The following is a 62,584-nucleotide window of genomic DNA, read 5'->3' as shown; positions in this document are numbered from 1 at the left end:
AAAGGCTGAGTCAAGTTTACAGGATCCCAATGATGTAATGATGACATGAGCAGGTCAAAATGTAAACAAATGTAAACATCAGAGACCGTAAGGAGACTATTTGATATATAAATATATATATATATATTAAAAAAAATAAAAAATAAATATATATATATACATACACACACTCTTCTAAAGAATAAGTAAAGAATAAGCATTAATAAAATAATTGTAAAATATAAATTAATGAATAAAAAATAACTAAATATCAGAATAAAAATAATAATACAAATATTTCAAACTAAACGAGGCAACATATAAATTAAATATATTTTAGTAGAAACAAAAAGCTGAAATAAAATTAATTTAATGAAAAGAAATAGTTTGAACCCTTAAAAAAAACCTGAAAAACTTAATTAATAGATAAAATGTATATGGATATTTATAGTTTGAACTTTAATACATATTTTTATTAATCTGTGTTTTTTCAAATGTTATTGTTGTTATTGTTGTTATCGTTTCCAGTAAACACAGTCTGACGATGAAGATGAGGATGATGATGTCATCATGATGTGAATCTGGACCATTACAGCATGCCCCCCCCCTCCCCTCCCCCTCCCCCCACAGCATCCGGCCTCTGATTGGTCCTCCAGCTCGGCTCCCGAGCTCCTGATTGGCTGCTGCGAGTCAGCTGCTTGCGGACCTGAAGGAAGACACGCTGGTGTGTGTGTGTGAGGTGGTGGTGGTGGTGGTGGGGGGGTGATGCGCTGGATAAAAGCGGCCGCAGCAGCAGCGCTCAGTCCGCCTTCATCCGGATCCATAGACCGGCGGTGGAACCGGAGGAACCGGAGGAACCGTCCCGGGACTCAGTGACCCTGCACCGGATCCGACAGGGAGCGAGGCGGCCGCTGCACGAGGAGGAGCTGCAAGGTGAGGACATGGGCGTCCGGGAGGTGGAGGTGGAGGTGGAGGTGGAGGTGCTGCATGAGCAGCGGCTCTGTGGGTCCGTGGAGACCGGAGCTCGCAGCTCTGCCTCTGCGGCTCTCGGAACCTGAGCGTCGGCTTGATGTGTTGAGTTCTCCCGCTGAGGAGCTCCGGAGCTCCGGGGGGTCTGGGGGGGGTTTAAGTTCCGCATGAACAGAAGCCATCACTACACTGTTAAAAATACATCTTAACCTCCATCACTACACTGGAAATATTACCGGTCAGCCTCCATCACTACACTGTAGAAAATGCATGTGAAATTCCACCACTACACTGTAGAAAATGCATGTGAAATTCCATCACTGCACTGTAAAAAATGCATGTGAAATTCCATCACTACACTGTAGAAAATGCATGTGAAATTCCACCACTACACTGTAGAAAATGCATGTGAAATTCCATCACTGCACTGTAAAAAATGCATGTGAAATTCCATCACTGCACTGTAAAAAAATGCGTGTGAAATTCCACCACTACACTGTAGAAAATGCATGTGAAATTCCATCACTACACTGTAGAAAATGCATGTGAAATTCCATCACTACACTGTAGAAAATGCATGTGAAATTCCATCACTGCACTGTAAAAAATGCATGTGAAATTCCATCACTGCGCTGTAGAAAATGCATGTGAAATTCCATCACTGCACTGTAAAAAATGCATGTGAAATTCCATCACTGCGCTGTAGAAAATGCATGTGAAATTCCATAACTACACTGTAGAAAATGCATGTGAAATTCCATCACTGCACTGTAAAAAATGCATGTGAAATTCCATCACTGCGCTGTAGAAAATGCATGTGAAATTCCATAACTAAACTGTAAAAAATGCATGTGAAATTCCACTACTACACTGTAAAAAATGCATGTGAAACTCCATCACTGCACTGTAAAAAAAACAAAACTGTCAGCATCCATTATTCAGTCAGAGGACTTGTTTACATGACAAGGTTTCACGTTTTCCTTTCAGCAACGTTTTACGTTTACACAACGACGTTTTGAAAACCAAAACGCTGAAAACATGTTGGGCCACACAGACAACGGCCACGTAGGATTGTTATTACAGTGACTGTCAAAATAAAAGTTCTAACTCCAAGAGAATGTGGAGTCACGACACCACGGAGGGAAGTTTGTTCTGATGGTCTCTACTGAGCATGTGCAGAACGGCTGGTCTCTACTGAGCATGTGCAGAACGGCTGGTTGCTGCAGCGTCTCCAGGAAGTTGCGTTTTGACCCGTTTACACGATAATGGAGTCGGAGCTTTTTATAAAAGTTCCGCCAATTTCAAAAAGTTGTCTCGTCAGTTGACGAGTCAGTGACTCTAAACGTGACTCGTAAACATTCCCACACACAGAGAGAGAGAGAGAGAGAGAGAGAGAGAGAGACTCTCCTCCAATCTCAGCACCTTAACAAGAAGCTCAGCAGCTCGTTAAATAATTAAAATCATCTCATTAATATTTCAGCAAGACGGATGTTTAGAGACATGAAGTAACCACAGACTGTGAAGTAACTACAGACTGGGATGTAATTACAGACGGTGAAATAACTACAGACAGGGAAGTAACTACAGACGGTTAAGTAACTACAGACAGGAAAATAACTACAGACAGGGAACTAACTACAGACGGTTAAGTAACTACAGACAGGGAAATAACTACAGACGGGGAAGTAACTACAGACGGGGAAGTAACTACAGACAGGGAAATAACTACAGACGTTAAGTAACTACAGACAGGGAAATAACTACAGACGGGGAAGTAACTACAGACGGTGAAGTAACTACAGACAGGGAAATAACTACAGACAGTTAAGTAACTACAGACGGTTAAGTAACTACAGACGGTGAAGTAACTACAGACGGGGAAGTAACTACAGACAGGGAAATAACTACAGACGGTTAAGTAACTACAGACAGGGAAATAACTACAGACGGGGAAGTAACTACAGACGGTGAAGTAACTACAGACAGGGAAATAACTACAGACGGTGAAGTAACTACAGACGGGGAAGTAACTACAGACGGTGAAGTAACTACAGACGGTTAAGTAACTACAAACAGGGAAATAACTACAGACAGGGAAGTAACTACAGACGGTTAAGTAACTACAAACAGGGAAATAACTACAGACAGGGAAGTAACTACAGATGGTTAAGTAACTACAGACAGGGAAATAACTACAGACGGTTAAGTAACTACAGACGGTTAAGTAACTACAGACAGGGAAATAACTACAGACGGGGAAGTAACTACAGACGGTGAAGTAACTACAGACGGTGAAGTAACTACAGACAGTGAAGTAACTACAGACAGGGAAGTAACTACAGATGGTGAAATAACTACAGACGGTGAAGTAACTACACACGGTGAAGTAACTACACACGGTGAAGTAACTACACGGTGAAGTAACTACAGACAATGAAGTAACTACAGACGGGGAAGTAACTACAGACGGGGAAGTAACCACAGACAATGAAGTAACCACAGACAATGAAGTAACTACAGACAGGGAAGTAACCACAGACTGTGAACGCACCACACACACACACACACACACACACACACACACACACACCCCTCCTGGCTGGTTGCCATGCCACCAGGCAGAGTTCCCGTTTCCTACTGCACCTTAAATCCACACCAACACCAGAATCAGTCTTTTCCTATCAACACATCACATCAAACTGTTTGTTTTTATTCGTATCAGTATGAATGTATCTGTGCAGCGTCTTTCACACCATGGCTGTGAGCTTTAATAAGAACAACAATCGTAGTTATCTTATTATATGTGACATTTTCAGTTTCATCCAACGAGGGCAGAAGGAAAGGAGCTGAGAATGAAAGATGTTATTTTTAGCTCTCGCAAGTCTGCGGGAAACCTGTGTGTGTGTGTGTGTGTGTGTGTGTGTGTGTGTGTGTGTGTGTGTGTGTGTGTGTCTCCTCTGAGTTGTCAGAGTAATTGCCGCTCTGCGTTGACGTTGCCGCAACACGAGTTTGACACCGTTTCTGCTAATGAGCCGCGCTGCGCTGACACTACTGCTGCAAGACCAACGAAGGCATTAGCCGTGTTGTTAGCATCAGCCGTGTTGTTAGCATCAGCCGTGTTGTTAGCATTAGCCGCGTTGTTAGCATTAGCCGTGTTGTTTGCAATAGCCGTGTTGCTTGCATTCGCTGTTTTGTTACGATTAGCCGCGTTGTTAGCATTAGCCGCGTTGTTGACGTTGCCGCAACACGAGTTTGACACCATTTCTGCTAATGAGCCGCGCTGCGCTCACACTACTGCTGCAAGACCAACGAAGCCATTAGCCGCGTTGTTAGCATTAGCCGTGTTGTTAGCATTAGCCGTATTTTTGTATGACTACCTTTAAAATGTATTTTGTTCACACGTTTCATGTTTTATTTGTAACGATACTATAATCAGGCGTGTAAATTTCACTCAAGTCTCTTATTGTTTCAAGTTTCCAGGTTTGGGATTCATTTTGGGTCCTGTTTTATTTTTCCAGTTTTTACTGTACAAGGTGTTGAACTTCCTGTCTCCTGCGGACCCCTGGAGGGAGAAGCCTTCATCTGGTTGCCGCGGCGTCACGCCCCAGTGCATCATGGGAGCTGCAGTCCTCATCCTGCTGCTCCTCTCGCTGGTCAAGGCGTCGGTGTGTGCTGGACTGGGCGTGGCCGGCCAAGGTAACGCCCCCTTAGAACGGTTTTATCACACGGGGGTGGTGTCGGTGTCCCGGCTGGTGTCTGACAGGTCCGTGTCCTGCAGGTGGCGCCGTGCTGTGTCCTCTGCAGTGTGTGTGTGAGACACGTCCCTGGTACACTCCTCAGTCTGTGTATCACCAGGCGAGGACCGTCGACTGCAACGAGCTGCACCTGCAGAGAGTTCCTCCCAACGTCTCCATAGACACACAGGTAACTGGAACTTTACTTTACTTTACATTACATTAAATTACTTTACATTATATTCAATTACTTTACAGTCAATTACTTTACATTACATTAAATTACATTATATTAAATTACTTTACTTTACATTACATTAAATTACTTTACATTACATTACATCTCATTACACTACTTTACTTTACATTACATTAAATTACTTTACATTACACCACATTACATCACTTTACATTACTTTGCATTACATTACATTTCTTTACATTACAGCACATTATTTTAAATTACATTAAATTACTTTACATTGCATTACTTCACACTACATCACAATACATTACTTTACATTACATTAAATTACTTTACATTACATTACATCATATTACTTTGCATCACATAAACCTTTAGTTGCCCTACAAGTGAGAAACACTAACATCATACAGGTAATGCTAACCATGCTAATGATGACGTCATACAGGTAAAGCTAACCATGCTAATGATGACGTCACACAGGTAATGCTAATGATGACATCATACAGGTAAAGCTAACCATGCTAACGATGACGTCACACAGGTAATGCTAGTGATGATGTGATACAGGTAAAGCTAACCATGCTACCGCCGCGGTCCCGGTGCCGCTGCGGCTCTGGACTTGCTTCAGCCGCTCGCCCGGCTCTTCAGGCGGAACGTCGTCGTAAATGTTCTGTAAACGCGTTTGTGGCGGTTCCTTCCAGGTGCTCCTGCTGCAGAGCAACAACATCTCCTCCGTCACCACGGAGCTGCAGAGCCTCACCAACCTGACGGAGCTCGACCTGTCGCAGAACCACTTCACCCAGGTGAGTGTTCCCACGCCCCGACCCGCCGTATGGCGCTCCGCTCAGCGCTGACGTGGCGGTTTGGCTCTGGTCCAGGTGAGCTCCATGGGCCTGTGGTCGCTGGACCGCCTCGTCACCCTGTACCTGGAGGAGAACCACATCGAGGAGCTGGAGGACTACGGTCTGAGGAACCTGTCCAGCCTGGAGGAGCTCTACATCAACCACAACCGCATCTCCTCCATCGGACCCAAAGCCTTCGCCGGACTTTCCAACCTGCTGAGGTACCCCCCCTACCCCCCTACCCCCATCCAACCAACAACTTTTTACCAGATGGTTGGAACTACAAGCGTCCCCTGCTCCTTCCCCCCCAGGCTCCACCTGAACTCCAACCGTTTGGTGGCGGTGGACAGCCGCTGGTTCGACTCCCTGCCGTCGCTGGAGATCCTGATGATCGGGGAGAACCCCATCCTGGGTCTGGAGGAGCGGAACTTCCTGCCCTTGTCCCGCCTCCACAGCCTGGTCCTGGCCGGCATGGGCCTGACCTCCGTCCCCTCGGCCGCCTTCGTGGGCCTCGACTACCTGGAGAGCCTGTCCTTCTACGACAACCGGCTCAGGTGGGTACCGTCTGGGGTCGCTGGTTCCACTCCTGGGACTGGACCCTGAAACGCTTCTGTCGTCTGGCAGGTCGGTGCCTCGTGACGCCCTCGCCGTTCTCCCCAACCTGAAGTTCCTGGACCTGAACAGGAACCCCATCGGCCGAGTCCAGCAGGGAGACTTCCAGAACCTTCAGCACCTGGAGGAGCTCAGGTCGGTCCGAACACCCGAACGGCTTAGTTTGGCTCCGAGGTCGTTGGAAGTTTATTCCACTATCGGAAAAACCCCGACTTTCTCGAATTGACGGCAGCTCCTTGAAACCGCAGAGATTTACGTCCCAATTGGTGACGCCGTTTTTGGTTGTTTTTTTTGATTGGCTATCATGCGCTGACACTGCCCCCTACAGGTCTGGCTGCTCATTGCAGCTCAGAACCAGGCGGATATGCGGGTCCGTGTAAATGAAGATTTCTTTTTTGTAAACGTAGACGGGAGAAAATATCCGGTTTTTTTTGTAAAAACCCAGGTGCGAGTAAACCTGGCCTCAGGCAACTAAACAGGATAAGGAGAAACCGTCACATCAGGTTGTGCGTCGTCATGACTCCTGTTGTTGTTGTTGTCGTTGTCGTTGTTCCTCAGTTTGAACAACATGGAGGAGCTGCTGATGGTGGAGCGCGGAGCTTTCCAGAACCTTCCGGAAATCGCCAAACTGGAGCTTTGCAACAATCCACAACTGTCCTACGTCGACCCGACGGCCTTCAGGTGGGTTTTGTTTCTGTGTCGACTGCGACTTGTTGGCGAGGTCGTCTGCTCCGCTAAACACAAACATCCCTGGATAGAAAATACACAAAAACATTTGTAGCTCACTTGCTAGTCCACGTATAGCAACACAAAAACAATACCTAATTGTAAAGCTGATATGAAGCTCTATCCCATGGAAACCTCATGGAAAAATTATTGGGGGGGGGGAGGGGGTTTCCTCAGCTTTAAAATGAGATATTGTTTGTGTTGCTACGTGGACTAGCAAGTGAGCTACGAATGTTTGTGTGGATTTTGTAGCCTGGGATCTTTAGGGAGACCTCTCCAAGATGGCGGCGCTGGCGGCGCGTCGCGTCAACAGGCGCTGATAGGCTCTGCGGCGTCTAGCGTTTATATCTATGCTCGTGACTCCCAGTCCAGATTCTCCTGGGACGTGGGGCTTTTATTTTGACAGTCACCGTGACAACGATCCAACTTGATCGTCTGTCCACACAAAACAAACGGCACCCTCTAGTGGCCCGGCATGAAAACTACATCGTTTTCATTGTTCTTGCCTTCGAAACGGACGTCATTTGCCAAAAAAAAACACATTTCCGCTTGAAACGTGGCGTGAGCGTTGGTTTTCAGTGTAAAACGCTCCACTTCCTGCTCCCCCCCCCCCCCCCCCTCCATCCAGTGACCTGGCCTCCCTGCGGACGCTGCTGCTCCACAGCAACCAGCTGGGCCTGGTCTCCGGCGAGCTGCTGTCCTCGCTGCCGTCGCTGGAGGAGCTGTCGCTGCACTCCAACCCGCTGCGCTGCGACTGCCTGGCGTCCTGGGGGCCGCACCTCGGCAACCAGTCGCACCTCAAGCTGCTGGACGCCGCCCTCACGCTCTGCTCCTCGCCGCCGGGCCTGGTCGGTCGAGAGCTGCAGGAGGTGGTGGCGGCCGGGTGGGGCGGCGAGGACGGGGGCGGTGGCGAGGGCGGTGGCGGGGGAGGGGTCAACAGCTGCCTGCCGCACATCTCGCCCCGCGCCTTCCCGCCGGCCCTGAACGTCAGCGGCGGGCAGCCGATCACGCTGGAGTGCTGGGCGGACGCGGACCCCGCCCCCCAGTTCTACTGGGTGACGCCCACAGGAGACAAGGTGGGCGGAGCCAATCAAGGGAAACGCGGTCGATTTGGTTAAATCAGAGGAAATGAGTGTTGATGGTCCAGTTATGGTTTGTTCTCTGTGGTTCCCTTTTTAATAGGAAGTTTATTTTAAAGATAGTTTCTGGTAGAGGAACTTCAAAGCATCATAGCGACGAGTTGAAAAGAAACAGTGCCGTCCTCCGATTGGTCCCTGAGCACTGTCGGCCAATCGGGTGCGAGGACTGAGGAGACGCGCGGATCACAAGAGACATTGTCCTCCCGTCGGTATTGACGGTTGGGTCTCGCCTCCCTCAGGTGAGCTCGGAGGCCGTGGCGGCACCAATCATCTCGGAGGAGGGGCGTGGCCTGAGCAGGAGGAAGAAGAAGAAGCACCGCGTGTCGGAGCCCGGCGCGCTGGTGATCGAGCACGCCGAGGCGTCGGACACAGGTCAGACCAACCCCCCACCCACCCCCCCCTCCTCCCCCCTCCACTGTGTTCTAACCCCGCCCCCTCCTTCAGGTGTGTACACCTGCGTGGCCTGGACCGCCGAAGGAGCCGACACCAAGAGCGTCTCCGTGTTCGTGGACTCGCGGGGCCTCAGGTCCGGCGGCGGCTGGACGGGCGGCGACCCCGACGGAGAGCAGCCCTGGCCGGGCAACGCGTCCAGCGTGGCCACGGCGGCGCTGGTGGTGCTCGCCAAGGTGACCGCCGCTCCACACGGAGTCGATACGTCTGTTAACCACATCGACAATTTTACTACCGATGTTATCAATTGGCAGTAACTATTGACAATTGATAATATTGGAATTCAGCATATTTATTTTGATTAGAAAAAAAACAATTAACCAATCAAAATTTTTACCTAAAATTAAAAAAATAAAAAAATAAATTTTTAATCTTTAAAATAAAAATGCAGCTCGCATTTTTATTTTCAGCTCAGTTAAAATTTTGATTTTTTATTATAAAGATTAAAAAAAATATTTTTTTTTATTTTAAAGATTAAAATAAATATATATTTTAAAGATTAAAAAAAATATATATTTTAAAGATTAAAAAAAATATATTTTTTTTATTTTAAAGATTAAAAACAATATTTTTTTTATTTTATTTTAAAGATTTAAAAAATATATATATATTTTTTTTAATCTTTAAAATAAAAATGCGAGCTGCATTTTTATTTTCAGCTCAGTTAAAATTTTGATTGGTTAATTTTTGGGTAAATTAAAAAATTGGTATGCGCATGTTTATGTATCTATTTGTTTTTAATGTTAGACGTTTTGATGGACACGTAGAATCTTTTTAATCTTCCCCTCTTAAAAAAAACTTTTTTATACTTTTTCCACATTATCGACGTTTTGCGTCGGCGTGTTCCCTCACACTCCCCCTCCGTTCCCTCACACTCCCCCTCCGTTCCCTCACACTCCCCCTCCGTTCCCTCACACTCCTCTTCCGTTCCCTCACACTGCCCCTCCGTTCCCTCACACTCCCCCTCCGTTCCCTCACACTCCCCCTCCGTTCCCTCACACTCCCCCTCCGTTCCCTCACACTCCCCCTCCGTTCCCTCACACTCCTCCTCCGTTCCCTCACACTCCTCCTCCGTTCCCTCACACTCCCCCTCCGTTCCCTCACACTCCCCCTCCGTTCCCTCACACTCCTCCTCCGTTCCCTCACACTCCCCCTCCGTTCCCTGACCAGGTGGTTCACGCTCAGTCGGTGGTGTTGGAGTGGAAACTGTACCCCAGCAGAAGAGCTCCGGCCGGGGCTCAGCAGCTGCCGGACGCCCCCCTCCCCCCCCCGCCCCGCTGGACCAGCGCCACCGTCCACATCGACAACCCTCAGATCAGCTACACGGCCAAGGTGAGCTCCTGGTCGGGCGCTAACCTGGAACTAACTAACTTATCTGGTGTGGGACTCGTCCATTAACTCGTCTGAACTCCCCGGTAACCTGCTGATTTAGCTGCTAAACAACATAGACGGTAACCACTTGTGTTAACTATAACTAACTCACCTGTAACTAAAACTAACTTGAAAGCTTGTCTGTTTAATATTTAACTTGGAAACTAACTGACCAGGACAAAAAAAAACTGCTAACTCATTAAGCTATGGAAACCTTATGTCATGTTTACTAACTAACTAACTAACTAACCCAGTGACTAATTAGCTTGCAATGCTCTGACTGGGTAAATTACCGAGGAACTAACTAACTAACTAACCCAATAAAATAACCTTTTAACCATGTAACCAATTAACTTTTTATTACCTAACCTGGGAATTAACCTATTAAGATCAAATTTGTCACTAACTTACCCAGTGACTAACTAGTCTCAATCCACTAGATCACTTAATAACTAATTTACACTCTCTCTCTCTCTCTCGCTCCCTCTCTCTATCTCTATCTGTCCCTCTCTTGCTCTCTCTCTCTTTCTCTCTCTCTCTCTTGCTCTTTCTCTCTCTCTCTCTCTATCTTGCTCTCACTCTCTCTCTCTCTATCTTGCTCTTGCTCTCTCTCTCTATCTTGCTCTCTCTCTCTCTCTCTCTCTTGCTCTCTCTCGCTCTCGCTCTCTCTCTCTCTCTCCCTCAGGTCCCGGTGGACGTTCAAGAATACAACCTGACTCACCTCCTCCCGGCGACAGAGTACCACGTCTGCCTCACCGTCTCCTCCTCTCCGCCCTCCCCCGTCCTCCCTTCCTCCTCCTCCTCTTCCTCCTCCTCTTCCTCCCCCAGCTCGGCCCCTCCCCCCTCTCCCTCCCCCTCGGCCCCTCCCCCCGCCGCCGCCCCCACCCACACCTCCTGCCTGAACGTCACCACCCGGGAGGCGAGCTTCTCGGTGGAGCTGGTGGCGTCGCGGCGCAGCAGCGTGGCGCTGGCGGCCGTCATGGGCTCCATGTTCGCCCTGTCCATCATGGCGCTGCTGGTGGTCTACATGGGGCGCCGCGTGCGGCAGCACAAGTCCTGCGGCCACTCGCTGAAGAAGTACATGCAGCACGCCACCTCCATCCCGCTCAACGAGCTGTACCCGCCGCTCATCACGCTGTGGGAGAGCGAGGCCGAGAAGGAGAAGGACGACAAGGACGAGGAGGAGGGCGGGGCGGCGGGGGGCGTCCGGGTGGAGGAGGGCGGGACGGCGGCGGCGGTGGCGGCGGCGGTGGCGGCGGCGGGGGGCGGCGGCCAGATCGACACCACCAAGACCTACATGTGGTAGCTGGAGGAGGCGCCAGGTTCGAACCCACAGACGCTGGAGGAGGGGCGGAGCCTGACTGACACGGGGGAGGGGTTAATGTATAGACACGCCCACTCTTAAAGGGCCAGTCCACTTTTTTTTCTTCTTTTTCTTTATTGTTTGTTTTAAATCTTTCAGCCTGTTGAAGACGAACCTCACAAATTAGACAGTTCTGATTGGCTGCCGGGTGGACCAATCGGGCGACGGTTTCTTGTCCAAATTCATCCAGAAGTTCCGTCACGGTTTGGACGAACCCTTTCAGATCTGGACTTTGTCGTTTGTGGTTCTCGGTTCCTCAGGCAGCCGGACTGCCTAGCCTAGCCTAGCCTAGCCTAGCGTAGCCCCAGTGTGTCTCTCAAACACTTCCAGTCGGTCGGTTTCTGATCCGCAAACCGAAGACGGGCCAGAGAGACGACGCGGCTTCAGATCACAAGCACGTCCGTAGCACCTTTTCTTTACGTCTGAATTTTTTTTTTTTTTTTTTTTTTTAGCATCCGACCCTCGATTACCGAGCGTCCGATTTCAGTCCGTCACTATTTCCTCACACGTTTACCTCCAACCTGCTCAGCGAATCAGACGACGGCAGAAATGTGCAATTCCAGTAAAAAAAAAAAAATTTAAAAAAAAAAAGTAACTAGTTACTTGGTAAAGCTGTATCATTGTAGTGTTAGCATTAGCATTAGCTGTCAGTTTAACGGCTGATTCACTCAAGTTCACCTGGTGGTATGTGAGTTCTTGGGAGGGGTGGGGGGGAGTAACTAAGTTACTCACAGCTCTGCAGTAACTAGTGGAGTAACTCCACCACTTCCTTTTTCAAGTCACTGATCACGCCGTTCCTGTTCGCTGCACCTCCCGGTCACTTCCTGTCTGAAGGCCGGACTCTTTAACCCTCCACGGACTTCACTTCCAGGAACGATCCCGAAACCGTTCACGGTTCGATTCCCAGCAGCGCGAGCGCACACCGTCCTCCCGCTGCCACCGCCGCCGCCGTCGCCGTCGCCCCGGTGCTGCTGCTGCTGCTGCTGCATGTATTTGCACACACACACACTTTTAGGACTGTTTTGTATGAAACCGCGTCCGTGTGACCACCTGCCGGAGGAGCTCCGCCTCCTCGCTCCACTGCTCCACCGTGTCGCCCGCTCACTCCCGACACACACCAAAGACCAGAGACTTCTGCAACACACACACACACACACACACACACACACACACACACACACAACGATCTCGCAGGTCACTTATATCAGCTCAGACTCTCGTGTAGCAAAGAAACAAAAACACTTCCAAAAAAGTTGGGACACTTTTGGGATGTAAATGAACCTCTGACGTATAAAAGCTGCATTTATTGCAGGTACATTCCTCTATTGAATCACTTTGAACTGTTTTTTTGGTTTATTTTTTAATTTAAAGATATGAACGATTCAAGTAATTCCACCTTTGTGCACCAGGTGGCAGCAGTGAGTCAGAAATGCACTCCTGCTAGTTTAATGCTCCATGTTTTCACGGCAGTGTTTTGGAAATGATGTCGTTAAGCGTGGCCGGCCATGAATTGGCGCCGTTGGTTGTTTTTGTAATGATTTCAAGAAGACTTTACACAACTAACATTAACAAGTACAAGTTGCGTTTTCATCCGTTTGCCGGGAGTCGGAGCACTTTTGAAAAGTCGTGTTGTCGTCCGTTTCCACGGAGACGTTTGTTTTCGGTGGCTCCCGTCACCTTGAAAACGTTGCCGTATGAACAGAGCCAAAGCCTATTTTACTCATTGTATTCATTGAGTTAGCATCGCTAGCACGATAGCCGTTACCTCATATCGATGCTAACTAGTCTGTTAGGTAGCAACATCACTGTGAAACACTGAGCAGGGAGCATCTCCATGGCGACAGATGCTGATCTCCTTTGATCACGAGACGCCTCTCAGCCACTTCGTGTAAGAAATTTAGTCACAGTTTTTTGAAATTTGTTGGGAAACGGTTTTACCGCCAACATCCCAAAATCGAGTCAGTCGGTATTTGGATGGTGACAAATCATTTCTGAAAATTGTATTTAATTTGGATACATTTTTTTTTTTCTTTTTTTACGAAAAGTTGCTAAAATACATGCATACAAAACAATAAATAAGTAAATACACGCAGACGAAAACCTTTGTTGAAGGTAATTAAATAACAATTCACAGTGATCCTCCCATGTGTTCCGGTTCTTCAGGTCTGGGGGGGCAAAAGGTTCCACGTGATCCCTGATTTAAACTGTCTGAGTCTCTCTGGCGCCCCCCGGAGGAGAAAACGTGAAAATCACTGAAGCTTTGACACGTGACTGCATCCGCTTTTCTACCGTCTCAACTTTTTCTGGACGTCAGGGTTCATTCTGCCGAGGTCGGCCATTTTCACAGTACACACACACACACACACACACACACACACACACACACACACACACACACACAGGGAAGCAGCAGCCGGTTCACTCCACAGTATTATTATATATGCAGGGTATTTTGTATCAAGTGTTTCGCTCTATATTTGAAGAGTTGCTTATATTGTTATTGTTCATATTATTTAATCGACACTGAGCACCAATTGTAACTGAATGTGTGAGTGAGTGTGTGTGTGAGAGTGTGTGAGTGTGTGTGTGCGTGAGGAAGATGATCTAAATACACTTTGTCACTCCACAACCTCTCGTGTCTTTATTCTTTCTAAACTTCAAACATTTATGCATCGTATTTTGGGATTTTCTTTTTTTTCCCTTCATCTTTCAAAACGAGTCTGAACTTTTTTGGGGTTTTTTTTTGTCTTATTTGGAAATAATCTGTACATCTTTCTAAATATTTTTTATTTTATATCTGTAATCCATTTTGAAATCTATTTTTTAAATGTTGCATCACACAAACTGGTTTAGAAATCTGCACAGTTTCAACTAAATATATCCGATTTAAGTTTCACAAGAACATTTTTTACCCTTTTGCTCCTTTGGTTCTGTTTACATTTTCTACAGGTTTGAGCCACAGTGGCTATTTTATTCATATATTAATATTGTATATTTAGACTTTATACAACCGTGATTGAGTGTTGCAGAATTTCCTCAGTGAATAAATATATTATCCAATATACATCATTTTCACAAGCAAACTGCATAAAATACCTTTATTTCCAAGAAATGCAGCAGTATTTATGTATTGTTACAATAATATTATCATGGATCAAACATGTTATTACACTATTAGATTTTCACGTTCTGGTTTTATTACATTAAAAAAAATTCTGAAATGATGACATTCATTTCCGGTTTTAGGGGATATTCCATTTTATGTGCTAATAATGTAATAAAACAACTCAAAATGAAGAAAAACAAACTCCACCGCTTCAACAGTCCAACTGCAGTATCCCCTGTTGTCCACGCGGGGGCGCCACACACACTATGTGTGTGAGTGAGTGTGAAATTGAAGCCTCTTTGTTCTCCATCCCTACCTCCAGCCCTCTCCTCCCGTTGCTAGGCAACAACACTTCGTAGGAAGAAAAAAGCCTGTAGAAACTTTATAGTTCCTTCTTTTTTGTCTGTATTTAGTTTCAGCCAATACAGTGACGTCACGTTTGAACAAAACGACAACAAATAAACAAAAAGTTTGAAAACTTTAACGAAGTTAATGGTTTTCATGATTAAATGCAATATCCGGAAATAATAATTAAAAAAAATGGTACGTTTTACAAATGAAACCAAAATAAAAGAACAAGGATTAATCAACCAATTGGCCCCACCAAGCAAACAACTAAACAAACAAACACGTTTTTTTGTGTGCCTGCCTCTCCTCCATGAGGCGCTTCTCCATTTTGTATGGGACGTTTTTCAACCTGGAGTTTAATCTGTAACAGTTAGCTAAATCTAAATCTTTAACAAGAGTCCCAGCAACATATTCCCACAGAAAAAGGGCAGAATTTTTAATTTTTTTTTAATTGAACTAACCACCGAGGACTGTAATGTTTGCGCCTCGCTTCTTAAAGAGGTGCGATAATTACAAAATTCCCCCCTGGTCTCTAAAATCCACTTTGTATGGAAGAGATTGGTTGTCATGGTGATCAATTCCCGAACGTTCTGCACATTTGAGTTAAGAAAAAAAATTTGAAATTAAAAATAAAGTAATAAATTAATAATGATAATAATAATAATAGGTAAATATTGGTGTTTTTTTCCTGTTTCTGACGTAATCGTCGAGTGGCGTCGTGGCGTGCGTGGTGACGTCAGACGCCCCGGGAAGTGACGCCGCCGTCAGGCTGTGTTGATGTTTTGTGAGCGGAGCCGCTGGAGGAGAAACACGGAGCCGATTCTTGTTTTTCGCCGTCAAAACCGTCGAAGAGACGCCGCGCCGCCGCCCCAGCGCCCCGCTTCGCGTCGGAAAGCGCCTTAGCTCGGTGACGAGAGCCGAACGGCCCGGCCGGAGGGCGCGCGAGACCCAAACATTTGATCCAGAAAAGGGAGGACTCGTCACCCGCTGACCCCCTCCCTGCCTCCCTCGCTCCACCATGACGATTCTCCCGAAGAAGAAGCCCAGCTCCGGGGTCGGCGTCTCGGACCACGCCGATGACAGCGACCGTCGCGCCGGGTCCGACCCGCACCAACACCCGCACCCGCACTCGGGCAGGGCCGGGGCTCGACCGAGGGCTTCCCCGCCGCCGTGGTCCTACCAGTCCGCTCCGCCCTCTGCCAGGGACGACAGGCGGAGCATCGAGGCGAGCTCGCGGCCGCAGCAGGCCTCTCCGCCGCCCGTCGGCTCCGCGTCCCCCGTCGGCCCCGTCGACGGGCGCGACAGCAGCGGCGGGATGGTGGCCGGGTCCCGCGGGGAGCTCGTGGTGTCGGCCGGCGTGGTCGGCTGCGGCGGGGGCATCGGCAGCTGCTGCTCGGGGCCCGGTCTGAGCAAGAGGCGGCGGCAGGCGGGCACCTGCTCCGGCGGGGTGGTGGCAGCCCTGGCCGGGGGCGGCCAGCCCGGGGTCCCCGGACCGGGCGGGGTGGGCTCCAGCCAGGACACGGAGGAGGGCGCCGGGAACAACAGCGAGGACGAGTACGAGAACGCGGCCCGCCTGCAGTCGATGGACCCGGCGACCGTGGAGCAGGTACGGAGCTAACGAGGCTAGTTAGCCCCGCTCGTGCTAATGTGGCTACACGGAGGGATGTGTGGAGGTTAGACCGGAAAAACACCCCCGAAGCGCCGCTTGCGGGGCCACCGGCAGGACGCGTTTTCTGTCGGAGAGTTTAATAGGAGGTAACATTTAATAGGTTACCGCGTTTCAGCGGGACAGTGAACGTATTTACAGTGAATTATGTTTCTAATAATTTTTTTTTTTTTTTTTTTTTAAATCAGTTCCTATTGAGACCTGGGCTCATTAACGCCCAGGTTACCATGGCAACAGCGGGACCAATCATCCCCCTGACAGGTGTAAAGTAAATAAACTTTATTAAAATAAGCGGTTATTCAAAGCTCCTGCATGTGCAACTGAAAAAAAGAAAGAGGGAATTTGATCCGGTTGCCAGGAAAAAAAACAACAACTGAAGATTAGAGAAAGTGTCAGTTGAAGACATGAAACTGTTAAATTAAAGTAGTGATGAAGGTGAGTTTCCTCCTCTTCGTCCAGTACGACTGAGTTCTGGAGCAACTCACTGAGATCAAATGTTGCTGGAAGACCCGACGGGATCCATCAAATAAATAAAACACGTTTAAGTGTGTTAATAAAGTGACTGTGGAGACATTTTGTTAAACGGGTGGATTGAAATTTAACTCGTCGGGTCAGTAAAGTTTGACTGACCGGCTCTAAACCGAGTAACTAGCAGGTTAAGACGCGTCCAAGTTTCTTTATACAGATCTGGAATCGGGAGGTTTGGACGACCAGGACGGACTGACTCGGTTGATTCTTGCTTTTTTTGACGAGTTACTGACTTAAAAAAATTTTTTTTTTAAAATAGTTCATGATAGTTTAATTACTTAAAACAAGTTTCTGACTGTAGTGGTTGTATATTATTTTTTTCACTAGTTACTGGCTGGTTTATATGGAGGACTATATGTGCCAAAAATTAAATAATTACTCAAATGTGTCAATGATTAATACTTTTTAAAAATTAAACATGTTTCATTATTTAATTAAAATTCCAATTAACTTTATATAAAACAACATATAATTATTTCACTATTTAATTACCACATGGGTCCGTTGTTGCTTCGTGAATTTATCTGATCCGTCAAACTCGGCCATCAAAAGTCAGTGGGCGGATCCTGACGCCTGATTGGTTCTCCTGCACATCAGGTGTCACTGGGCGGATCCTGACGCCTGATTGGTTCTCCTGCACACTAGGTGTCAGTGGGCGGATCCTGACGCCTGATTGGTTCTCCTGCACACCAGGTGTCAGTGGGCGGATCCTGACGCCTGATTGGTTCTCCTGCACACCAGGTGTCAGTGGGCGGATCCTGACGCCTGATTGGTTCTCCTGCACACCAGGTGTCAGTGGGCGGATCCTGACGCCTGATTGGTTCAGGTCTCGATCATGACGGATCGACTGGTGAATATATCCCCATGCACTGGGTGGCGCTAGGTGTCCGTCTGCTCCTGACTCGCAGCGGAAGGTGTAGAACTTTTATTGTCCGACCTCTGCATGTGAGCTTCCTTTTGGCCGGGTGTCGCACACTAACACGTCCCTGTAGCAACACGTGACTCGCAATAGGAACGATTGTTACGCCACGACGTCGGTTCGGATCCTTTATTCAACAAAACTGCCGACGAAAAACTATCGGTCGTATTTTGATCATATTTGGCTCGTGACCTCGCGACTGTACTCGCCCCGCGGCTCGTCAGCACGTCGGAGGGCGGCTTTACGTGATGCACCTGAACGCATCACCCGGCGCCTGCGGCGGAAACCAGACCAACGTGTCACTGAAACAGTTCAGAGGAATGTGTTTCTGAAAACACTGGAAGCGAGAAACAAGCTGTGCAAAAGTTAAAACGCTGCTTCACAGACGTGAGGGGGCGTGGCCTGTCGTGAGGGGGCGTGGCCTGTGAGTATGGCAGCTCCTTCACGGAGTATGAACTCTCCTGCACAAAAAGCGTGTTTGTTCGCCGGCTGTGCTTCTGGGAGTATTTAGGGTTTTTTGTTTTAACATAAAATTGACTTAAATGAATTAATGATACATTCATATGTTTAATTCCAATTTTAAATTGACGCATAAGAGGAATTACTTCTTGCTGTTACCGACTGAAGGTCGTGGTGTTGTTGTTTCCTAACACTCTGACCACAGTGGGTCAAACAGCTGTCCTGCACATTGACGGACGTGTTGCTTCACAACAACAACAACAACAACGACTTCTGCTTTAAACGTCTCCTGATCAACAACCACTGCCGCAGTTTGACGAGTGACTTTGACCTGGTTTTATCTTTAAAATGTAGAGAAGCGTTCAGAACAACGTCCCAGTGCGTCGTGGGGATTTTGTCCTAAATTCTCAAACGTGTGCGATTTTGCTCATAAACATCTTATTTCAGGGCGAAGCTTTGTTTTGAAATGACTGTTTCACTTGTTTTTCAAGTATTTGCTGTTTGTTTGTGTGGGTTTGAGAAGGTTTTTGTTCAGTTGAAGGTTGTTTTTATTTTATTTGCTTCATGGTTTTCTTTTGAATTTTTGTTTGCTGGTGGCTTCACTAGTTAACTGACTTTTACTTCCTCGTACTAGTTTAGTTTAGTTGTTCTTCGACTGGCTAATGATTGGTTTTTTTTGGCTGGTTTTATGTTGTTGCCTTCTTTTTTAACTGATTTATTGTCATTCTCCATTAACAGAATACAATTCCATGAAGAAATCCATTGAATGTATGAAACCTGAGAGTTTGTGACATTTTTAGGAGCTTTATTTTGAAAATGTAACTAGTTACTGATAGTTACTTTTGAATAGATTTGCTTTCGGGTATTGGAATATTGCTTTACTGGTTTATCGACTAGTTGCCGGCTGGTTAAAACTTTGTTTCATTAGTTAGTGACTGGTTGACGGGTTTTGTTTGACGAGTTACTGACTTGTTTCGGTTGTTATTGTTATTAAACAAGCTATTTTATTATTTTTGCTCCTTACTGATGGGTTTAAATGTGTTGTTTTACTAGTTACTGGTTGTTTTTAGGGTGTTTGTTAAAGTAGTTTCTGACTCTGTGCTGGTTCTGTTTAGTTAAGTTTTCTTTTTGGAAGTATTTGTTTTAAACCTCTCATTGACTGACTTATGGTTGTTTTTTTGACCCGATGCTCGCTGGTTTATTTATGAGTGATTAACGACCGGTTACCAGGTGGTTTTTGACGAGTTAGCGACTTGCTTTTCAGCGATTCTGTTAGCCGTTACCGACGGCCCGCTATTAATTAGCTTAACACGGTTTCTACTCGGTCTGTCGGACTGAAGTGATTCCAGCTCGGTCCACTAGGTGGCGGCAGTGAGTCTCTGCAGGACCCGACCTGTCCTCCGCCACCGTTGTTCTGCAGTTGTAGTTTTCACGTTCTGGAGTCTGGGTGGAGTCACAGCAGTCTGGGTGGAGTCACAGCACCACCTTGTGGGACAAAGTGGTACTGGATGACGGCAGGACGGGTCTGGCTCGACATGAGACTCTGAATGGCTCTGACTGTGCGTGCGTGTGTGTGTGTGTCTGTGTGTGTGTGTGTGTGTGTGTGTGTGTGTGTGTGTGTGTGTGTGTGTGTGTGTGTGTGTGTGTGTGTGTGTGTGTGTGTGTGTGTGTGTGTGTGTGTGTGTGTGTGTGTGTGTGTGTGTGTCTCCCCAGCAGGAGCACTGGTTTGAAAAAGCTCTGAGAGACAAAAAAGGATTTGTCATCAAGAAGATGAAGGAGGACGGAGCGTGTCTGTTCAGAGCCGTGGGTGAGTCCTTATCACACACACACACACACACACACACACACACACACACACACACACACACACACACACACACACACACACACACACACAGGCCGCATCCCTGTTGAGGTGAACCCCTTGTAGTTCCTCTTGAGACCAGTAGGTGTCAGTGTCAGGGGACCAGTAGGTGTGTGTGTGTGTGTGTGTGTGTGTGTGTGTGTGTGTGTGTGTGGAGGCGTCCCAGCAGGTCGCGGCTGCGCTCATGATTCCAGAACGTTCCGTAAGGATCCAGAAACGTTCTCCGCCTCCCTCTAAAGCACCTCGTCGTGTTTGTTCAGCCGGGGGAGACGGAGGATCGGTCCGCTAAAACGTCGCTGGGATTTGAAAGATTCAAATAAAACTTCAGTCACAGACGCTTGTTTTGTGAGGATCGCCATGGTAACGGGTCCTGTGACTGGAAGCGAGACTCGGTTACAGCCGAACAGGAAGTGTGTGTGTGTGTGTGTGTGTGTGTGTGTGTGTGTGTGGTGTCCTGACGGAGGTGTGTGTGTGTCTCTCAGCTGACCAGGTGTACGGAGACCAGGACATGCATGAAGTGGTCCGTAAGCACTGTATGGACTACCTGGTGAGTCCCTGGTCCTTCCTCTTCCTCCTGGACCTTCGTCTTCCTCCTCCTCCTCCATCTTTGTCGTCTGACAGATCCTACCCCACCCCCCCCAACCCCCACCCTGGTTTGTCCTCCCCCCTCAGATGAAGAACGCAGACTACTTCTCGAACTACGTGACGGAGGACTTCACCACATACATCAACCGAAAGAGGAAAAACAATTGCCATGGTAACCACATCGAGATGCAGGCCATGGCTGAGATGTACAACAGACCCGTGGAGGTGTACCAGTACAGCACAGGTGAGTCTCGCCGGCCACGCCTCCTCCACCTCCCCGGCCAATCACGTCACGGCAGTCTCTTCCTCTTCCTCCTCTTCCTCCTCTTCCTCCTCTTCCTCCCTCCCCCCAGAGCCAATCAACACGTTCCACGGAATCCACCAGAACAACGACGAGCCCATCAGAGTGAGCTACCACCGCAACATCCACTACAACTCCGTGGTCAACCCCAACAAGGCCACCATCGGGGTGGGCCTGGGCCTGCCCGCCTTCAAGCCCGGGGTAGGTGGAGCACACTGCACCACCCGCCTTACCGCCGTCCACTCGCCATGACACCACCCGCCTTAACTCCGTCCACTTGCCATGACACCAGCCGCCATACATCCGTCCACTCAGCATGACACCACCTGCCTTACCTTCGTCCACTTGCCATGACACCTCCGTCCAGTCGCCATGACACCACCCACCTTACCTCCGTCCAGTCGCCATGACACCACCCGCCATACCTCCGTCCAGTCGCCATGACACCACCCGCCTTACCTCCGTCCAGTCGCCATGACACCACCCGCCTTAACTCCGTCCACTTGCCATGACACTACCCGCCATACATCCGTCCACTCATCATGACACCACCCGCCATACCTCCGTCCACCCACCTTACCTCCGTCCACTCACCATGACACCACCCGCCATGCCTCCGTCCACTCACCGTGCCCCTCCCCCGCCCTGTAACCCGTTCCCTCCCCCCAGTACGCCGACCAGTCGCTGATGAAGTCGGCCATCAAGACGTCGGAGGAGTCGTGGATCGAGCAGCAGATGCTGGAGGACAAGAAGAGGGCGACGGACTGGGAGGCGACCAACGAGGCCATCGAGGAGCAGGTGGCCCGGGAGTCGTACCTGCAGTGGCTGCAGGACCAGGAGAAACAGGCCCGGCAGGTCGGAGAACAATTCTGTCCTTCATCAACTTTTCCTCCTGGAGCTCCGCGCTTCTCGCTTCTCGCTTCTCGCTTCTCGCTTCCTTCCTCAACACTCGTATCGGTAACGGACCAGGTTCTGCTCTGCCGCAGGAACCAGAACCAGAACCAGAACCAGAACCAGCTTCTGTTTGTAGAAACGTTTGATCGCCGCCGACGTTCAGTGTCGCCATGGTAACGTTTCATCAATTCCCAGAAACTTCACGTTTCCAATTGGGAATTTTGTGATCTGATTTGGTTTTAATGGAGAAAAACAGTGTGAAAATTAATATAATATAGTATAATATAATATAATATAATATAATATAATATAATATAATATAATATAATATAATATAATATAATATAATATAATATAATATAATATAATATATTAATAATGTATAATATAAATATTTTACAGTAAATCAGGCAAAAAAAACGTATTTATCCCACTTTGAAACAGTTTAAACCAGGTAAAGTCTCAATTTATTCTAAATCAGTTTGAACCTGTTTGAAATGAGTTTAAATTAGATTGAAACCAGTTTAAGAGGCTGAGAACAAGCTTGACAGCAGAAACCGGTTTACAGTCTGGATTTAGTTTAAAAACCACTTCAAAACACTTTGGAACCAGACGGAACACATTGATCTGAAACCAGTGTAAACCAATCTGAAACCAATTTACCCCGTCGGACAGGAGGTTAATACTGGTCTGAACCGGATTCAAATGGGTCTGAACCGGATTCAAATGGGTCTGAACCAGATTCAAATGGGTATGAACCGGATTAAAATGGGTCTGAACCAGATTCAAACCGGGTCTGAACCAGATTCAAATGGTTCTGAACCAGATTCAAACCAGTCTGAACCAGATTCAAACCAGTCTGAACAAGATTCAAAAGGATCTGAACCGGATTCAAATGGGTCTGAACCGGATTCAAATGGGTCTGAACCGGATTCAAACTGGTCTGAACCAGATTCAAACGGGTCTAAACCAGATTCAAACTGGTCTGAACCAGATTCAAGCGGGTCTGAACCAGATTCAAATGGGTCTGAACCGGATTCAAATGGGTCTGAACCGGATTCAAATGGATCTGAACCGGATTCAAATGGGTCTGAACCGGATTCAAACCGGTCTGAACCGGATTCAAACGGATCTGAACCAGATTCAAACGGGTGTCAACCAGATTCAAGCAGGTCTGAACCAGATTCAAATGGGTCTGAACCGGATTCAAACCGGTCTGAACCGGATTCAAACGGATCTGAACCAGATTCAAACGGGTGTCAACCAGATTCAAACGGGTCTGAACTGGATTCAAACCGGTCTGAACCGGATTCAAATGGGTCTGAACCGGATTCAAACCGGCCTGACCAGGCTTCAAATGTGTCTGAACCGGATTCAAACGGGTCTGAAGCTGGTTGTCTTAGAGAGGAAGTAACGTGTTCCTGGCGTTCCCTCTCAGCCCCGGAAGGCCAGCGCCACCTGCAGCTCGGCCACGGCGGCGGCTTCCAGCGGCCCCGACGACTGGAGCGCTCGGTCGCCGCGGCAACGTGACTCCGACCCCTCCCACTCCGACCTCACCAGCGCCCCCTCGACCAACAACAAGCCCCCCTCCCCCGCGGGGGCCGCCCTCATCCTGAGCAAACCGCCTTCGCCCTGCGCACCGGGTAACACACACACACACACACACACACACACACACACACACACACACACACACAGAGAGCTCTGTTGTGAATTCTGAACATGTTGAATGTGTCTGCAGGTCCCAGTAATCAGAGTCGCCATCATTTGGAGTACAGAGCCATCATGCAGGAGATGTCCCCAACGGCGTTTGGTGAGACACACACACACACACACACACACACACACACACACACACACACACACACACACACAGCCGATATGAATTCAGCAGCAGATGGAAGCAACATCTTTCTTTTCTGAACATTTTTTTTTCTTTTTTCTTTTTTTTTTTAAGAAATGTACCCAGCCTGAGCAACAACAGAGCAAAAAAAACAAAAATAATCACAACAATTATAACAAAAGCAAAAACAAAAGGACACAAAACAAAGAAAGAAAAAAAAAACAACAAAAGCAAACAACAACTTGATTTTGATAATTAACAGAACAATCTCGTCAATGAGGAGTGGAAGTGTGTGTGTGTGTGTGTGTGTGTGTGTGTGTGTGTGTGTGTGTGTGTGTGTGTGTGTGTGTGTGTGTGTGTGTGTGTGTGTGTGTGTGTGTGTGTGTGTGTGTGTGTGTGTGTGTGTGTGTGTGTGTGGTTTGTCCTCTGGATGTGAATGGAACTTTTGTGGGGGGGCCCGCAGTGCTCTTTTCTGAACATTTAATAGACAATTAGTATTTACCTTGGTGTGTGTGTGTGTGTGTGTGTGTGTGTGTGTGTGTGTGTGTGTGTGTGTGTGTGTGTGTGTGTGTGTGTGTGTGTGTGTGTGTGTGTGTGTGTGTGTGTGTGTGTGTGTGTGTGTGTGTGTGTGTGTCAGGCCTGACGGACTGGGAGGACGATGAGATCTTGGCCTCGGTCCTCGCCGTCTCCCAGCAGGAATACCTGGACAGCATGAAACACCAGAGCGCCACCATGCACCGAGAGAGGGAACCGTCACCCGACAGCAGCTGATAGCCAACACACACACACACACACCTACACACCTACACACACACACACTCCCCCCCCCCCCCCCCCCCTCCTCCTCCTCTCTCCTCCTCACGTCTGACCCACAGCAGGCGATCGACCAGGGAAAAGATAAAAAATTCCCGACAAAGATGCACACTTGTTTTTATGTTTCTGTTCTTCATCAGCTCATCACCTCCTCTTCCTCCTCCTCCTCTTCCTCCTCCTCTTCCTCCCCCTCACCGCTCAGACTGAGCTTCGTCTTAACGCTCATCCGGGATCACATGTTACGTTCTGTCCCCCCCCCCCCCCCCCCCTCCGGGCAGCTCTCCATACTTTTGAACCTTTTTTTTTTTTTTTTTCTTCTTCTTCTTCTTCTTCTTCTTCTTCCGTTTTGTCAGAATGGGACAGTTAGCTCTGCGGCTAGCGGGGCCATTGTTTCCAATGAAGGATGCTAATCAGGTGGAAGGTAACCAACCAGTCTGCCGCGCGCTGGCGGCTCTGCTAGCGGCTCTGCTAGCACGCTGTCCAGCGGGTGAGCCGTCACCTCAAGTCTTATCGTGTTTTAAAGGTTAGGACTCTGCTTCTTTTTTTTTTTTCTTTTCTTTTTTTTTGGGTTGTACCCGTTAGCAGCCGTCGCGCTAATCCATCCTAATCACTTGTATAACCGACGTTCTCCAGCGCGAACCACCACAGCGTCCCGTATGCCAGGTTAGCATTATTTCGCTGACTCGACAGTCACCGCAACGCTAGCCTGACGGATTATTATTATTATTATTATTTTTTTTTTTTTTTTTGTTCTGGCTGCCATCATGTGTGCCAGATGTGAGTTCGATCCCGAGCGTCTCTCAACGCTGTGAAGCGAAGTCGAACGTTAGTTTTTCTGTGAAATGCTAATCACACAGCGTGTTTTTCCGTCACCGCAGAACCAGGCGGTTTCGTTTGAAGCTAGCCGATAGCCCGGTTTGTTTGGTTTTTTTGTGTTTTTATTTTTCCTTCATGAGATTCTGAACTGGAATAAAAAGAAAATCTTCCTCCCCGAAGTCTGACTCTGCTCTGAAGCGCGCTCCTTCTGGCGTCCGGCTTTTAGCCTTTTTGCCGTTTGTAGCGGACCGGGCGGCTATTGCTAACGGCAGCGCGTCGCTGTTTGGGCGACGCTAGCGGGCGAGCTAGCACTTCCACTTTCTTTCCTCCAGCTCGCTTATCAGCCGCCAAACGTTTCCTCTCCTTCCTCCCGCCGGTGGCCATTTTGTGTCAACGCTCTTAGTTCCCATGGTTACCGCCAGTTCCATGTCCTCCCTCCTCCTCTTACTCCGTCACCACCACATCCATCATCATCATCATCATCATCGGACTTATTTAGCTGCATGTTTAATTGATCACGACCAATATCATCATAGAGATAAAGCCACAAAAAAAAAAAAAAAACTGAAAAACTAGAGAATTGTCATACTTATCCTCTTAATGATTGATTCTTGTTGTTATTATTAATAATATAAGTTTGTTTTATTTTATTTTCTCGTTTGGGATGAAAACAAAAAAAAAAAAAACTTTTTTTTTTCTTGGAATAAAAAGAGGAAATGTTTCTGAAAGGATGTTTCTGTTGGTTTTCTTTATCGCTGCGCGGCTTCATCTGACGAGAGTTTTCATTTTCAAGAAAGTTTTATAGGTTGGAATACAAAGACGTTGAAGGTACAGTTGGTTTTAAACTTGTCTTTTCACACTCGGTTCTCAGGCAGAAGGTTTGGGGCCCCAGAATCAATCCCTGAGGAACACCACATGAAATCATTTACAACATATTTTTGTCCACATCGTTGTCACGTTAGGCAATGTGATTACCGTTTTAAAGAGATTACACTGCAAATCCGAAACTTTAAAACAATTTAAAAATACTGTCTATAGAAGGACAATAATCGTTACGTTACAGCCTCTTGGATTTTTCCAGTTATGGACTCTCGCGATTTTTAAATAAGCTTCGAACTCGGTCAGAAAACTTGAGGCTCTAAAATCATTCCCTGTGGAACGCCTCATCATAAATTCTCTGCTGAAGAAGAATCATTTAATACCACATAGATTTGCAATTTAACAATTTAAAGTCAGCCAAAGAGACATTTAATCTCTATATAGATATAGCTGTTTGACTATTGAAGGGAAAATCCTGTTTTTATACTTTCTTTTTTAGTTTAGTTTATTTCGGGCATGTTGGTACACAACAAAACAAAGATTAACTAACACAAACAAACAAACATAATGGAGCAAAGCAAACAAGGCAAATAAAAAACAGTAACACAACTAGTAAATAATGGTTCAACATATCCATGAATTAGGAAGAAGCAGAGCTTATTTAGTCCTAACCTGTATTCACATCAGTCGTATTCTATAGGAATTTACATATTTAAAAACATATATACACATATAAATATTTATTTAAAAAAATGCATATGTACTTTTTTTCAAGGAAAAAAAAACACAAAAACAAACCAGCAAATAGAAATATAGATAAATAATACTTTAGTATGAAGACATGCTTCAGTGTTTTATTTACGTGTTTTAATTGTAATTTGTACATTTTTGACACGCACCCGCCCGAGTTTGATTTTCATGAATTATTCCCGCATCGGATAAATATGAATGAGCTCACGATGGCTCGCACCTGATTGGCGGAGCGGTTCAAAACATTAAGCACACTGTGGACGCTGATTGGACAGTTCCGGGCTGAGTGGGCGGGGCCACGATGGGAGAGGGTTGTAAATACGGCAGCCGGAGGGCGGGAACAGCACGCGCAGGAAACTTTGCTCCCTGCCACTAAAGCAGGCAGGAACTTTATTGTCATTCACACATACGCACGAATGAATTTTTCTGCAGAAGGCTCGATTTAGGCTTTTAAAGTGTCCGAGGAAAGTAAGAACAGTAAAGTATAAAAAGACACATTTTAAAATGGATCACAAAACAAGTTGCCCTGAGAAAAAAAATTTAACTGCCGTCCAGGATAGTAAACTGAAAAAATATCAAACATCATCAGTTTGAAAGCAGAAACGCAAATAGTTACGTGTTTTATATCAATGTAAATAAATTCAAGCATCATGCCTCTTGATAAAGGCCGTTGGAGTTCTCGGCTCCACTCGACTTCTCTCGGCTCCACTCGGCTCCACTTGGCTTCTCTCGGCTTCTCTCGGCTCCACTCGGCTTCTCTCGGCTTCTCTCGGCTCCACTCGGCTTCTCTCGGCTTCTCTCGGCTCCACTCGGCTCCACTCGGCTCCACTAGGCTTCTCTCGGCTTCTCTCGGCTTCTCTCGGCTCCACTAGGCTTCTCTCGGCTTCTCTCGGCTTCTCTCGGCTCCACTAGGCTTCTCTCGGCTTCTCTCGGCTCCACTAGGCTCCACTAGGCTTCTCTCGGCTCCACTCGGCTTCTCTCGGCTCCACTCGGCTTCTCTCGGCTCCACTAGGCTTCTCTCGGCTTCTCTCGGCTTCTCTCGGCTCTACTCGGCTCCACTAGGCTTCTCTCGGCTTCTCTCGGCTCCACTAGGCTTCTCTCGGCTTCTCTCGGCTTCTCTCGGCTCCACTAGGCTCCACTAGGCTTCTCTCGGCTTCTCTCGGCTTCTCTCGGCTCCACTCGGCTTCTGTCGGTTCGTCCTGTATCGATCGACTTTTTTTTGGCTCCTCTCGGCACCCGTAGTCTCTGGATGTAGCTTCCGGGATACCTGGAGCCTCCGCAGACTCTTTCCGCCTCTCATGGTCCCGTCAGTTCCCCCGTAGCCTCCTCTCACTCTCTCTCTCTCTCCTCCTCCGGGTCCACACACGGACGCGCTCCGTCGGACCCGCAGCCTCCTCCGGCGTCCAACCCGAACGGCGAGTCGGACGGCGGAGCCTCTGCCACGGCGTCCGCGCCGAGAGAGCGGGGGACGGGGAGCAGCTCGGAGGCCGGCGGAGCGTTAGCCTAGCAGGCGGCGGGGCGAAGGCTCGTAGCGGGTCCGGGCGGCGGCGACGGTGAGAGCAGCATGGCCGGGGGGAGCCGCGGCAGCGCGGCGGAGGAGAAGGCGGCGAGCCGCGGTCAGAGCGACGGTGAGTGGGGAGCAGCTGGGGGGAGGGCCGGGGAGAGGAGCGGAGCGGCGGGGGCCGGGGAGCCGAGCAGCCTCTCCCGGGCCCCTGCGCTTTGAATCTGGGGTGGGGGGGGGGGGGGGGGGGGGGGGGGGGACCGTGTGCGGCTGCGTTTTGCAGAGGACTTTAAAAGAACTTAAAAATATTTTTATTGAAATGAATTAAGTGTAACAGCTGAAGACGCTGCTCCGCTAAACAACAGAAAAAGTTAACTAGTCTGGAATAAACTAGTGGTCAGTAGTTAGCAGAGCTACAGGCTACCTAACTAGTCAAGTTGACTGTTGTTTGGTAAATGCTGACGTGTTATTTGGACGACCCCCCCCCCCCCCCCACACACACACACACACACACACCCACACACACCCTTGCTGAGAACACACAGTCCTTTCTTCACACGCTCCTTCTGTAAACATGATCCTCAGACGCTCCCAGCAGTGAAACACCATCTTGAGGAGGAAGATGCTCTATAATCTGACGTTTGAGGAGGAATATGCTCTATAATCTGGCGTTAGAGGAGGACGATGCTCTATAACCTGGTGTTAGAGGAGGAAGACGCTCTATAATCTGACGTTTGAGGAAGAAGATGCTCTATAATCTGGTGTCAGAGGAGGAAGACGCTCTATAATCTGACGTTAGAGGAGGAAGATGCTCTATAATATGATGTTAGAGGAGAAAGATGCTCTATAATCTGGTGTTAGAGGAGAAAGATGGTCTATAATCTGATGTTAGAGGAGGAAGATGCTCTATAATCTGGTGTTAGAGGAGAAAGATGGTCTATAATCTGACGTTAGAGGAGGAAGACGCTCTATAATCTGATGTTAGAGGAGGAAGACGCTCTATAATCTGACGTTAGAGGAGGAAGATGCTCTATAATCTGCCTTTTTATTTGCTCTTCTTGAGAGAAACCGGACACATTATGGGATGTTGGGTAATCATCTGATTAACCTGAAATAACCGTTGGGTGTTTACTTGTGGGGGATTAAGTCGTCGGCAGGTGAGCGCGGAGGAATTTTTCTTTCGTCACTCGGACATACCGGTCGGTTCAGTTGTTGGTTTATTCTGGCGTGTCGGATACAGTCACTCCCTGCTAAACTGTTTTAATCGCGAGTCTAATCACAGATCTGTGATCGTCGCCCGGTGGCTGTTTGGCTCGGGGGCAGTTACCGTGGCGACGTGGGGCAGTTGCACGATGGCTGTTTGGACTTGGGGCAGTAGTTGGTCGTCGGCTCACCTTCCGGCCCTCCGTGTGTGTCGTCCAGCCAACAGGAAGCTGAAGTACATCAGCCTGGCCGTCCTGGTGGTGCAGAACGCCTCGCTCATCCTCAGCATCCGCTACGTCCGCACGCTGCCCGGCGACCACTTCTTCACCACGTCGGCCGTCGTCATGGCGGAGGTGCTGAAGGTCGCCACCTGTCTCCTCATCATCCTGCTGCAGAAGAGATGTACGTATGTGGAGACGTGCTGCACACGAGACAGGACATGGAGACGAGACGAGGACATGGAGACGAGCTGACGACGACGTAGAGACGAGGACTTGGAGACGAGGACCTGGAGACGAGACTAGACGAGGACTTGGAGACGAGGACCTGGAGACGAGACTAGACGAGGACCTGGAGACGAGAATAGACGAGGACTTGGAGACGAGACTAGACGAGGACCTGGAGACGAGACTAGACGAGGACCTGGAGACGAGACTAGACGAGGACCTGGAGACGAGAATAGACGAGGACTTGGAGACGAGACTAGACGAGGACCTGGAGACGAGACTAGACGAGGACCTGGAGACGAGACTAGACGAGGACCTGGAGACGAGAATAGACGAGGACCTGGAGACGAGACTAGACGAGGACCTGGAGACGAGACTAGATGAGGACTTGGAGACGAGGACCTGGAGACGAGACTAGACGAGGACTTGGAGACGAGGCTAGACGAGGACCTGGAGACGAGGCTAGACGAGGACCTGGAGACGAGGCTAGACGAGGACCTGGAGACGAGAATAGACGAGGACCTGGAGACGAGACTAGACGAGGACCTGGAGACGAGACTAGACGAGGACCTGGAGACGAGACTAGACGAGGACTTGGAGACAAGGCTAGACGAGGACTTGGAGACGAGGACCTGGAGACGAGACTAGACGAGGACCTGGAGACGAGACTAGACGAGGACCTGGAGACGAGAATAGACGAGGACTTGGAGACGAGACTAGACGAGGACCTGGAGACGAGACTAGACGAGGACCTGGAGACGAGACTAGACGAGGACCTGGAGACGAGAATAGACGAGGACCTGGAGACGAGAATAGACGAGGACCTGGAGACGAGAATAGACGAGGACCTGGAGACGAGACTAGACAAGGACCTGGAGACGAGACTAGACGAGGACTTGGAGACTCAAACAAACCAATACGAACGCGGGATGACATGACGTAGCTATCCGCGAGACACCGAGAAGCTAACGTAGCATGCTAGTACACGCTAGTACGTGCTAGTACATGCTAGTACACGCTAGTACACGCTAGTACATGGTAGTACATGCTAGTATGTGCTAGTACACGCTACAATGCGCTAGTACGTGCTAGTACACACTAGCACACACTAGTACACGCTAGTACATGCTACTACACGCTAGTACATGGTAATACATGCTGGTACGCGCTAGTTCACGCTAGCTAGTACATGCTAGTACATGCTAACCTTGAGACCATGACGACCTGGACCCTTTTGCAGGATTTCTGTTTTCAGACGTGCAGGATGTGTGTCGACAACTTGTGTGTGCGTTATTTGCAATGCTGATCCGTGTGTGTGTGTGTGTGTGTGTGTGTGTGTGTGTGCATGTGTGTGTGTGTGTGCAGTCAGTGTGAGGGAGACGGTGTCCTTCCTGTTGGACTGTGTGGTGTTTCAGTACAGCGACACTCTAAAGATGGCCGTCCCGTCGCTGATCTACACGCTGCAGAACAACCTGCAGTACATCGCCATCTCCAACCTGCCCGCCGCCTCCTTCCAGGTGAGGCCCCGCCCACCTCCACCGGCTCCTCCTCCTCCACCACCAGCCGGAGCGGTTTTAATGACATGGTTCCTCCCCCCCCCCCCCCCCCCCCCCCCAGGTGACCTACCAGCTGAAGATCCTGACCACGGCTCTGTTCAGCGTCCTGATGCTCCGGAAGTCTCTGTCCAGAGTCCAGTGGGTTTCTCTGCTGCTGCTCTTCGCCGGCGTCGCCATCGTTCAGGTAGAACAGTGTTCTTCAACCACACTGGTGTTTCCGCGAGATCTAGTCAGGCGTGCCGTGGGAAATTACCTTAATTTCACATTTTTTTTCTAAAAACCATTTGCTCTCACAGCGACAGTGTGTTGCAGAGTCATCATGTATAAATACTCTTCACCACTAGAGGGCAGCACGGAACTTTGCCGGTGAAATGTAAAGTGACAGACGTCAGTGTGGTTCATCTCCACCTCCTGCTACCATCTTGTATCAAAGTACTGTGTCAGTGACAGTGATGGAGAAGTTTTTGAAAACCAGGATCTCAGCTCTTCATCCATCAGGTCCAGGTTTCACACTGAGGGAGGCACTATTAAAAAAAGTCCTTGGTTTCTGGATTTACTGGATTCCTGTTGATAAAACTTTGATGAGAAAGATTTTAGATTGTTAATAGAGGCTACAGAGTTTCACATGTTAACATTTTCAGGTGGTGGAGGTGTGACTCCAGAGTTTTCCAAAGAAAAAAGTGTGTCTTGGCTCAAAAAAGTTGAAAAATACTGGTTTATACTTTATACTCCTGCGATGCACTGCCCCCTGCAGGTTAGGAGCCGCTTGTAGTTTAAATGGCACACATGTTCTCTCTCCGCATGTCAAGCATAAAACAGCCTTTACCGATACGAGTACTGGTACGAGTAAAAGTACGCAAATCGTTGACGTACGTCTCGTCGAAACCTTTTCGGAAGGAAATTCCTCGTGACGCGTGTTTCCAGCGTCTAGATTTCGCGGAAAGTTCGCGGGTTTTGACGACATCTTTTGCCTTCGCGGAAACTCGCAAGATTCCCGAGTCGTGGTGGCGTTTGTAGCTAACGACTCTATATTGTTAATAGAGGCTACAGAGTTTCACATTTTCAGGTGGTGGTGGTGTGCCTCCAGGTTTTTCCAAACAAAAAAGTGTGTCTCGGCTCAAAAAAGGTTGAAAAACACTGATTTAGACGCCTTGACCGCCGTACGTTTTGCCGCCCCCCCCCCCCCCCCAGGTGCAGCAGGAGGCGAACAAGGAGGCGTCGGGCCGCGACTCGTCGCAGCAGAACTACCTGGTGGGCCTGGCGGCGGTGGTGGTCAGCTGCCTGTCGTCGGGCTTCGCCGGCGTCTACTTCGAGAAGATCCTGAAGGGCAGCGCCGCCTCGGTGTGGGTGCGCAACGTGCAGCTGGGCGTGTTCGGCACGGCGCTGGGCGCGCTGGCCCTGTGGTGGCACGACGGCGCCGCCGTGGCCCGCCGGGGGCTCCTGCACGGCTACACCGGCACGGTGTGGTTCGTCATCTGCAACCAGGCGTTCGGCGGGCTGCTGGTGGCGGTGGTGGTGAAGTACGCCGACAACATCCTGAAGGGCTTCGCCACCTCCTTCTCCATCATCGTCTCCACCGTCATGTCCGTCTACCTGTTCGCCTTCCACGTGGACCTGCTCTTCACGGCGGGGGCGGGGCTGGTCATCGGCGCCGTGTACATGTACAGCCTGCCGCGGTCGGCCGGCGGCGGCGGCGGGACGCCCTTCCTCGGGCCCTCGGCGTCTTCGGCCTCCTCGTCTTCCTCGTCCTCCTCCTCGGCGGCGGCGGCGGCGGCGGAGCAGCAGGCGGGCATTAGCGTGGAGATGGAGGCGTTTCTGCCAAAGTCAGTGAAGTGATTGTGTGGGTGTGTGTGTGTGTGCGTGTGTGTGTGTGCGTGTGTGTGTGTGTGCGTGCTCTGGTCAAAGGTCACGCCACGCACACTGCTGCTCTCTGGGAAGGGGCTGCTCCTCCTCCTCTTCCTCTTCCAACTCCTCCTCCCCCTTCCCGACTCCAACTCCTCTTCTTCCTCTTGACTCCTCCCCCTTCCCCTCCTCCTCTACTTCCTCTTGACTCCTCCCCCTTCCCGACTCCCCCTCCTCCTCAGGAGGAGGCCGCGGAGGAGCAGCAGGAGTAAATGAGATGCTAACGGTAGCAGTGTTGGGCGACCCTGCACCTTTTGACTCCTCCTGAACTCGCCAACGCTAAAGACTACAGGAGGAGGAGGTGAAGGAGGCGCGCTGGTTTCCTCCTGGACTTTCTGAACCTCCTTTTCAATGTCATCCTCCTCAGCGTTCAGACGTTAGGAGGAGGTGCTCTGTTTCCCCGTCTGACTCTCTCCTCCTCCTACGAGGAGGTGAAGGATAAACTCGCGTGGTTTTCATGATGAAGAGGAGAAACTCCTCGTCGGGAAAGAGGAGGCGCTCACTTTCCCCACCTGCTCCCTTCTAACCCGCTTCAGCTTCTTTCTCCTCCTGTGACATAGGAGGAGGGGGAGGAGGAGGAGGTGAAGGAGGCGCACTGGTTTCCTCCTGGACTTTCTGAACCTCCTTTTCACCTCCTCAGAGCTTCAGACTGCAGATGTGAGGAGGAGGAGGAGGTGCTCTGTTTCCCCGTCTGACTCTCTCCTCCTCCGACGGGGAGGAGAAACCTCAACCTTTCCTCCTCTTTACCGTGAAGAGGAGGAGGTGAAGGATAAACTCACGTCAGGAAAGAGGAGGCGCTCACTTTCCCACCTGCTCCTTTCTAACCCGCTTCAGCTTCTTTCTCCTCCTGTGATAGAGGAGGAGGAGTTTCTCCTCCTCCTCCTCCTCCTCCTGACCTCTAACCTCTCCTCCTTCCATCTCCTCCTCAGAGCTCCAGAAGGAGCTGCGCCTCCTCCGTCTGCCTAACACCGAAGCAGAGGAGGAGGAGGAGGAGGAGCAGGAAGTCCTCTCTGCCTTAAAAACGATCCGCCCGGAGGAGAAACGCCTTGCGCTGCAACCCGAGCGCTCGTTTGACCTTCGACCTCGGCGGGTTGTTTTTCCACTGCACAGCCGCGACGCGTTTAAAAAAAAAAAACCCCGAGTCGGCGGTTCGGAGGCTCAAAGACTCACTTTCAAAATCCCTCCTCTCCTCTTTGTGGACAGAAAAAAGTTTTTTCCGACTTAAACTCTTTAAAAAAAACACCTGGTGGCTGCGGGTCAAAGTTTCTCTTCAGTCTCTTGATGTGAAACCATTAATGAAAACCTCTGTCTCTATTTGTTGAATCAGACAAGGCCGTCAAACACCTCCGGCGTGGGCGTGGCTTTGCCGCCGGCTCCGTCGTTGCCCAGCACCGAGAGTGACGCCGTTCGGTGGCGCCTTGCTGACAAACGGCCGACGGGACAGGAAGTGGTTCCCAGCCAGGATTTAGTGTTTTCCCGGTGTGAGGGTCTGGGGAGGGTCACTCACGATTCGACGTCCAAACCGCAAGAGACTGTGACCCGCCGGCGCCTCGCGGGACGTTTACCGACGAGACGAAGCCTTCCAAGAGGGGAAAAGCTTTTGAAACTTGCAAAGTCGACTGTTTTTGGCTTTTTGCGTTTTAAAGTTTGCGTCACGGGGTTACGTGGTTTTTCCAGCATTGGCAGAATGAAGACGCCTTGTGCGTCAATGCGTACCGGTCAGTGTGGCCTGACGCACTTTCCTTGATTCGGAAAGCGTAGGGAGTGAAAGTTGTCGACTTTCGACGCCACGCTTCCTTCTCCGTCCACGCAAGTCTAGACTTTCGCCGAAACATCGGGCAACAACCCATAGGCCTGTAGAGCCGCTGTTCTGATCCACAGTACGTGGCGGCGCGATGGGGGGGGGGGTTTCGGTATGACAAAGCAGACCTGGGACCAACTCTGTCTCTGGTCCCACGACAGGAAGTAGGGTAGAAATGTAGGCGGGGTCGTGAAGAACACGGAAGCGGCCGTCAAGCCGTCAAGTCGTTCTCTTGTGACTCGGGTTGAACTCTCTCATCGTGAACGGCAGCGTCCAGCTCCCGCTGAAGCTCCGCCTCCTTGTGGAGCGACACGCCGTCACGTCGGGTCAAAGGTCACGTCGCGGCCTTTTTAAGGAGGTGCACCTCGTTACAAGGCCGCGATGTGAAGTGCCGCAAAAGTACGAATCCTCTTCAGCTTCGCGGAACGTTTGGTACCACGGTGGCGTTTTTTCTTTATACCAACATCAAAGGCAAGAACCGGTACGGAGGAACTCCGGGACCACAGACCAGCCGACCGTCTTCTGGTCCGCCAGCTTCTGGTCCACGGTCAAGGCTTTTAGGGTCACGTGTCACTAGTTCTTCCACAGCGATTGGCAAGTTTGCTAGAATCTCTCTTGCAACGGTCGGCGACTTGTAGTTCCCAGACGAGCCCCCATTGACGTTACGACAGGGGATCTGGGTGCAGCATAAGACAGAGGGACTCGTCTTCAACCGAGGGTCAGTTCAGGTTTAGTTCTGTCAGTAAAAACAGGGTAACGGTGAACAGAAGCCAACGGAAACACGAGGAATCGCTTCCTTTCTTACACGGAGTTGACGAAACCGAAATAGATCCAGTTGACCCTCAAAGAGCAGTTCCAGTGGCTCGTTGGTAAGATCAAATAAAACTCAGGGATCACGACACGTTCGAACGAAGGGAACCGCAGCACAGAATCTCCCAGCGCAAATTGATCCCTGATCTGGACGTCGTGGAAGAAGAAGAGGCTCCCGTCATTCCTGCTCCGGCCACCAGGGGGCGTCTGTTTTAATCCGAACGCCGATCCTGAGATTCACAAGCTCCTGCTGCGATTAAATTTAATGTCGTTTGAGTTTCATTCTTCATTTTCCACTTTTAACACGAAGCAGAATATCTGACCATGAAAATAAGAAGCGTTCCTGTTTTCGCGGGAAACTCCCCGCTAGTTTTGGCTCCAAGATTGAAAAATCTGATTTGGGGGGGCGGCACACTTGAGCTTTTTTGGTTTTTTTTATCCGATTCTGACGGCTCTTCCCGCTCTCGGAGGTCCTGCCGCCTCACTGAAACTTTGACCAACCCATGTTGACGAATTATAAAAGCTACATTTAACGACGACGCTAAAATATTTAACTATTGCTGCTGCCAATAACTCGTCTGGCCACCAGAGGGCAACGCCAGTCTTGAACTCCCTGGTTCTCATTGCGACGTCCGTTAGAAGCCGGACCGTTCTACCGTCTCTACATCGTGGTTGTCATACGGACTCTGACCACCGGAGGGCGCCGCCTCCGGCCTTTCGCGTTTCGCGGCTGCGCAGTGGAACCGCCGGCGTCGCTGCAGACCGTCTGCGTTCGGTGCCTTCCCCCCCGCGCCCCCCCCCCTCCCTCATCTGTACAGAAGCCATACGATTGTGTCTCAGCCTCGCTCCGATCGGAGCGTCTTTATCCACGACCCTCCGTCGCGCGGATCTACTGACGCCGGGCGGAGGCGTCCTGAATGTTTTCAGTCTGTTCGATGGAGACGGACCAAGAAAGTCACGTTTCTTTTGTTGTTTACGTCGTTTCTCTTCGGGACAAACGAAAGTTGGATGTTTTTAAAAAAAATTGGTCTCCCGACGTCGTCGGCCATCTTGGTTTAGCGCAGCGGCGTTTCCAGAGAGTTTCGTTTGCGGGATGTTACTCCCGATATATTTTTTTTCTTCTTCCGGATAATTATCATAAGAACTGAATTTGGCCGCGGTGTCGATAAACGACGAGGTAAAAATGAAAGGTTTCCTAATGAAAAAGACGTTTTCGGGCCACAGAAACAGGAAGTGGCCGTTTTCATTAACCAACGACCAGAACTGATGACGTTTCCATGAAACACCCAAAAATACCGTGAGACGTTCCGAAGAGTTGGTTTCAAAACCCCGAATAACTGAGTTTGTTGTTTTTTTACTTAAAACAGGAAAGAAAAAAAACTTTTTTTTCCTCTCGTTCTTTTCTTAAACTTTAAAAACGAGACCAAATTTTCTTCCCAAATTTCTTCTGAAGCGTTTTGGTTAATAACAAAAAAAAAACAACCCGTTGCTGCGTCTCGACGACTCGGAGACAAAAAAATCAAAAACACCCAACTTTTAGTTTCTTGGTTTCTGAAGTCTTAAATCATCAAACTGTGAAGAAGAAGAGGAAAAAATAATTAAGTTTGAATATATATTTTCTGGGGGGTTTTGTTTAAGGAAAAGAAGGTTTTCTCTGCAGCTAATGATTCATTATTTAATTTTTTTTGGTGACCGGGAAAAAAAAATGAAAAAGCTTGATTTCACCACAAATATTTTTATACCTTTTTTTTTTTGTCTCGTATAAATATTCAGTTTTTTTCCCCCTCAGTTTGTTTACCAATAATTTAGTTTTCTGAATCGGCGGGGAATTGATTATTTTTCATAATACTATTTTAAAGTTCCTTTTTTTCTTTCAATTTTCTTTTTCTGAAAAAGAAATCCAGAGTTTAAAACTCAAGAACTCCAACAACTGTCTCTTTAATTTCTTTCTTTTTTCAACAGACGCCACAAACAAATGGTTATATATTTTTGTTTTTGTGTATTTTATTTCTATGTTGCATTTTGGAGTAAAAATCTTTATTATTTATGTTCTATAAAGTTTATTTACTGCAGATAAAAGACGGAAATGTGTCACTTTAATGCCAAAATAAACTTTTTTTTCTGCACTAAAGTAAAAAAAAAAAAAAAAAGTTGATTTAATAAAGAAAATAAAAGATTTTTTGGAAAATTGTGTGAATTTATTTGAATTAGCTTCAAAAATCATTAAATAAAAGTTTAATTTACTACTTGATTTAAATAAAAGTAATGTGTTTTGCTCTGTACATTTTGAAAAGTTTTAATTTGAAATTTGGTGATAATTTATAATGTTAATATTGGGGGAAACTTTTCGTGAGCTCTATTTTTGTGGGATCTTGCAAAATAATTCCAGTGACAAAGCTCGTTAAAAATAAATAAATAAGTAAATAAATGTAAAAGTATTGCAAGATTCTGTAGTTTGCTCATTTGAAAAGTTTTTTCTTATTCAATGTGTCAAAATAAAATTTTTAATGCTAGAATGAAAATAATTAAAGTATATAAATGGTTTTATTTTTGGACTCTTTGGGCCTCCGTCCTGCAGCAGCTCCTGTTAAACCTGGTTCTGGTTCTGGTTCTGGTGGAAATGTAAGAAAAGTTTCACGTACAGAAAAAATGATTTTACTCCATTGATTTTCAATCTGTCTGAATTTAGCATGTTAGCATTATAGCTGCTAACACACTTTGATCTTTACCTTTCATGTGATAGCGTCGGTGCTAATGGCTAATGTTAATATGCAACTTGTGTGTAATTCTAAATGCTAACTTCACGTTGTCATCTGTGTTAGCATTTCTGCTGCTAATGCACTTTTATCGCATGGTAGCATCGCAGCCAATAACTAGCATTGATAAGCCGCTGTCTCTTTAGCATCAGCTGCTAGCTTTTTTTTAATGATTCACTTCCACGTGTTAGCATTAATGTTAGTATTGATATTAGTATTAATGTTAGTATTGATGTTAGCATTGATATTAGCATTAGTACGGTGGCCCTGAAGTGCAAACCACAGCAACAAATCACTAAACACAACAACAAATTGAAAAACACAACTGCAAATTGAAAAACACAACAAATTGAAAAACACAACTGCAAATCAAAAAACACAACACAAGTGAAAAAACACAACACATTAACTTAAACGGAAAAGGTAGGAACCAGTTGGCATTCATTTGCAGTTGTTTTTTCATTTGTGTTGTGTTTTTTGATTTGCAGTTGTTTTTTCATTTGTGTTGTTTTTTCATTTGTGTTGTGTTTTTTCATTTGTGTTGTGTTTTTTCATTTGTGTTGTGTTTTTTCATTTGTGTTGTGTTTTTTCATTTGCAGTTGTGTTTTTTCATTTGTGTTGTGTTTTTTCATTTGCAGTTGTGTTTTTTAATTTGTGTTGTGTTTTTCAATTTGCAGTTGTGTTTTTCAATTTGTTGTTGTGTTTAGTGATTTGTTGTTATGGTTTGCACTTCAGGGCCACCGTACATTAGTGTTGGTAATGATATTAGCATTAGTGGTAGCATTAACATTACAGCTGCTAACTCCATTTAAAAGCACTTGATGAATCAGTTCTGTGGTTTGAAGGAGAAGCAACATGAATGCTAACGTCTTCCTCCTCTTCCTCCTCTTTCTCCTCTTCCTCCTCTTCCTCTTCTTTCTCCTCTTCCTCCTCTTTCTCCTCCTGCAGGATCAAAGCTAAAAGGAGCTGAGTCGAGTTTCCAGAAGCTTCTTCTTCAGTGTTCTCAACTTAATTCAGGAGCCTTTTTTTTTTTTTTTTTAACTATTCTATATCTATCATATTTTTTATATTTCTACATTTAACCCAAAAAAGTCCAACATATCAAAGTAAAATGCGGCTTTTATTCCAAAGATGAAATTCAACTAGTTTTATATTTTATTGTGTAACATTTCTGTCACTTCTTTCTTTTTTTCTGTGACTAAATGTGTGAAGTGGCATTAAATTATTCATTTTAAAATAAATGATTAAAAAGCTCTTGAGGTTTAACAAATGGATTCCACTTGTATAACTATTTGTTACCTGAGCAGCCCACAAAGTGCCTCACATCATTTATTAAGTTCATGCGATGCTCCGTCAATCTAATGGACTAATAGAGACTTAATAGATTTACTTTAAGAACTCAGAACGTTGTCTTATTTTGTCATATTCGCACTGTTAAGTACTTTTGGATTCTTGTTACATTTTGTCTGAATAAATAAAATACTGTACTTTTTTTCCTAATGTGAAACTTGTTACACTAAGTGCCTCAAAATAAAACTGAATTTCATTTGAAGGGAAATTTAATCGAACGGACTCCTCTGCTCTTTTTTTTTGTTGTTTTTTTTGTGAAACGTTCGAGTCCCTCTGTCTTTTCCTGTAGAAAATTGATCTGGCAGATTTAAAGTGGTTGCAGTTTGACTGTGAGCCGCCAGAGGGCGACACAGACGGCTTCATGTCCTGAAGTGCTTGAAAGTGCTTCCAGGAGTTAGTCGGCTCCCCACAGGTGTCCAGGCATCCTGGAACCCACAGACGGGTTTCCCAGGAATTAGCCAGCCTCTATGAGGAAAGTCTATTGATATATATTGAAATGTTACTTCCTTTGATCTCTGGACGTGTTTTCATCTCGCACCCCCCAGGTGGTAGATCTTTCTGTCCAACAGTACTAATCTATTCCAGGAAGTAGTCAAGAACACGGGGATTAAATATGATTTCATGTTAAATCTTATGAGTCCAGGCGATAGTCCAGACCTAAAGCTTCTGGGCAGGTTTTAGTCTGCCCCCCCCCCCCCTGGCATCACCTCCAGGTATTAGACCGAACCACGAGCGTTTCCCTTCGCCCACAATCTTCTGTTGAGGAGCGTCACTCCAGGATTTAGTCCGTACCCACGGAGTTTAAAGATTTAATTCAACGTCCCTCAGATTCAACTGCAGTTTCGAATTTCTCTAAATGTTTTATTGCTTTTTTTGTTGAGAAGAGCCTCAAACATAAATCTGTACTGGATTTGAGCTGCAGCACGGTGGAGGGTTATTTGTTTTGTTTTTTTTGTCTTTTCCAGGTGTTAGTCTGGATCGTCTGGCGCGATCGGGTCCCGTCTCTTCCTACGGAGGTGAACTCATTACAGGACTCCTGCAACCTGAATGCAAAGCACCAGGTGTTAGTCGGGACCCGCGGAGCGCCGCCAGGTATTAGTCTGGGCCTTTGTTCGCTCCGCAGGCGAGCTGTTGGCTTTCAGGCGTTTGGTTGCGTCGTTCCAGCAGCTAGATCGTCTCGTCAGGTTTGTGTTTTGTTGCGTGGACTCCGGTTTGCTGCATGGATTGTAGGGCGACTCTATATTTAGCAGAGTCGTAAGGTCAGATCAAAATTCACTCATCTGATTATATAACGCCTCCATTCTTCCGTATCTGAGTTATGGTGTGGAAATATGGGGGAATCATTAAAAAAAACAAACATTGATCCTTGGTTTTTTTTTTTATTTCTGAAAAAGAATTAGACTCTTAAATCTGATTATTGTTATTTTGCTCCAACAAATCCTCCGTTTGCCAAATCCAAGACGTGTCAATTCCACTTCCACAAGTTTCAGGTCAGTTCCAGGTATTAGCCACCTCCCGTATCTTAACCCTAGCCTTGGAGTGTAAATCTTAATGATCACATAAAACACGCCGTCAGGGTACTTTAAGTTTTACAGCCGAACTGAATGACCCGAAGATAAAAGACTCACTGAATCGCCGAGAGATAAAAATCCAACAAACAACCAGTCCCTAAAGAAACGTTTTGTTTTTGTTGTTTTAAACCTTTCAACTGATTGAAAATTGATGCTTTCTGTGGGATATTTTATTTAAAAAAAACAACAATTCAACCCCCGATGCTGTGAAAAAAGCAGCATGTTTACAGTATTTAATTGAAGGCAGAGTAAAGTTTGTAAAGATCTCCATCGTCCTCCTCCAGTCGAGAACCGAGAAGACCCCCGAGGGAAAATCAGGAAAAATCCCATTAAAGCAAAATACTGAAAGTTAATTCTTGATTATAGTTACTTCTTTAAAAAGGACTGGAGTTACACTACGACTTACTTTGGATTAAAAAGTTTTTTTTTTTACTTGTAATGTCCTCAAAATAACCTATGAATAATACTTAAGAAAGCAAAAAGATTGAAAAATTGTTAAAAAAAATAAATAAAAATGCAATGATGAAGAAAATGACAGTTCAAAACTGAAAAAAGAACCAAATTTGATTTTTTGTTTTTTTTTAAAGGGACAAAGTTCGATAAAAAAATAAATTAATAAAAAGGACAAAGTTTCATTAAAAATAAAACAAAAAAGACACATTTTGATAAAAATTTAAATAAAATAAAATCAATTGTTTTTTTTAAATTTAATTAAATTTATTAGTTTTTTTTATTTCTAATTTTTTTGTTTTTATTTGTTTTTTAATTTGATCTTTTTTTTTCTTTTATTTCATTTAAAAACTTTTTTCATATTTTTAATTATAATTTTTTTCTTTTCTTTTCTTAAATCATCATCAGCTACAGGAGCTGCATTTCAGTGTGTGTGTGTGTGTGTGTGTGTGTGTGTGTGTGTGTGTGGATCATGACTCTTATCACGTCCATCTGAATTCTGGCCTCCTCAAGCGAGTCGGAGGTGGTTCGGCGACGACACAACGTTACAATGCCGATACAATGCGGGACGTCGCGGTGATGAACTAATATTGCGACACGGACGAAACACACAACCAGTGGATGTAAAATGTAAAACTCGGGGACGTTTGTGCCGTCACGAAGTGAAACTGCGTGACCAGAGTGATAAATAATCAGTTATATTGTCCAGTGAATTGACGTCGTAAAAGCTCCCCAGGTTATGTATTAACGGAGTCGGAGTTCTTCATGCTAGCGTTACTTCCAGGCTTCTTGTTTTCACCTTTAAATTCTTACTTTACGTTGTTTTTTTTTTGTTTTTTTTAAAGGTCTTGAACGTTTTCCTCTTCAACAAGTAGAACAGAATAGAAACTTTGTTGCCATTGCCGCCACTACGGCGAGCCATGAAATCAATGAACGTAGAAATAAAAACGGTTAAAATACAAATATAGAGAGATACTCGTCACTCAGCCCAGATTTTCACTGTCGTCCTCCATTTTGGTTTTTTTCCTGACCGGTGTGGCGGGATGAAGGAGACGCCGGAGCTGCAGAGGAAACTTGCCAAAAACTAAACACCAGAACAGGACAGAACATCCAAACCTCGGGACATTTAACCCCCCCCCCCCCCCCCCCCCCCCCCCCCCCCCCCCCACCAACTTCACCGACACCGGCACACCCGGGTGAGAGATGGAATGAATAGAGTCAAACGATGAAACTGGAACTACGGGGCGAGGCCGGCCTGTGGAGAGAAAGACCACCCTCATTCAAAAACTGCATTTTCCAACCTAAGGCCCCGTACCCGTAGACCTAAGAGCCGGGATGTCCGAGTCTTCAGGTTGGTCCAGGATATCTGAGTCTTCGGGGTTGGTCCAGGATGTCCGAGTCTTCGGGTTGGTCCAGGATATCCGAGTCTTCGGGTTGGTCCAGGATGTCCGAGTCTTCGGGTTGGTCCAGGATGTCCGAGTCTTCGGGTTGGTCCAGGATATCCGAGTCTTCGGGTTGGTCCAGGATGTCCGAGTCTTCGGGGTTGGTCCAAGATATCCGAGTCTTCGGGTTTGGTCCAGGATGTCCGAGTCTTCGGGTTGGTCCAGGATGTCTGAGTCTTCGGGGTTGGTCCAGGATATCCGAGTCTTCGGGGTTGGTCCAAGATATCCGAGTCTTCGGGTTTGGTCCAGGATGTCCGAGTCTTCGGGTTTGGTCCAGGATGTCCGAGTCTTCGGGGTTGGTCCAGGATATCCGAGTCTTCGGGTTGGTCCAGGATATCCGAGTCTTCGGGTTGGTCCAGGATGTCCGAGTCTTCGGGTTGGTCCAGGATGTCCGAGTCTTCGGGTTGGTCCAGGATGTCCGAGTCTTCGGGTTGGTCCAGGATGTCCGAGTCTTCGGGTTGGTCCAGGATGTCTGAGTCTTCGGGGTTGGTCCAGGATATTCGAGTCTTCGGGGTTGGTCCAGGATATCTGAGTCTTTGGGGTTGGTCCAGGATATCCGAGTCTTCGGGTTGGTCCAGGATGTCTGAGTCTTCGGGGTTGGTCCAGGATATTCGAGTCTTCGGGGTTGGTCCAGGATATTCGAGTCTTCGGGTTGGTCCAGGATATCCGAGTCTTCGGGGTTGGTCCAGGATATCCGAGTCTTCGGGGTCGGTCCAGGATGTCCGAGTCTTCGGGTTGGTCCAGGATGTCTGAGTCTTCGGGGTTGGTCCAGGATATTCGAGTCTTCGGGGTTGGTCCAGGATATTCGAGTCTTCGGGTTGGTCCAGGATATCCGAGTCTTCGGGGTTGGTCCAGGATATCCGAGTCTTCGGGTTGGTCCAGGATATCTGAGTCTTCGGGTTGGTCCAGGATATCTGAGTCTTTGGGGTTGGTCCAGGATATCTGAGTCTTTGGGGTTGGTCCAGGATATCTGAGTCTTCGGGTTGGTCCAGGATATCTGAGTCTTCGGGTTGGTCCAGGATATCTGAGTCTTTTGGGTTGGTCCAGGATGTCCGAGTCTTCGGGGTTGGTCCAGGATATTCGAGTCTTCGGGTTGGTCCAGGATATCCGAGTCTTCGGGGTTGGTCCAGGATATCCGAGTCTTCGGGTTGGTCCAGGATGTCTGAGTCTTCGGGGTTGGTCCAGGATATTCGAGTCTTCGGGTTGGTCCAGGATATCCGAGTCTTCGGGGTCGGTCCAGGATGTCCGAGTCTTCGGGTTGGTCCAGGATATCCGAGTCTTCGGGGTTGGTCCAAGATATCCGAGTCTTCGGGTTTGGTCCAGGATGTCCGAGTCTTCGGGTTTGGTCCAGGATGTCCGAGTCTTCGGGGTTGGTCCAGGATATCTGAGTCTTCGGGTTGGTCCAGGATATCCGAGTCTTCGGGTTTGATCCAGGATATCCGAGTCTTCGGGGTTGGTCCAGGATATTTGAGTCTTCGGGTTGGTCCAGGATATCTGAGTCTTCGGGTTGGTCCAGGATGTCCGAGTCTTCGGGTTGGTCCAGGATATCCGAGTCTTCGGGTTGGTCCAGGATGTCCGAGTCTTCGGGGTTGGTCCAGGATGTCCGAGTCTTCGGGTTGGTCCAGGATGTCCGAGTCTTCGGGTTGGTCCAGGATGTCCGAGTCTTCAGGTTGGTCCAGGATATCCGAGTCTTCGGGGTTGGTCCAGGATATCCGAGTCTTCGGGTTGGTCCAGGATGTCCGAGTCTTCGGGTTGGTCCTGGATATCCGAGTCTTCGGGTTGGTCCAGGATGTCCGAGTCTTCGGGTTGGTCCAGGATGTCCGAGTCTTCGGGTTGGTCCAGGATATCCGAGTCTTCGGGGTTGGTCCAGGATATCCGAGTCTTCGGGTTGGTCCAGGATGTCTGAGTCTTCGGGGTTGGTCCAGGATATTCGAGTCTTCGGGTTGGTCCAGGATATCCGAGTCTTCGGGGTTGGTCCAGGATATCCGAGTCTTCGGGTTGGTCCAGGATGTCTGAGTCTTCGGGATTGGTCCAGGATATTCGAGTCTTCGGGGTTGGTCCAGGATATTCGAGTCTTCGGGTTGGTCCAGGATATTCGAGTCTTCGGGTTGGTCCAGGATATCCGAGTCTTCGGGGTTGGTCCAGGATATCCGAGTCTTCGGGTTGGTCCAGGATATCTGAGTCTTCGGGTTGGTCCAGGATATCTGAGTCTTCGGGTTGGTCCAGGATATCTGAGTCTTTGGGGTTGGTCCAGGATATCTGAGTCTTTGGGGTTGGTCCAGGATATCTGAGTCTTTGGGGTTGGTCCAGGATATCTGAGTCTTTGGGGTTGGTCCAGGATATCTGAGTCTTCGGGTTGGTCCAGGATATCTGAGTCTTTGGGGTTGGTCCAGGATATCGTGAACTCGGAGACGTTGCGGTGGCGAGCAGACCACGCAAGATGAAGCTTGTCTTTTATTTCACAACCGCCAAAAAAACTAAAGACAGAACAGTACAGAACATCCAAACGGCGAGATATTTAAGCCACGCCCCCTTCCCACAGTCCTGCTGGGTGGGAGGCCTGGGTCCCAGTGGTGCCACGGTGGCATCAAACCCTGTTTTCAATGTGTCTCTTAAGACACTTGTCTTACATTCTTTCTCCTCCGACTCCTATATATATATATATATATATATATATATCACAATATACTGGTAAAATATTACAATAATAACCTTTAAATTTACACTTCAAAGTTTGTCTTTCTTGTGGCCACCGCCCACTGAGCAAAAAGTCCAAAACATGTCTGAAGGATGTCTCCATACGTCCAGAAGACGTCCTCAGAGTGAATGTTCTTTCTACGTCTTTCTTGGACATTGTCTGGACGTCTTTTCTGGACGCCAACGAAAATATGTTTGGAAAGAAAAAGGATGGGTCGTCGGTCTTACACAAGCGTAACAAATAACATTACCAGTTACATCATATACATTTTTTTTAGGGAGGAATGTGGGACGAAACCAGAGAACCCTAATGAAAGACATGCACACACAAGGAAACTCTACAATCGCCTCCAGCTGGATCTGAACCTGACAACCTTCTATGAATCAAGAGGACTAAGTGTTCCGCCGCTGAGACGACGACGACGACGTCGATCAAACATTTACTCATGTGCGTGGCTTTATTGTCAAGATGAAAGGTTATCAAAGTGGAGACTTTAAAAGCTCAATGCTTTGTGACCAAAACAGTAAATGTTCATTAGTCAGGCGTCAAACTTCACATGCCGTCTCCTCCTGCCCGTCACGATCGACTTCCCTCGATAGTTTAAGGCCGAATCAATAATTATACCGGCAGTTGGACTTAGCGGACAGATCGTGACCTTTCAACTGGTTCCAGGCGTCGTAGACGTGCGCAGTGTCCGCAATTGTTATGTCATTTGTCGACTGTCCAAGAGGGACGTCCAGATTACGGCCTGGACGGACGGACGGACGGACTTGTTCTGGACGCGATAAAACTGTCCAGGATTTTGCAAGATCAGACAATTACTTAAAAGTGGAAAGTACTACAATCTCAAAATAGTCAATTTTAATGAAACATTCTGCTGCAAAATAAAAAACAAAACAAAACAAAAAAAACCTCCTATTAATCCTGTATAACCACCTTGCTCGTGTGTGCGTGTGTGTGTGTGTGTGTGTGTGTGTGTGTTCTCTGTACACTCTGGGAGAATCCTGGTGAGGTGGGGGGTGTGTGTGGGCGTGGCCTGCCTTGTGACGTCACTCTCCGTCCTTTTAAAAAGCCGCGGAGCGGCGGTCGGAGCCACAGAGACGGACGGACCGCAGTAAGCGCTTTAAAAAAACAAAAGAAAACAACCCCCGCGGCTCTGACGCGGTACACCTGCCTTGCTCCTCGGCTCCTCGGCTCCTCGGGCTCCTCGACTCCTCGACTCGCCTTCCCCCCCCCCCCGGATGGAGCTGCCTCCATTCCTCCACAGCCTGCACCGCCGCCCGCGCGCCTCCCGCCTCCGGGACTGAGCCCGCCGCCGCCGCCGCCGCCGCGCGCGCGCCCCCCCTCCCCCCCTCCTACCCTCCTCTGTGCCGCGAGGTAACGGAGTAACGCTCGGGCTCCGGGCGCCCCCCCCCCCCGGCCGCCCCCTCGGCCGCGGCTCCGGCTCCTCCGTGACTCTCGTTCCCATGCGATTCTTCAGACTCACATTCAAGTGTTTCGTGGATTGTTTCTGAAGGTCGCCTCTCCTCCTCCTCCTCCTCCTTCCCTCCTTCTCTCTCTCACTTCGTTTTCTGTGACTTTTGTTCCGAGGAAATGTCTCCGCGCTAGTGTCCCCCCCCCCCCCCCCCATCTCCAGCGAACCAACCACCCCCCACCCTCCCCCCCCCCCCCCCCAGCAAGGTCCCGCGCCGGTCAGAGGACTCTGGGCTGCAGGTGTACTCCACCGGACTGCAAGACCTGAGTCCCCCCCGAGGAAACGCTGAGCCCGGTGAGAGCGCTGGTTACCGGCTGGTTAGTGACTGTTTACCGACTGGTTAGTGTCAGGCGGTCTGGGCGACTCAACTTTGAGTCTTGACTGCAGGAACTGGAGGAGACCGAAGACTGAAGACGGCTAAAGACCGAAGACTGAAGACCGGCGGCTAGAGACTATTGACCGAAGACGAGAGACGGCTAAAGACTAGAGACTAAAGACCGGCGGCTAGAGTCTACTGACCGAAGACTGAAGACGGCTAAAGACTAAAGACCGGCTACTAGAGACTTGGTCGTGAGCGTTTCCTGGTCGTTTCCCGGTTGGTTCCTGGTTGGTTCCTGGTCGTCCCTGGTTGGTTCCTGGTCAGTCCCTGGTCGGTTCCTGGTTGGTTCCTGGTCAGTCCCTGGTTGGTTCCTGGTCAGTCCCTGGTTGGTTCCCGGTCGGTTCCTGGTTCCTGGTCAGTCCCTGGTTGGTTCCTGGTCAGTCCCTGGTTGGTTCCCGGTCGGTTCCTGGTTCCTGGTCAGTCCCTGGTTGGTTCCTGGTCAGTCCCTGGTTGGTTCCTGGTCGGTTCCCGGTTGGTCCCCGACTGGTCCTTGATGGAGAAGCAGGCCCTCCCAGCCTCCTCCTGCCCCCTGGTCCTCGAGGACTCCAAGAATGGCCCCCATCACCTCTCCAACGGCGGTGGCGGCTACGCCGCGGCGGGCGCTAACGGCAGCCTGGCCCCGGCGACAGCCTCCAGCTGCACCCCGGCGAGCGGGGCTTGCGGTGGAGCGGACAAGAAGGCGGGCGGCGTGGCCAACGGCAGCGCGGTGCCCGTGGGGTACCAGGAGCGCGAGACCTGGACCCGGCAGATGGACTTCATCATGTCCTGCGTGGGCTTCGCCGTCGGACTCGGCAACGTGTGGAGGTTCCCCTACCTGTGCTACAAGAACGGAGGCGGTGAGTCCCGGTGGGGGGGTGTAGGGGGCGTGGTCTGCAAGCCCCGCCCCCAGCAGTATGACACCATTAGAGTAACGTTAAAATGACATGTGGACAAGAAGTTTTATCCTCCGTCGACATTTCTGTCCTTTATTTGTTTATTTACTTATTTAACATAACATTAACATGCAAACTTAAAATTAATTCACGTTAATGCTGAAGTGTCATTAAATCTCACGTCTCGACGTATAAAATCCAGATTAGATTGTCGTAAAAGTATAATACAAGTGATATAAAAGTTCGCATGAGACAACTTCGGTGACTTCGTCAGACAGTTGGAAGGGGGCGTGGCTTAGCGTTTGTGGGCGTGGTCCACGCGCGGAAAGGGGCGGAGCTTTCGGGGGGTCGGGGTGTTTAAAAATAAGGCTGCATGTGTGCCGCCAGTGTTTTCATGTCTGAGGCTTCGCACATGTCGCTGAGCAGATTGACAGCAGCAGGTTCAGAGAGTGTGTGTGTGTGTGTGTGTGTGTGTGTGTGTGTGTGTGTGTGTGTGTGTGCGCGTGTGTGTGTGTGTGTACTTGGAGTATTAAAAGACGTCACCAGGTTGTGTTCACGGTATAAAAAAAACCCCCAAAACTTGACAAGAACATTTACTTTTACTCGATCTGACGATAAGATTTTTTATATATCTTGGATTATACTCCAGAAACAAGGAGTAAAAATTAAGTTAATAACTTTAAAATCTAAAAATAAGATTTTAAAGTTACACGTGCCGGGGAAGCGAGGCGCCGCGGGCCTCACAAGTAGGGTTATTAAAACCTGGGTGCATTTTGCAGCCTGCGCGAAAAGGAAGATACTGTTACCTGAACACTTGCCGTGTGTGTGTGTGTGCGTGTGTGTGTGTGTGTGTGTGTATGTGTGTGTGTGTGTGGATGCTGGGCGACAGCTGACCCTCACAAACGAACTTAAATATAATCCTCCAGTGATCCTGTCACGTCCTCTTGGCTTCAGCCTTCATCCCACGGACACACACACACACACACGCACACACACACATACACACACACACACACACACACACTATACGCTCTGACGTGTGTGTATACATAGACACGGACACGTAAACATTACCATATAGACGTATACCCGGAGACATAAAACATAAAACACACAGACATGCACGAGACCAATGTAAAGACGTATAAACATAGATAATAATGGACGTATATACAGACTATATGTGTCCTAATAGATAAGACACTTGTATATAAGTCGCATATATAAGACACACATATATGTCTATTAAGATAAGTCTCCGTATATATGTCTGTTATATACGTCTGACATTATGAGGGGCACCTCATATTCTCATAATGTTTATACGTCTCTACATTGGTCTCCATACATTTCTACGTGTTTTATGTCTCTACGCATAAGCTAATGTTTACGTGTCATATATACATATATACACACAAAGATTTCTATCTATCTATCTATCTATCTATCTATCTATCTATCTATCTATCTATCTATCTATGATTCATACAAGGATTTATACACAGACGTATCCTAATAGACATATATATAAAAGACATATATAAAGATTTGTACACAGACATATATAAAAGCCATGTATATATCAGGACTTATAGACATTCAGAAACACATTCACATCGACTAATACACGTCGACATCTATATATATCTATATGTATATATATATAGACATATACATACAGACACACACATGTATGTATGTATGTATGTATGTGTATATATATATATATGTATACATATATGTGTCTGTATGTATATATATATATATATATATAGGGATAAAAACGTGTATTACTACCACACTTTGTGTTCCATGTTTTCTATGTTGTAGTTTATTTTAGCACTTGTTTATTTTTGCACCACATTTTATTATTAATAATAATAAGAATAAATTCAGTTGCTACAATACCTGCATTTATTCTCCAAAATGGAACATCTGCGTGTGTTTAGTCCGACACAATAACGTCTGCCTATATAATTCTACACCCTCCCGTCCCGGCGCTTGTCCTGGACGGTGAGAACGACAGGTTGGATCTGTGTCGCGGGTGAACTTTTAATGTGACGGGTCGGCGGCGTTTCTCTAACGGGGCGAGGAATCATTAGCTCTTTCAGACGGAAGGATTTTGCTACGACTTATTTTGAAAAGTCTCTCTGCGACCAGGTCCAGTGAAGTGACGTAGCGAGTTTCCGCCGTACGCATTTTACCTTCCGAAAAGTTTTACGTTTCTCGCCGTTTCCAGCCAAAAACAACGTGAAAACGTAGGAATCGTGTCTAAAACCGTAAAACTGTTATAAATAAACAAAGTTAAAAGGAGAGTTTGGCTCCACAACCGGGGGATGTCCTTCCTTCCTCTCCTTCCTTCCTTCCTTCCTCTCCTTCCTTCCTCTCCTTCCTTCCTTCCTCTCCTTCCTTCCTTCCTTCCTCTCCTTCCTTCCTCTCCTTCCTTCCTTCCTCTCCTTCCTTCCTTCAACTCCTTCCTTCCTCTCCTTCCTTCCTTCAACTCCTTCCTTCCTCTCCTTCCTTCCTTCAACTCCTTCCTTCCTCTCCCTTCCTTCAACTCCTTCCTTCCTCTCCTTCCTTCCTTCCTGCCTTATCTGGCAACGCCGGTCAGCCTAAACACGAGCTGACAGAATCGCGACGACATGACGAGGGAAAGAAGGAGAATGGGAGGGAGCAAAGCTTTTATTGTGGCGGAGCCACTTCCTCCGGCGCTTCTCCGCGCCGACGACGAAGCCGCCGCGAGTCGAGAAACAATCCGAGTTGGTTCCACGTGTGACAGGTGACCCAAGTTGGGTCGTTATTACGGTGACTTTTCAAAACAAAAGCACCAAGTCCGCGAGGAGAGTACGGACCGGGAGGAGTCACGCCGGCAGGAGCGCCGCGGAGTTTTCCCCCCCCGTTTCAACATAAGTTGCGTTTACATGGCGACGGGAGCGCCGTTTTCAAAAAGTTGCACCGTCGCACAAACGGACCCCCGTGGTTTTTTGGTTTTTTGCGTTTCCACCTGACGCGTTGCCGCGGCAACGTGGCCCCGGGGGGACCCGCCACGGCGAGATTAAAAAGGAGAAGATATGTTGCGGTTTCAGGAGGTTTTGGTCAAGTTGCAGTCGACATGGAGACGCAGGAGGAGCGGCGGGATTCATGACCTCGCTTTCTTTGTGCCGGGCGAAATTTACCGTCTGAGAGAAAGAGAGAGAGACGGAGGCTCTCACCTGAAAAGGTCTCGTTCTCACGGAGCAGGAGGAGGAGGAGGAGGAGGAGGAGGAGGGAGAGGAGGAGGGAGAGGAAGAGGAGGAGGAGGAGGGAGAGGAGGAGGAGGAGGAGGAGGGAGAGGAAGAGGAGGAGGAGGAGGAGGAGGAGGGAAAGTTCCTGAAGTGTGAAAGGGTGTGAAAGGTCACATTGCTGAACTACAGTTTGGAAACAAATTAAACTGTTTTGGCCGCATCTCAAATCTGTGAATGAAACCTCTCCTTCCTTCCTTCCTCCTTCCTTCCTTCCTCCTCTCCTTCCTTCCTTCCTTCCTCCTCTCCTTCCTTCCTTCCTTCCTCCTTCCTTCCTTCCTTCTTTCCTTCCTTCCTTCCTCTACTTCCTTCCTTTCCTTCTTTCCATCCTTCCTCTCCTTCCTTCCATCCTTCCTCTCCTTCCTTCCTTCCTCCCTTCCTTTCCTTCCTTCCTTCCTTCCTCTACTTCCTTCCTTTCCTTCTTTCCTTCCTTCCTCTACTTCCTTCCTTCCTCTCCTTCCTTCCATCCTTCCTCTCCTTCCTTCCCTCCTCTCCTTCCTTCCTTCCTCTCCTTCCTTCCTTCTTTCCTTCCTTCCTTCCTTTCTCCTTCCTCCCTTCCTTCCTTCCTTCCTTCCTTCCTCCCCTCCTTCCTTCCTTCCTTTCTTCCTTCCTTCTTCCCTTCTTTCCTTCCTTCCTTCCTCCCCTCCTTCCTTCCTTCCTTTCTTCCTTCCTTCTTCCCTTCTTTCCTTCCTTCCTTCCTCCCCTCCTTCCTTCCTTCCTTCTTTCCTTCCTTCCTTCCTCCCCTCCTTCCTTCCTTCCTTTCTTCCTCCCTCCCTCCCTCCCTCCCTTCCTTCCTCTGAAGAAATAGGACTCGCTGAGATTTATGAACCCGCAGTTTATGTCGCAGTCACCTGGCCAAGGACACACACACACACACACACACACACAGCACTTTTTTCCGCGTCCTTGTCGTGTGTGTGTGTGTGTGTGTGTGTGTGTGTGTGTGTGTGTGTGTGTGTGTGTGTGGGTAAAAACAAGTCACAGAGGTTTCCAGGGTGCTTGAAAAGTTTGCAGAGTCTCCTTTGTTGAGGGTCGTTGATGTATAATGATGTCTTGAGACATTCCAGGGTCCTGGAGGCACAACAGGGGCTCAGTTCAGGGTGGCACTGAGGTCCTGGAACTCACTCCAGGACCTCAGTACCACCCTGTACAGGGTGGTACAGGGTGGAATAGGAAGTTCCTGGAACTCCCTCCATGACCTCAGTACAGGTTGGTAGAGGGTGGTACGGTAGGGAGTTCCAGGACTCCCTGCCGTACCACCCTCTAACACCCAGTACTGAGGTCCTGGAGGGAGTTCCAGGACTCCTCTATTGAGTGCTGTTGATCCTTGAAGACGTCAAGTGTCAAAGAACTTTTCCCAGGAACCCAGAAAGAGTTTCATCAGGTCTCATTGTTAGAAGAAACTCCAATGACCCTTGAAAGGATTCCAGGTGTTTCTGATAGTGGCTCTCTTGAGTTCACATGAGGGTCCTTGAGGTCCTTGAGAAAGTTACTGCCTGGACAAAGGTCTTTGATGCTCTTTAAACGGTGTGAGGGTCCTTGAAAGTTGTTAAGGTTCTTGGATTGGTCTGATTGGCTTGGCCACGGAGCTTTCTCATTGGTTCACCTGTCGCTGCGTTGCCATGGGGATGGAGCGAGGGGCGGGGGTCAGCTGATGATGTATCTGTGTGTGTGAGTGACATCATCATCCTGTGACCATGTGGAGCAGCTTAACGAAGCGTCTCGTTAATCTCTTAATCCACTTCACAGACTTCCTCGTTTCCTCTCCTGTCTCCTCCCTTCCTCTCTCGCCTCCTGATTCCTGCTTTCCTCCCTCGTTTCCTCGTCTTCCCCTCGCATGTCAGTAAAGGTTCCTGCCTGAGGCGTCGGCCATGTTGTGTTTGCGTCCCAAAAGTTGCATCACTGCCACCTGCTGGGTTTATCCTTCCACGTTGTTTCCCGTCGTCGTGACGACTGTTTCCCTTCTTCTTTTCCAGAGTCGTGTTGTGTTCAGGGTGGTGTTGTGTTCAGGGCCATGTGTTTAGGGTCGTGTTGTGTTCAGGGTCATGTGTTCAGGGTTATGTTGTGTTCAGGGTCGTGTTGTGTTCAGACTCATGTGTTCAGGGTCATGTTGTGTTCAGGGTCATGTGTTCAAGGTTATGTTGTGTTCAGACTCATGGGTTCAGGGTTGTGTTGTGTTCAGGGTCATGTGTTCAGACTCATGTGTTCAGGGCCGTGTTGTGTTCAGGGTCATGTGTTCAGGGTTGTGTTGTGTTCAGGGTCATGTTGTGTTCAGACTCGCGTTCAAGGTCATGTTGTGTTTAGGGTCGTGTTGTGTTCAGGGTCATGTTGTATTCAGGGTAATGTGTTCAGGGTCATGTTGTGTTCAGGGTCGTGTTGTGTTCAGGGTCATGTTGTGTTCAGGGTCGTGTTGTGTTCAGAGTCATGTTGTGTTTCCTGTTGATGTCAGATTGAAGCTCAGATGAGTTGATTGAGTTCAACCAAAATAAACCCACTTTGAGTTTCTGTTCTTGAACGTTCCGCTGACCCGGGGCGGTGACCCGGGGCGGTGACCTGCGGCGGTGACCCGGAGCGGTGACCCGGGACGGTGACCCGGCCGGGTCGCTGTGACCTGTGGCCGATTCTCCACCGCGCCGCTGTGCCGTTATGTAAATAACTGATCATTGTTAAAAGAGCAGGTCATTTTCTCCAACAACTCCTCCCCCACTGAACTCAGCCCGTCAGTCTCAGAGGCGTCAGGGGCCTCATGACCCCGTGACCCTGTGACCCCGCCCCCCCCCCCCACCCCTGCGCCTGTGACTGGGAGACCCTGTTAATTCTCTGGACAAAGAAGCCACTCTCACAAATGAGGCAATAAAACACAAGATAAATGGTATTAAGTGATGGAGTTGTTTTAAATGTTCTCTATTTTACAGTTTCTTTTCATATAATTTCCACATATATATATATATATATATATAGTATATATATATTTATATATATAATTTTATTTAATTTTTTCGTTTTTTCACATTTTACCTTCATATGTGCAGTGAAATCATGACACAAGACTCCACTTCACTTTAACCATTTTTGAGCTGTAAAAGTTCTTTCATTAATGTTTTGTTCTGGTTCAAAGCTCTAAAATGAGGATTCACATGTATCTTCACATTAACTGACTCAGTCAGGGAGTTACTGAGTCATGGTTAGCTCTGGTGAGTTGCTGAGTCATGTTTAGCTCTGGTGAGTTACCGAGTCATGTTTAGCTCTGGTGAGTTACTGAGTCATGTTTAGCTCTGGTGAGTTGCTGAGTCATGTTTTGCTCATGTGAGTTACTGAGTCATGTTTAGCTCTGGGGAGTTGCTGAGTCATGTTTAGCTCTGGTGAGTTACTGAGTCATGTTTAGCTCTGGTGAGCTGCTGAGTCATGTTTAGCCCTGGTGAGTTGCCGAGTCATGTTTAGCTCAGGTTTGTGGGACCTGCAGGCAGCGGCCAGCTGAAGCTAGCAGCGGGTTAGCGTTAGCAGGAAGTGAGTGACGGATTCTGGCAGAACGTCAAAACGACACGTTTCCTCTTCTTCTTCAGCTCAGTGACGATGAAGATGAAGATGATGGTGATGAAGCTCGTGCCCTGTCATCGGTCCGTCACTGCCTCTGCCTCTCGGTACTTAACCCAGTGACTTACCCCGGATTAGCCAGCTTAGCTTGCTAACTGCAGCGCTGCAGCTTAGCAGGCTAACTGCAGCCGCGGCTCTATTTCTGGTCCCGTCTCACTTTCTGTGGGATGCATTTGGCCGCCGCCACCGCCACCCTGCTCCACCTGCTCCACCTTCTCCCCCTACTACCTCTGCTCCACCTGCTACCTATACCTCCCCTGCTCTCCCTGCTCCACATGCTACCTCTGCTCCACCTGCTCCCCCTGCTCCACCTGCTCCACCTTCTCCCCCTACTACCTCTGCTCCACCTGCTACCTATACTTCCCCTGCTCTCCCTGCTCCATCTGCTCTCCCTGCTCCACCTGCTACCTCTGCTCCACCTGCTCTCCCTGCTCCCCCTGCTCCACCTTCTCCCCCTACTACCTCTGCTCTACCTGCTCCACCTGCTCCACCTCCTCCCCCTGCTACCTCTGCTCCCCCTACTACCTCGACTCCACCTACTCACTTTGCTCCATCTGCTCTCCCTGCTCCACCTGCTACCTCTGCTCCACCTGCTACCTCTGCTCCACCTTCTCCCCCTACTACCTCTGTTCCACCTTCTCTCCCTACTACCTCTGCTCCACCTGCTCCACCCGTCCACATGTGAAACAGATGAGAAAAAATGTCGTGTCCCTTTATTCTGGAGAGCAATTTATACATGAATATTGGTTTTACCCTCAAATCATCTTGTGATGTTTTTCTTCTTTTGTAACTCCACTATATTTCGAAAAAAAAAAAAAAAGTTTTTGTTTGTTTATTTGGAATTCGACCGCGTGGTGAGACGACGGCATGCTGACGAATAAAATGTGATCGAGATTTCCTCCTAAGGTGTGTGTGTGTGTGTGTGTGTGTGTGTGTGTGTGTGTGTGTGTGTGTGTGTGTGTGTGTGTGTGTGTGTGTGTGTGTGTGTGTGTGTGTGTGTGTGTGTGTGTGTGTGTGTGTGTGTGTGTGTGTCCTCCTCCCTCCATCCTCCTCTCTGCAGTCATGACTCACCGGCAGCTCGTGCCTCTTCATGCTGAGCTATGCTAGGCTAACGCCATGGAGCTCTATATGCTGTGTGTGTGTGTGTGTGTGTGTGTGTGTGTATGTGTATGTGTGTGTGTGTGTGTGTGTCATTGTCAACCTGTCCAACGTCACTGGACTTTGCGTCATCGGTGACGTTTTGCTCGTTCAGCCATTTGTGCAGCTCATAAATCATCATCAGCTACAGGAGCTGCATTTCAGTGTGTGTGTGTGTGTGTGTGTGTGTGTGTGTGATTAGAACTTTTTTTTATTTATTTTTTTTTTACTTCGAGACATTTTTCCAAAATCGCTTGAATAATTCTGAAATCTAAAGCCTCAGAACCTGGAAACATGTTTTAAAATGTGCCACTGTCCCTTTAACACACAGACTTTGTAACGTTGTCATTATTCGGATGGGGATCATTTAAAATGCGCTCCTGTCGCTTTAAGGGAGCGACGTGTGGCCGCTTCAGACGGGTGTATAAACGTGACGGCGATGCTAACGGACGTAGCGTGTCCCTGCGTCGTTGTGTAAGAGCCGCGATGGCAGCCTCCATTATGTAACAACCTCCACCCCCCACCCCCCCCACCCCCAAAACCACAACCCCTCCTCCTCTCCACCCAGTGGGGTTCATTCAGAGCCGTGACCCAGTTACCCCCCACTGGGTCTCCATCAAATACCACAGAGGAGGAGGAGGAGGAGGAGGAGGGGGTGAACAATCTCAGGAAGTTCATTAGCGCGTCGTGAAGCTTCGTTCCCGTTTGACGCGTTCAGACTCGCGTCCGGGAACAACACCGAAGCTCCTTTCATCTTTTCCTCCGTCCACTTGTGAGAAATAAAGAAAGTGTGTCCAGACTAACCAGGTGAATGTGACTTCACTGGAAGGAGGTGGATTCTAGAATGCGTCCAGTCTATAGAGCATATAGAGTCTATAGAACCATTTCTAGTCAGAGTCGCGTTTCCATGAGTCCCACTGGTTGTAAAACACCCGGTTGTGGTTTTGTCCCGCCAGGCGTCTTCCTCATCCCCTACCTGCTCATCGTGTTCGTGGGAGGAATCCCCATCTTCTTCCTGGAGATCGCCCTGGGCCAGTTCATGAAGGCCGGCAGCATCAACGTGTGGAACATCGCGCCGCTTTTTAAAGGTACGCTGACGAAAGGGTGCCGCCGAAACGGCGCCGCGCCGGCTTCGCCTGGTCTGAACTGGTACACCGGCTGGTTTCACACCAGTTTGAAACCGGAACCCGGCGGCTGTTTCGGCTGGTCTGAACTGGTTTCTGAAGGGGACACACTGATTCGCTTGTTTAAACTGGTTTAAATTGGTTTCTGACTGTTTGAAACTGATTTCATTGAAAGTTTAAACTGGATTAAAATGCTTTCAAGTAATACTTTTTTATGGTAAAAACTGGTTTAATCTGGCTTAAATTGATTTCCTCGATGGTTTAAACTAGTTTAAACTGGTTTCTTTGATGGTTTAAGCTGGTTTAAATTGGTTTCTGACTGTTTGAAACTGGTTTCCTTGAAAGTTTAAACAGGATTCAAATGCTTTGAAGTGATTTTTTTTATGGTAAAAACTGGTTTAAACTGGTTTAAATTGATTTCCTTGATGGTTTAAACTGGTTTAAATTAGTTTCTGACTGTTTGAAACTGATTTCCTTGAAAGTTTAAACTGGATTAAAATGCTTTCAAGTTATTTTTTTTCATTGTAAAAACTGGTTTAAATTGGTTTAAATTGATTTATATGATAGTAAACTGGATTTAAATGCTTTCAACCGATTTCCTTGATGATTAAAAACTGATTTTAACTAGTTTAAATTGATTTCCTTGATGGTTTAAACTGGTTCCTGACTGTTTGAAACTGTCAGGAACCAGTTGGTCTACTTAAACCAACTTAAACTGAAACTAAAATTTTTAAAGTGTCATTCAAACTGCTTTCTGACGGATTAAAACTGTTTTCTAATGGTTGTAAAACTTATCCTGCTGCTCTAAACTGGATTCCGACCGGTTTAAACCAGTGTTCAAACTGGTCTTGTACGACTTGAAGCAGGTTTAAATGATCTGGTTTCAGAATGTCCTCCGTCTAAACGCTGTCACATCTTGATAATGTCACTCTGAAAGCGAGAGGCTGCAGAAGTGAACTAACGTGACGCCGGCTCTTTTCCCCCCGAGGGTCTTTTCCAGACCTCCTCTGTCGACGACGTGAGACGTTTGAGGGTATGAGGGTAAGACGGTTGAGGGTATGAGGGTAAGACGGTTGAGGGTATGAGGGTAAGACGGTTGAGGGTATGAGGGTAAGACGGTTGAGGGTATGAGGGTAAGACGGTTGAGGGTATGAGCGTAAGACGGTTGAGGGTATGAGTGTAAGACGGTTGAGGGTATGAGGGTAAGACGGTTGAGGGTATGAGCTTGAGACGGTTGAGGGTATGAACGTAAGACGGTTGAGGGTATGAGTGTAAGACGGTTGAGGGTATGAGTGTAAGACGGTTGAGGGTATGAGCGTAAGACAGTTGAGGGTTTGAGCTTGAGACGGTTGAGGGTATGAGCGTAAGACGGTTGAGGGTATGAGCGTAAGACAGTTGAGGGTTTGAGCTTGAGACGGTTGAGGGTATGAGTATAAGACGGTTGAGGGTATGAGCGTAAGACGGTTGAGGGTATGAGCGTAAGACGGTTGAGGGTATGAGCGTAAGACGGTTGAGGGTTTGAGCTTGAGACGGTTGAGGGTATGAGTATAAGACGGTTGAGGGTTTGAGCTTGAGACGGTTGAGGGTTTGAGCTTGAGACGGTTGAGGGTATGAGTATAAGACGGTTGAGGGTTTGAGCTTGAGACGGTTGAGGGTTTGAGCTTGAGACGGTTGAGGGTATGAGTATAAGACGGTTGAGGGTTTGAGCTTGAGACGGTTGAGGGTTTGAGTGTAAGACGGTTGAGGGTATGAGCGTAAGACAGTTGAGGGTTTGAGCTTGAGACGGTTGAGGGTATGAGTATAAGACGGTTGAGGGTATGAGCATAAGACGGTTGAGGGTATGAGCGTAAGACGGTTGAGGGTATGAGCGTAAGACGGTTGAGGGTTTGAGTGTAAGACGGTTGAGGGTATGAGCGTAAGACGGTTGAGGGTATGAGTGTAAGACGGTTGAGGGTTTGAGGGAAAAAGGACAATTGGTACCGAGAGCGACTGTACAGTCGGTCCTTTCCAGCCCCAGAGTGTTTTGATCTCAGGCCCTGTGTCACATGACTCACCCTCGTATTGCTGCAGACGACCCGTTTGCTTTGGTCCGTCCTCCCGATGACCTTGAGCTTGACCTCCGCCGCACCGAAGCCCCGCGGGGACGCAGCAGCAGGCGCAGCGGCGCCGCCAGGAAACGCCCGCAAATAAATACGGTTGCATCGGCAACAAATGAAAGAAGATTATATTTATTTATTTATTTAGTATTTTTAAACCATGACGTCGACCCAAACCCCTGCGATCATAACTCGGCCGGGGCGGCGTTGCCGTGGCGACAGACATAAATCCACACAGTAAGCGCAGAGCGTTAGTCTGAGGTTTATCTGGAGGTGATTATCTGTGATCCCACTGTACGTGCACATGCACACACACACACACACACACACACCACGTTACTTCCAATGACACAGCAGGACTTTATCATCTCTCTGCGTATCGCCGTGGTTGTCTATTAAACCGTCACACAGAAGCGAAGATGCCGCCGTGTCGTAAAGAGACGTTTAGAGCTCGTAAAATGTCAGTTATTTTTGCGAGAATCCTGCACGACAACGTGAGGAAAAAGCAGCTCTGTTTTCAATCAGACGATTTCAAGTGCAACATGTAGAGAAAGATGACAATTAAACAAGTAGGAGCTCATTAAAAAAATAAAAAATGAAGCAAAGCTCAAAGGTTGAAGTTCGACAGCTGCTGTGGTGAACCAGTAGTTCTGCACATGCTCAGTAGAGACAATCAGAATCATGTGTCCTCCGGCGGTGTCATGAATCCATATTCTCCATGGGACTTGGTGCTTTTATTTTGACAGTCACCGTAATAAGAATCCAACTTGGACGTCTGTCCACTAGAATGTCTTTGATCTTTCAACTTGGACGTCTGTCCACTAGAATGTCTTTGATCTTTCATTGTTCATTGTTTCCTCAAAGGAAAATCCCCCCAAAAAAGATGTGTTTTCACTTGAAACATCATGTAAACAAGGCATTAAACAACATAAATAAATTAAAAAAAAAATAATTACACACAAATAGTCTCCATGTTTAAGTTGAAACCAGGAGTGATCTCTCTGTGACCCGGCCGACCCCCTGGTAACCTGCCGCGGTGACAAAGTCCTGATTCCACCCTTGTCTCTTCGGAATGTGGCATCAGATCTTCATATTTTAAATACGTGACGCAGAAACCCGAGAAAACCTCCGTTATCTCCAGGCCCGCATGCTCATCGGCGCCAGAGTCCGCACTGCCGCGGTGACAAAGTCCTGATTCCACCCTTGTCTCTTCGGAATGTGGCATCAGATCTTCATCTTTTAAATACGTGACACAGAAACCCGATCAAAACCTCCGTTATCTCCAGGCTTATCGCCGCCAGAGTCCACGCAGGCCCTCTTTACCAGGCTAATGATTATAGTTAATAACTTCCTGTGTTTTCGCTAGTTTCCCTCGGCCGTTGAGGAGTCGGACTGTTCCTCCACTCGGGGGTCGAGGGAAGCTGAACTTGGAGTGGCTGCAACACCGCGGGCCAGACTTCACGCTCCCGTTCGGGGGCCTTCAAGTTCGGCCCAAGGACTCGTAAATGCGTTTTTTTTATAGTCGAGTACATAACCCACCTTAAGATCAGGAGGCGGAAACTGGTGACCCCTCTGACCCCCGTTAAAGTTTCTGCAGGGAATTTTAATGAGCTCGGCAGAGAGAGAGACTCTTTTTAACCAGACTGAGAGCCAGGAAGTGAGCAGAGGCGTAGCGTTAGCATTAGCTCGGCTAAGGCAACACTTAAGGTTTGAGGGGAAAAGAACATCTGGACATAATTCCTGATGTTTATCGTTCATCTTCTCAAGCAAGTAGGTTTTAAATACGTCACATTCTCCAGCTTTAACTCCTCCTCTTGGTCCCTTTGGTCCACAAACCTTTTATTGATAGTTTATTGATTTCCCCTCCATTAGAATGTCGGATCCTAGGAGCTGCATTCAGAATCTGCTGTGTCTGTGTGAGCTGGACTGGCTCCGCCCCCACACACACGCCCATCTATGGGAAGATGGAAGAAGTACTTCCTCTCGTGGCGCCATGTGCCAGAGCAGAGCTGCCTGATTGTGGGAGGAGTCAAAGGG

General features: G+C 48.0%; 4 protein-coding genes across 8 annotated transcripts in view; all 4 read left to right on the top strand.

Annotated features, from left to right (window-relative positions):
• Positions 1–4,562: 4,562 nt before the first annotated feature.
• LOC308130586 (leucine-rich repeat neuronal protein 1) lies at positions 4,563–11,336 on the top strand (the record flags this gene model as incomplete). Its single annotated transcript, XM_080496989.1, has 11 exons — positions 4,563–4,644; positions 4,727–4,872; positions 5,592–5,693; positions 5,769–5,953; positions 6,044–6,286; positions 6,357–6,479; positions 6,903–7,025; positions 7,699–8,146; positions 8,449–8,835; positions 9,830–9,991; positions 10,716–11,336. The coding sequence occupies 11 exons, from the start codon at positions 4,563–4,565 to the stop codon at positions 11,334–11,336; spliced, it is 2,622 nt and encodes an 873-aa protein (XP_080353115.1).
• A 4,286-nt stretch (positions 11,337–15,622) lies between these two features.
• Positions 15,623–26,215, top strand: otud5a (OTU deubiquitinase 5a). Of its 2 annotated transcripts, none has more exons than XM_080496040.1 (9): positions 15,623–16,453; positions 20,136–20,226; positions 20,766–20,830; positions 20,956–21,112; positions 21,222–21,370; positions 21,839–22,024; positions 23,502–23,706; positions 23,805–23,876; positions 24,544–26,215. In XM_080496040.1, exons 1-9 carry the CDS (start codon positions 15,866–15,868, stop codon positions 24,675–24,677), a joined length of 1,647 nt encoding a protein of 548 aa, XP_080352166.1. In that variant the 5' UTR covers positions 15,623–15,865; the 3' UTR covers positions 24,678–26,215. The 2 variants fall into 2 exon arrangements, with proteins under 2 accessions (XP_080352166.1, XP_080352165.1); XM_080496039.1 differs by having other exon boundaries at positions 20,133–20,226.
• A 2,199-nt stretch (positions 26,216–28,414) lies between these two features.
• On the top strand, positions 28,415–41,664 carry slc35a2 (solute carrier family 35 member 2). 4 transcript variants are annotated; one of them, XM_080496044.1, is made up of 6 exons: positions 28,415–28,732; positions 30,028–30,210; positions 31,620–31,771; positions 31,872–31,994; positions 33,002–33,633; positions 41,395–41,664. In XM_080496044.1, the coding sequence occupies exons 1-6, from the start codon at positions 28,669–28,671 to the stop codon at positions 41,399–41,401; spliced, it is 1,161 nt and encodes a 386-aa protein (XP_080352170.1). In that variant the 5' UTR covers positions 28,415–28,668; the 3' UTR covers positions 41,402–41,664. The 4 variants fall into 4 exon arrangements, with proteins under 4 accessions (XP_080352170.1, XP_080352169.1, XP_080352167.1 ...); XM_080496043.1 differs by lacking the exon at positions 41,395–41,664 and adding an exon at positions 40,028–40,600; XM_080496041.1 differs by lacking the exon at positions 41,395–41,664 and adding an exon at positions 35,040–38,454.
• A 6,034-nt stretch (positions 41,665–47,698) lies between these two features.
• Positions 47,699–62,584, top strand: part of slc6a8 (solute carrier family 6 member 8) — a gene marked incomplete at its 3' end in the record, with an annotated part of 22,537 nt that continues 7,651 nt past the window's right edge. Inside the window, 2 exon segments of the mRNA XM_080496988.1 lie at positions 47,699–49,279; positions 58,284–58,415. Coding sequence (XP_080353114.1) covers positions 48,937–49,279; positions 58,284–58,415 — 475 coding nt within the window. The 5' untranslated portion in view covers positions 47,699–48,936.

Source organism: Blennius ocellaris (genome assembly GCF_963422515.1).
Source record: "Blennius ocellaris genome assembly, chromosome: 5".
NCBI classification, from domain to species: Eukaryota; Metazoa; Chordata; class Actinopteri; order Blenniiformes; family Blenniidae; genus Blennius; species Blennius ocellaris.
This window is presented reverse-complemented; position numbering and strand designations above follow the sequence as displayed.

What these genes read in the sequence shown, in the direction of transcription:
- slc35a2 (XM_080496041.1), top strand. Translation starts at nt 28,669, where the DNA reads ATGGCCGGGGGGAGCCGCGGCAGCGCGGCGGAGGAGAAGGCGGCGAGC. An exon ending in GAGCCGCGGTCAGAGCGACG is followed by an intron (nt 28,733 to 30,027) that starts GTGAGTGGGGAG and finishes TGTGTCGTCCAG; the next exon opens with CCAACAGGAAGCTGAAGTAC. An exon ending in CATCCTGCTGCAGAAGAGAT is followed by an intron (nt 30,211 to 31,619) that starts GTACGTATGTGG and finishes GTGTGTGTGCAG; the next exon opens with TCAGTGTGAGGGAGACGGTG.
- otud5a (XM_080496039.1), top strand. Translation starts at nt 15,866, where the DNA reads ATGACGATTCTCCCGAAGAAGAAGCCCAGCTCCGGGGTCGGCGTCTCG. An exon ending in ACCCGGCGACCGTGGAGCAG is followed by an intron (nt 16,454 to 20,132) that starts GTACGGAGCTAA and finishes GTGTCTCCCCAG; the next exon opens with CAGGAGCACTGGTTTGAAAA. An exon ending in GCCTTCGCCCTGCGCACCGG is followed by an intron (nt 23,707 to 23,804) that starts GTAACACACACA and finishes ATGTGTCTGCAG; the next exon opens with GTCCCAGTAATCAGAGTCGC.